This window comes from Cupressus sempervirens, chromosome 2 (assembly GCF_028749045.1).
Source record: "Cupressus sempervirens isolate cs-2001-9-10 chromosome 2, ASM2874904v1, whole genome shotgun sequence".
Lineage (NCBI taxonomy): Eukaryota > Viridiplantae > Streptophyta > Pinopsida > Cupressales > Cupressaceae > Cupressus > Cupressus sempervirens.
The window spans coordinates 656,946,425-657,018,513 of NC_143119.1; the positions used below are offsets into that span (position 1 = coordinate 656,946,425).

General features: G+C 33.8%; 1 protein-coding gene and 1 pseudogene across 2 annotated transcripts; both read right to left on the reverse strand.

The window, feature by feature from the left end:
- Positions 1-16,495: 16,495 nt before the first annotated feature.
- Positions 16,496-18,264, reverse strand: LOC149575085 ((R,S)-reticuline 7-O-methyltransferase-like). The gene is made up of 3 exons (XM_089814952.1): positions 17,329-18,264; positions 17,159-17,223; positions 16,496-16,894 (listed from the first exon to the last, which is right to left on the reverse strand). The coding sequence occupies exons 1-3, from the start codon at positions 18,065-18,067 to the stop codon at positions 16,571-16,573; spliced, it is 1,128 nt and encodes a 375-aa protein (XP_089671078.1). The 5' UTR covers positions 18,068-18,264; the 3' UTR covers positions 16,496-16,570.
- Positions 18,265-26,142: 7,878 nt separating this feature from the next.
- LOC149575086 ((R,S)-reticuline 7-O-methyltransferase-like) lies at positions 26,143-55,986 on the reverse strand (annotated as a pseudogene). Its single transcript, XR_016360276.1, has 4 exons — positions 55,930-55,986; positions 27,590-28,404; positions 27,437-27,501; positions 26,143-26,855 (listed from the first exon to the last, which is right to left on the reverse strand). The product of XR_016360276.1 is annotated as a (R,S)-reticuline 7-O-methyltransferase-like (transcript).
- Between the last annotated feature and the right edge of the window lie 16,103 nt (positions 55,987-72,089).

Genomic DNA, 72,089 nt, shown 5'->3' on the forward strand with positions numbered 1-72,089 from the left:
AGACTCTACAAGATCCCCTACTTATACCCAACTAAGCTACAAGTTAGCCACTAGCAAGTTACATTAGATAAACCTTTAAGCCACAAGTTGGCCTCGCAAGTTACATTAAATAAACCCTCTAGCCACAAGTTACATTTAATAATGCCACCTATTCAATGCCTTTTCCCCCTTTTCTCCATTTTTATTTATTTTTTCTTCTAATTTTTGTCACTTTCTCTCTCCTCCACAATTTTTTTTTTAATTAATTGTTTTTCTGATGCAAGATGCTCCTACCTCAGACTCTCCGGGTAGATAGAAAAGTGTGTCCCACGCTTTGATGCCAAAAGAAATATCTACAACCATCTTCATCTTCACTAAAGTCTTCCACTCTGACATGGACAAGAAAACCAACATGCAAATCCTCCACATCTGCATCACTCTATCAAACACTAGAATCTCAACCATCCAATCAATATGTTCACTCGTAGGAACAAACTGAACATAATGCTTCATCAACAAGCCTTCATCCACATCAACAACTAGTGAATCCACACTAGCAATAACAAGCTCCATACCAACAACAATATGTAGGTCTCCATCGAAACATTTGAAACTCACAATATGAGTGGTCTCATTGCTCACAACAAGATGCTTTGCAACATACAAGTCACCACCAACAGCAACCAGATCAACCACAACTGAGGGGTAAAAGTACAAAGTTGTGTCACCTTTTAGGCTGACTTATCAGCACGAATGAATTTGAGTATTTTCTTCTAAAAATCAATTGTGTTCAAACATATGATCTAGTTCAATTCATTCAAGCTAAGTTATATATGGTCTCACACTTTTCCGATTGGAAATATCTATTAAATGCATATTTTATACTAGTTTGTATCCAATTACTAAATAAATACAATTATTTCAGAAAAGTGGCATTTCAATAACTCTTTTTTTTTTATGAGATTTTTTTAATAACATATAAAAACCATTTGATAGAGATTAGAGCCAAAAATATTATTATATAGAGTTTATAGTGTTTTAATTAGATATAGTTTATTGTAATTAAAAAGTTCTACAAACACATATTTTAATACTTGAAAAGATGTTGGTTTTGAGAAAGAAAAAAAATATTAAATAATATCAAGAAAAAATTTAAATTTTATATGAAGTTCAAGAGGAGAGAGTCCTCTTCTAGAATGTGTAATTTTTTTCTTAGTTAGAATAGATTTGTTTTGAAAAATGTGGTGGGAGATGAAACTATCGATTTTAGGTGAGTTGACATTTGAATTGTTATAAAAGAGAAAATATAGGTCTAAAGATGATTTTTATTTTTGATTGTTCTAGCTATATATATTATCTATAACATAGTCTAAGATTAGAGGAAAACAAGTGTTTTTCCATATAATTTTGTGGTGGGAACTAGACCCCCATTTTTTGGTGCTTTTCAATAGCTAAAAAATTATCTATAAAAATTAAGAAAATATATCAATTCTTATTCCAAGTAATTATTAAAAATTATAATCATAATTGTCATCCATTTCTACACATTTTATTAGTTTACTTCATTTTTAAATTCAAAATAATAATACCAATTTTATGTCATTGAATGTGAATAGCTATATTTTTGTTAGCCTTTTCTTTTACAAAATGATGGTACAAGTTTGTGCTTTTACCTCGTGTGCTCTGCAATCTCAATGTCAAACTCAACCAATTGATCATGAAAACTAATATCCATACCAGCATCAACAAGGTTAGGAATATCCTCAGCAACAACCTCTAGTTGCTCTATAGGTTCTCTATCAGACTCCACAAACTAATCAACAACACCAACCTCTTCCACCTTGACCTTGCCATTCCATCTTCTCTCGCGATCAAGTCTCCTAACTGGCTAGACAACTCTCTTCTAGATTGGTAGACTCCAACTCCAACTCCAATAACATATAACTTTCTTCTTTGGTTCCTCAAATCTTTAAGAAAAAGAAGCATCCACAACAACATCTGCCTGAGCTATTGTCTCATTAATCCTCCTCTCTACTATATCACAGAGATTCACAATCATCCCAAGGTCCAATCCTTTTGGAGCCATCTTCCAAGATCTTCACAAACTCTCTGCAACAATTCACCGATAGATCAATCTTTTCAAAAAAGATCAACCTTCCATCTTTGCAACCATAGATCTATTTGCATGTCCTCCCAAGGTCCTCATGCAAACTGTCTCAACTTTAGCAATCCGTTTACACACCCAAGAACAACTTTCACTTTGATGCCACTTGACATAGTGAAAGGAAGGATAATCCCCAAAGGAGATGTCCTAGCCCCTAGCAAATAACCACACAACAGAAGAATAAATAATAACATAGATATTTAAATCCAAAATACTATCAATTCTCATAATATAATCATAAGATTTACATCCAACATGCCCAAATGTAAGGCCTTCCAAGTTATGACCAAATAGATAAGAAATTACAATAGTAATTTTGCAAGATCCCCTCAAGATCCAATCCCAACTCTAGCTAGTCCAGATACACACTCTAGTAGAAACCTCCAAGAAAGATTCAAACTTCTACTCACAAGCTTACCAAGTAATCTCCTTGTTTTCCAAGCCACAACTACTAGCTCTTCTCAAACTTTATCCAAGATCCAAGTGTAAACTACTCACATTTGATGCTCTATCCACACACTCTGGAAAACTTTGCTCACTCAGCTACTCCATTCTCCATGCTCTTCTCCAAGCTAAATCCTACACTCTCTGTGACTCTTCCACTGAATGAATGACTAAAAAATTCCACAAAATCCCCTACTTATGCCCAACTAAGCCACAAGTCAGCCACTAGCAAGTTATATTAAATAAATGCTTAAGCCACAAGTTGGCCTTGCAAGTTACAGTAAATAAACCCTCTAGCCACAAGTTACATTTAATAATGTCACCTATTCAATGCCTTTTCCCTCTTTTCTCCATTTTTATTTTTATTTTTTTCTAATTTTTGTCACTTTCTCTCTCCTCCACAATTTTTTTAAAATATTTTTTTTGTTTTTTTGATGCAAGATGCTCCTACATCATGATGAAAATAAGTTCCTTAACATTCTCTAATGAATGATGAACAAAAAATCCTATGTTATAGTTTCTCTATTGCAAGTACACTTTTACATTTTCATGTAGCTTGCATTGTTAGACTTCATGTTAATTTGCATTTTTAGGTTGCATTATGAGCTTGAGATGGGTTTCCTTCATCTTTCTTGTGGAATTTTAATCAACTGTGGTCATGTCTTGATCTTCATTTCTTTATCTTTTTTCATGATTTCAATTAAAATTTTCTATCTTAACCAGATAATTAATTTTGAGGCATTCTCTTTCTTGAAGCAAATTCTCTTTCTTCTTTCCATTTCTTTCCACCTCTTCGAAACTTCTATCTTCCATTTTCTTTCACCCCACTTCTTTTCTTCTAATTCAACTTTGGGGCATAATCTTTCATGTGTGATGATCTACCTTGGTTATGTGATACTTATGTTTTTCATTTTACATCAAGAACCTTATCTTTAGTTCAATTTGATCAAATTTATCAATTTGTTGTTTCTCCTCTATTTCATTTTGATTTTGATCACAAGGGGGCAATACCTATCAAACTTCAATCCTTGATTTAGCTTTATCAATATTTGTTCCACCTAGGGCAACCTTGTCTTTGTCAAGACAAACTATTATAAAAAATTTGTATTCTTTGTCCTGATGTGTTCCTAAGTTGACCACACATCTGTGTTTTTTTAAATCCCAAATCGACCTCACACTTGAACTGCATTCTTTGACTACATCTATTCCCAAAATGATCACACATTAGTCAAATAAGGAAAAATGTATGCACCCTAAAATGGTCGCCTAGACTATGGGGCCCCATTCTTCAATTTATCAATTTCTCGAATCAGTTTATCAATTTCTCGAATCAATTTATCAATTTCCTAAATCAATGCATTGCAATATTTTATTGAATCAATTCAAATAATTTTCCTTGATCAAATTGTAATTAATTTAATTATTTTAGTATTTCCTAAGGTTTGATCATCTTATTCTAAATCTTATTTAATTAAAATAAAACTTCTCTTTTTGGAAAAAGAGGGGTAAAAATTTATTCAATCAAATGCAAGTTACAGAGCAATGGCCAAAGGCCCAAAACCACACTACATGCTCCTATCCTCCAATAACAAATGATCAATAATCTCAGAATACTCATAAGGTAACGCATCCCTACCATTAATATCTCATCTATCCACCTTCTCCGAAGCCCACTTTGCCAAACAGTCTGCCATTCTGTTCGATTCACGAGGGATATGAAGAAAGGAGACAGAATCCAAGGAGCTACAAAGGCTAAGAATTTGTCTGGCCAAAGAGGCAAGTTGCCAACTGACAACCTCCAACCTCTGGTTATTCAACATATCAATAACAATCTAAGAGTCTGACTCACAAATGATCCTTCGCCACCCTAAAGAGCAACCACACTCAATAGCAACTTTAAGAGCCAGGGCCTCCATCAAATTATTAGAATGTTGACCCTTATACACAGAGAGGAGAAAAACCTCACCATCATCATTACCTCTACCAATAGCCCCAATACCAGCATGACCAGGGTTCCCCCAAGAAGACCCATATGTATTGATCTTCAAAAACCCAACCGGGGGAGGAGACCACCTCCCATCTCGACAAACCATTTTCTTAACATGGCTAGGTCCTTTTCTGGGAGTGCATCCCCGACTGTTATCTCCCAGGTTCAGATTCCTCACAATAGCTTGATCCCCAGGATCAATAGTAACAGACATATCACACTTTTCATAAATTGTCTCTTGAAGCCTGTTGAGAATCTTCTCCCACAGTTGGAAATAAAACTTCTCTTTTAATTAAATAAAATAGCTTCTATTTAATTTAAAAAACTTGCTCCCTTTTAATTAAATACAATCCTCACTTAAATCTCTCTTTATGATGAAAAAAAAGAAATTAAGTAAATTAAATAAAATAAATAAGCCATTTTTCTCTACACTTAAATGCACATATTTTAAAGTGGGATTCCTTAATTTTCTCTTTCTACTTTCTTGTCAAACACTCCTCTTTTCTCATTGGTGGGATTTTGTCTCACACGGATCAAGCCTTATTATCCCATATTGGTTATGAGAAACCTCCCACCTCCACAATTGACTATATAAGGAGCCATCTCCTTCTCTTTTCATAAGAAGAATAGATGTTAGTTACTATAGTATTGTTATGCTAAAGATTTGGAGAGTGATTTTGGAGGAGTTTGAGCATTAGGGTTTGGATATTGGAGCTTCATTGTAAATTCTCTTTTCTTGTCTTCTTCTCTCATGCATCCATGGATTCCATCATCATGCTTTATCCTTGCATTTTCATAATAGCTTAGAGTCATATTTGCTTTCATAGATTAATATTGCATTGTTATTTCCTTCCATGGATTAGATTTCCTTTCTTGCATTGCTTTGCATTGTTATCATTTAGATTAGCTTGTATCTTCATTTGCATGCATATTTGATAATCATGGAGACTAGCACTCTTTCTTTTCCTCTTTGAATCTCTCATTTTATGGTGTACTTGCATGGGCACAAACTAGGTCAAATTGAGGGCCTCCATTACAAACCCTTGCACTCCATGAATAGAGAGCTATGGATCACCATTTGAGATCTCATTCGTGAGCAATCTTTGATATAATTATTCATAGAAGTGTGTCAACATTTTAGCACACAGGTAACATCCCCACTGGGGTTTTTTCTCTAACCAAGGGTTTCCCTAGTTAACATATATGGTGTTATTATGTATTTTTATCTTCTTATGGTTTTTGTTTATATTGATGACATGTTTGAGAATTAACAAGGTTAATAAGATTTGTATTGAATAGATAACTAATTCACCACCACCCCCCCCCCCCCCCCCCCCCCTAGTTATCTTGGTGGACTTTACTTCCTAACACAACCTCCCATACACCATTGTACACTATTGAGGTATACTCCTCAACCATTGCATCTCACAACACTTGATGTTGTGCGACCTCCTGACAAATCGAAGACTCGCTATCTACTAACTAACTAACTAATGGTGTATTGTCACTAAGTGAGGCTAGTTATCTCTATAGTCTAGTGCTTGTTTTAGGAGCTCCCAATAATTCCTGAGTGCCCTTCTATCTTTTGAAACTCTTGGTTCCTTTTGCCAACTATAGAGGATAAAATATCAATGCTCATGCTTTTTCCCCCTTGAATCTATTGCATAATCCTTGGAGCTGCTATTAACTTCTTACTTTGATAATCTATTGGCATATGTTTGGCCCTCCTAAATGCCTTGCCCCCCATAAATTTGACATCACACCTAAATTTAACCCTCTTGGCCCTTGGAATAAATATTTAATGTTCCTTAGAGGTCTTGCTTTTCCCCACAGGGTATCCTATTTCTATAGTATGATCTAATTTAGAACATGTAGATCCTAGAATGTGAGAATATGTCAAACTCCCAAATATCCTAAAGTGACTGACATCTAGTTTCTTCCCTGTGAATGCTTGCTCTAGTATCATCTTGTCTAATGCCTTATGTGGAATTATCTTCTATATTTATATTATTATACTACATGTCTCTAAACATAAGTAATCTAGCATATCCTAGTAATATGACATAGCCCTTGCTCCCTTTGATATATAACAGTTCTTTCTCTTAGCAATCCCTTTTTTTTAGTTGCAAGGAATAATTGACTCTCTCTTCATTCCCTCGATGATACATAAATCCTAGAACTCTTTCCCTTTCTACTCACCTACATTATGTGATAGAAGAATTGTTATCTTCTTGGCTATCTAATTCTCTACAAGAGCTTTGAACTCCTAGAACCAATGAAATACTTCATCCTTGGTCTTTAAGAAGTATACAAAAAAACACAAAATAGATTTCAGAGTTTCAAATTCTTCTTTGTTATTCTTCAAACTCCATTACAACTACAATAAGAGAACAATAACTTAAGTACAAATCCAAAAATTTCTTTTGTAGGCATCTTTTCCACAAAAATAGTTCTTTGTTATTTTTAGTAATTTGTAGAACTACTTTAAAAATTTGAATTGCTTCCTAGAACTAAGATAAGGTGAACTGCCAACCAACCTTTGAAATTGGAAATATTTTTTTGAGGTTATTAAGAAAAACAACATTCTTAAAAAAAAATTAAAAACACTAAAAGTTCATGCATGTTCTCCTCTAGTTGAAAAGAATGCAACTCTTACAAGTTAATTTTGAATGCATACTTCTTGTTGGGATTTAATCCATCCTGTTATACCAAATATCTATTGTGTTGACTTGAAGAAGAGAAAATTAAAGCCCTCTTGAAGTAAGTCTACTTATTTTTCTCGGTCTTCCAATTCTTCCCTTGAGTTCTTCTTCCTCTTTTTTCCCTTAACCTAGTTCATATTCACATCCTCTTAGCCTCTAGATTCCAAATTTCTATTTCTTGTGTATGTATGTTTGTAGCATCATCATTTATGTCTTTAACAAACAACTTTGTAACATCTTCACTAGAAACCTTATAATTAATAGGCATTTTCACTTGTTCAATTTGAGCATCAGATTCAAATAATTGTAAATGACAAAGAGATTCATCTACAACTGTATTTAGCTTGCCTTCTTCAATACTTTGTCAAAATAGTGATAGGTACACTAACCATTTCATTTTCTACCTCTTTCTCTATTGGTTTTGCCCTTGCTTGCCTTTTCCTCTTTTGAATAATCTTTCTAATAAGCCATGTGATCCTCTTCTTAATTGGCAGGTATCATTTTCTCATATGTAATCCTATTATCTTTCCCATTCATTCCAAGGTCTTATTTACTTTTGTATTCTTTCTTGCAATCTTTGCTTGCCTCATGTTTTCCTATCTCCTCTTCCTCTCGTTAACTTCTCTTTAATTTTCTTGCTTTGAAAAATAGTCATCTTGCAAATACCTCTTCAACAAATCCATCTCTTCAAGAAAGTCTTTTTAACCTTGCTTCCACTTTGTCTTTGCCTCACCTCAATCATTTTCTCATATGTAATTCTATTATCTTTCCCATTCGTTCTAAGGTCTTATTTACTTTTGTATTCTTTCTCACAATCTCCGCTTGCCTCATATTTTCCTCTTTCCTCTTCCTCTCGTTAACTTCTCTTTAATTTTCTTGCTTTGACAAATAATCATCTTGCAAATACCTCTTCAACAAATCCATCTCTTCAAGAAAGTCTTTTTAACCTTGCTTCCACTTTGTTTTTGCCTCACCTCGGTCTTTTCTCTTCTCTAGCTAGTCTTTTGGAAACCAACTTCTCTCTTCAACTTGCAGAAAAAAAAAGAAAAAAAAAACAAACTCTCTTTCCCAAACCTACTGGGCTCTGATACCAAATGATGTAGTCAAAATTCCTCTAACAATATATAGAAACATAAGAAAGAAAAAAAACACAAAAGATTTTCAGAATTACAATCCTTCCTTATTATTCTTCCCACCACTGCACTATAATTAGAGAAAACACAAATTTAAGTATAAATCTAAAATTTTCCATTTTTCGGTAATTTTTAAAAATAACAAAAAAATTTTGAGTTTTTTTGTGAAACTTCTTAAACTCTAAGATAAGGTGAACTCCCAAATAATTCAAAATTGGAAATAATATTTTGAGATTATTAATAAAAGCAACTTTCTAAAAAACTAAGGTAAACACCCAAAATCTTAAAAAGCCACTAAAAACTCTTGCATCAAATATTCAAATAATAATACTTGGTGCTTATAGAGAACTATAAGTATTAGCATTTATTCATTACTTGATAGCTCCCAAAATATTAGTGTCACTTAGTCATTTAGTGCTATGAATAGTAACATATTAGACAAGGTACTTAAACAAACAAACAAATTTGGTTAGCGTATAAACTTACTACAAGCACCATTAAACATACTACAACTATCATTTATATTGAAAAAATATATATAGACTTTTATTGATGTTTACAAGACCAAATAATCTATAAGACCTTATTGATAGAAATTAAAATTAAATAATAGAACACATACTCTAGATATTGAACAAATCTTATTATGTAATCCATACTAGACTTTTAGCTAATTAAATATATTTTTATATCTTAAAAATAGTTCAAGGAAGTTCATTACATCAACTCATAGACAATTAGTTTTTGAACAACAACAAAATATCATCCTCATATTGTATCTAGACTGACACAAGTATGTAGAACTATGACATATACATATGTTTATCTTAACAAATGGCTACATATCAAAACATACATGTTGAAAACATGGGAAAAAATGAAGTTGGTAATAAGCATTTGAATGGTTCAATAACTACTAATACAATAAAAACCAATTAACATGTAAATGGTAGAGTAGATGTTAAAACAAAAAATCAAATTGTTCTATCAAAACAAACTCTCTATTTAATAGCTTGATGCATTGTAGTTCTTTCCTTGCTATAAGAGATTCCAAATATGAATCAATAGTGAAATTTCTTGTAAGTGTTTTTAGAGTCTATTCTAAGAAGATCGTCATGAATAATTGTAATTAGATTGTGAATAAAACTCGTATCTTTACCAAGTACATAGAAGCATGTAAAATAGTTGGATACTTGAAGAGTTGATTGAGCATCTAATGAAGCGGTAATAATGTTACTCGTCAAGTAAAATAGTTATTATTGAAAACAAGTAACTATGAAAAAGGTAATGCTAGTAGGAGACAAAAGGGTGCAATGAAGTATTGGTTGTTTTGAACCATTCATGGACATTTAACATGATGCATAAAAGAGATAGTAATGACAATGTTAAAGAGAATGACAGAGAGGGGATGGTATTTACTAGTATAGAAGTAGTATATAGATTCACTTTAACTATCACATGTCAAATAGAAGGCAGTCTAATGCAATATGCACATCATTTTGCTCACTCCTTTTGTAGATGTTAAATATAAGAGGTGTAATTTCATGGGGTCATAGGACACACAATGTTTTCTTGATGACCTTTTTTTTCATTTAGGACACAATGAGTGGAATAATCATAGGATCATAGAAAAAGATGATAGCCACATGCTCAATAGACATAGTTGGATTTTCTATACCGAAGTACATTAAAAAATAGAGACCATGAAAAATAGTGATAAGTGCTACAAATATAGGATATAGATGAAAGCTTTGAAGATCACTCAATGTTATTGATTGGATCTAAGATTTTCTCATGCCAAGTCATATAAATAAGTTGTAGCATTCTTTATCGGTCGCTTCCTTCTAATGGTGGGAACTAATGGTTTTGAGTATCTAATTTCTATTTGTGTTTGCCTAAGGACCTAAGCAAATGGAAAATAATTTCATTATACCATGGCCAATGGGATATTTTCTGTTAAAATGAATTTCTCAATTATAATTCCAATTTTTAGATTGGTCCATTTTTCCTAGTAGTACTTTTATCTTATACCTAAGAAAAGTTGGCAGAAAATAGGGGCAGGGGTTTGTGACATCCTACAACATTTTAAGGACACATATTTGGAGGTTTTTGTAACAAAATCTATTATATGTAGACACATGGTTTGCATGATGAAAAATATCATGTATTACAACACACATATATATTTCTTCTAGTTATGAAGTCTTCTCTTTCTACGCATAGACTTGATGACTACCCCTTGCTTTGTTTACAACAAGCAGTCTCAACACTTTGAGTCATGAGGGGATTTCACTATCATTTTCAATCAAATTTTCCTCAATTGCAAATTTGTGTGTTATGTTGTAAAGAAGATTAGTATAATGGGATGCTTTATATCATTTTAATTCACAATTTCTCTTATCTCCATTTTAGTTGTATGCTACTTATAAGTTTTTCTTTTGTGCAAATATTTCTTTCTAAAGAAAAAGGAGGAACCATCAATGGATGTTTCACATCCAGAATCTCATATATGGAAACTAATAGATTTAGCAAGGGCAATTTGATAAGAGTTGGAGGTGATGCCTCTATTTATAAAGGAGTTTTGAATATTGGAATATTGATAGATGTTAAGGCTCTCAATTTGGAGAATGAAGCAAGTCATTAAAGTTTTGACATTGAATGCAAATAATTCAAAGATTTTGTTTTTGAGTTCATGCCTTATGGAAATTTAGACAACAATTTGCCATGTGATATTGACAAGTGTAATATTGGAGGTGTCTGTAAAATGGATTTATAGAGACATGTATAGACATACTTAAACATTGTCTGTGGCTTGGCATATATCCATCACAATTATTCAATTAATGTTATTCTTTGAGACTCGAAGCATGACAATGAACTTCTCTAGACTTCTATATGGCAGCACATATAGCTGATTTTGGAAACACCCATACACTACCTAAAATGTCTAGGCATCATTATCATCATCAACACTAAAAGGTGATCCATGCTACATTGCACTTTCTTCAGTTCTACAATGATGTTTTCATTTAATTATTATTTTTTTCTAACTCTTTTTTGTGATTGGTTAATGGTATCTTTGTTGGGGCTTAATTTTTCCTTACAAAATAGATTTGGTATTTTTTTTTATGATGGCCAAATAAAACAAAACAATATTTTTTTTCAAGATTTCTTATGCTACCACTTATGGCTACATTGTTATGTGCAGGTACAAGTGCAATTGTGCGTTTGGCATTCTTTAACATAGTGTTTTTCTTGTTTGTGCCTCTACATTTTTCTTACATGCCCCTTTGGAAGCATTGGAGGGTTTTCTCCCACTTGGGTTGTCTTATAAACCACAATTGTATTCAAGGCTGCACATAATGCATAGTCTTGAACTTTTAATTAATTTATTTATTTCAAGAACTTCAAGCAAAACATTGTGCTATATAATTGTGTTATAGTATTGTAGGTCTTACATTTGCATAAATATTAGGCATCATAATGTTTTGGGCATTTACTTCTTTTTGGCTTTAAAAAAACCTTGTATAAATGTTGTACTAGATTTGTGCATTAAATTTAAAGAATGTTCTCCAAAAACTATGTTGGATTTAAACCTCTATTTTTAAATTAGTTATTTTTCTTTTTGTATTTGAGAATAATTTTGACTTTGGATGTATTTGCATCTATTATTTTGTCACCATTTTTTAATCTAAAAAACAAAGCTCAAAGAGCATGCTTACACACACAGGAATTTTAAAGTACTCACATGTTTTGAAGTGTTATATTGGTTAATTCAAAACATTAATTACATAGTTCACGTGTTTTACAATTGTAAATACTGCTAAACCTATTTACCAACAAATAGTTATAAGACGTTTTCAAGTCAACATGAAGAGTTCAATTTTCAAAAGAAGTTCTAATAGTTGCTCTTAGTAGGAAGAGGAGTGGGCTTTGAGAGCTTGGAAGTAGACAAGGATAATGATCCTTGTGGCTATGGCAATGTGTTAATCTCTTCTGTATGACCTTTTGTGGTCTTCAAAGGAGTTTGTGAAGATGGGGTCTTCCTAGCTTTTATGGCTTCATATGCTCTGCTTCTTGTTAGTGTGGTTCAGTTTGGGAATGTTATTCTCTACCAGAAGGTCTAGCTTCTTGTCTCTAGTTGTATCTATAGTCGCGTGCTCTTCTTTGCAGGTTTGTTGTACTCTCCCAAGCTCTTATTGGGACTTTGCTAATTTTGACCCTTACTGATGAATGGGATGAGCCAGTTGTTTGTGTCGATGGGTGTCCTTGTAATGGCAGAAGGGTTGTGTTGTTTAGCTTCCCTATTCAAGAATTTTCCAAGACCCTTAGTTGGTCTTGCATGGCTTTGTGTGTTCATCAAAAGTCAGTTGTTGCTTGTTGTAATGCACATTTGGAGATGTTGGATGATAACATGACTGGCTTTGTTGGGGCGTTGTTGGTTGCACATCTCATTTTCCTTCTATGTAGATGTTGGTCAAACTCCCTTTGTTCGATCACGGACTAAGTCTATTTTTTTAATTGGTGGATAACCTTCTCCTTATTGTGCATTGTTTGGACTTCCTTCTTTCTTTGTGACACTTTTTTTTTCTTGGTGGGAGAAAGATCTTGTTAACCAATATGGTGGTGTTACTCCTTTGTGGGTTATTTTTCATTGGTCTCTTCATGAGACTATCTTTCTTGCAAGCTTCACTATTATGGTGGGAGCAATGTCCTCCATATTTCTTCTTGTGTTGCATGTGTTGTAGATGGTGTGTCTACTAGAGGGAATGATCTCTCTGTGATCTCTACTGTAAAAGAATTGTGGAAACAACTAGCAAATGGGGTCACAATCTTATTTTTTGTTGATGATGTCCTTTATGCTAGGGTTGGTGTTTTTACTAAGAAGATGAAGAATCTTCAACCTGGAGAGTTGGATTGGATGATAGGCTTCAAACAACCTAAGTATGTCTTTTTTGCTTTGATTTGATGTTGGTGGGCATTTGGTTCCTTTGGCTTTGTGTTAGATTGTCCCTTTTATGCAATTGGGGCAGTGGCTTCATTTCTCTTTGTTTCTGTGTCCAGGTGTTTGCTAACAATTTTCAAGGGCACATTCTGGACCCTTATTTTTTGTTAAGATTTGCAACTAGCTTGGGGGTCTTTCTCAACCATGTGGTTGTTAGTAGAGTGTTACTAATCGAGAGAGGGGCTTGGAATCCACAATTTACTCCTTTTTTCATAGTTCCTATGGAGGTGGTGTTGTCTTTTATAGAGGTGGAGATTTTTGTTGTGAAGATGGAGGTGGATGAGTCTTCTATTGAGGTGAAGGCTTTCTTTGCAAATATGGAGGTTCCTTTTAGTGGAGTTATTTTTAGATGGTGGTTTTATGGCATTAGCCTTGCTTTGTCAATCTTTCTCTTTGTTGCCCCTATTGAGGTGGGATCCTTGACTATTGAGGTGGTAAGGGGTTCTACAACTAGTGGAGAGATCTACAACTAGGGGTGCTCAAATTAATAACTAGGGTGTTGTTGTTGTGTCCAAAAAGATCTTTGCCAACCCTGTCCTTTCCAAAGGTTTTTGGATTGAGCCCTTTATTGGGGGTGGCTATCAGTGTGTTCTTATTTGCCTCTTTTGGCAAATGCTTTGTAATTGTAAGTTGGAGCCTTCAGCTCTTTGTCGCACTCAGCCTCTCTTGGCATTGCATTCTCTTAGGTGGTTTAGTTGTGCCAGTGCTTTTGTTTTTTATAGCGGTAAAAGGTAGTTGTTTTCTGTTTACTTCAGTTTCACTTGCTGCCATCAATGTACTTTTAATGGTGGTCTTGTGTCAATCCTCTAGGATTGTCTTCATTGTATAGGGTTAGCCCCCTAATTTGGTTGCTACTTAATTCAAAAACATGCAAAGATCAGAATATGTAAAATAAACTAGGCTACTTTGGCTTTTCTGTTGATGCTTCTTCAATAGTTGAACATGGATTCATAATCTATTGCAAAGGCTAATAAACTTTTAGTCCTCCATCTATCTGCAATAAATTTAAAGCCCTACATCTACTACAAAGGTTCAATCTTTGTGTTTGGGTTACAATTGTCATTTAATGAACACAATTCATCCTATTAGTGATATTTCATCAAAAGTGAGTTCAATTAAGTAGCAGAAATGAATATATGCTTCCAATGTGATTCTTTCTTCATTAGCCATAATTGACATTTGCAATAAGATACCAGCCTTCGAGTATCTACCATACCAAAAGTTGTTCCACTCCAAAAGTAAGCTTTACGTGCAAGTTGCCCAATACCATGCCTTAAATGTCATGTATAGCTTTAAATAAGTAAATTTAAAGCTAATTGTTCTTGTAACTTTTTTCTTCTTATACTTAAGAGATCTCTATAAAAATGATTTTATCATGCTTATTCCACACACAAAATTGAGGTTTGGGCTAAATAGGACCTCTTAATTATTTGGTTTATTATATATTGCATATGCCTCCATAGTTTTGTTAATTATGCTATTTGAAGGCAAAATTTGAAGAGCATTATACTCATACTAAGACACAAACAAACTATTTGCAAGTGGCTGGGACATTTAACCAGGTAAGTGATAAGTCACATTACATTCAGGTTTGAAGACTCAAAGTACTAATTTATGTGTGCAATAGAAAAGCGTAATTGTGTTTTCACTTTTAGATTCATAATAACAATATAATATTTTAATATTACACTTTTACATATATAATAACAATACATTATTTTGATATTCAAAGATTATTACTAATCTTTCAATTATACATTCTACTCTTTGCTACTACTGCAACTGAAAATTTTCTTAGATTTTGTCTTTGTCAATATGTCCCTATATCAATAATGCTTTGAAGTCCACAAGACTCTCCTTGTTGAACTTTAAACTGTTCTTACACCACAGCAACATTACTGAATTTCAGCTTTGTGGACTTCAAACTATCCCTTACACCATAGCAACATTATTGAATTTCTTCTCTAAATTAATTGAGACAACACCACTGTCCTCTTCCCCTATCTTCCTACTTTTGAATTGACACTGCTATTAGGCCCCGTTTGGTTGGGGAAGATGAATTTGACGCATAATCAGGTTATCTTATAACCAGGTTTTCGAAGGTTGACACGAAAGATGAATATACTATGGACCCTACAATATTATTTAAAAAACTGTCATGAAATTCAAAACCTGGTTTTAATTTCGAATTCCACCTTTTTATTGGAAGATGAAATTGAAAACCAGGTTATAATTTTAACCAACCAAATGCTCATATTTTCCTGCAAAACCTGGTTTTAACCCTGATAACCTGGTTTTGGCCCTCATCTTCCAACAACCAAACAGAACCTTATAACTTCAAATTTACCTACTGCACAACACCCAGCCAAACCAACAAATTCTCCTATGCACCTACCACCCCACGCTCTCTCCCCTCCCCACCCAGCGCTTGTTTTCTTTATAACTGTGGGTGATCGTTTCAAAGGAAATCATTGGTAAATAAATATGGAAATGGCCACATCCATTAAAGAAGATAAGTTGAGCCAAAAGGACTTCAGAAGGAGTTGAAAATCTCAAGTGACTTCTTCTCACAAATGAGGGTTGAAGACCTAAAGCACAATCCAAGTGGCAGGATAGAGTACTGAAGGAGCACCATTTTCAAAACCTTTAGTGTAGAAACAACGGTGGAGGCTATGGGAAGTTGAAAACTGTCTTAATAACCCCATTTAAGAAATTAAAATGAACAAGCATGAAGATAGAAAATCAGAAGTTTTCATAGTTTTAAGTCTTTGTTTTGGGCCTTGGAACGAAAGCTTCGAGGATGTCTATCAATTTGAATTGAATCAATTCTAACAACTACCTATAGAAAGTCATTTAGTTTCGACTTCTCTTTCGTGTTGCTTGTGCGGCCTGCAAACTAAAAATTTCAACCACTAGTGCAGGAAAATATGGGGATTTTTATTTTGGAATATGTTCCTTTCGACCCAAAAAAACCAAATGCAAACATCCTCATATACTGTACTGAGATTTAGTGGAGAAAAGTACAAAAGCAAAGTCTGTAAACAAAAGACATTAGAGAACTTGATTCACAAAACAGGGTAGTACAGTTCAAACCAAGCTTCTTTTAACAATAGAAAAATATTAATGAAAACAAACAAGTACAGTCCAAGCAATCCATCATTTCTCAAGATGATCAGTAAAAGCTTCTATTATTGACATTTGCAATGGCTCAGAAGGCAGCGGGATTATACTATAGCGGTTAAATCCAGATGCTTGCAGTAATTTTCTCCACTCTCCTTCCCTTCTCTCTTTACCTCTTGTGGCTGACAGCATTATCATATCCCTTATTCCTCCTATTTCTTCTGACCAGCTGGACTTGCTCTGCCCTGGCTCTGGCAACACCATTTCTACCAATATCAATTTCCCTTCCTTTGGCAGAGCTTGATGACAGTTCTTCAGGATTTTCTTGCACTCCTCGTCTCCCCAGTCATGCAAAATTGACTGTAACAGTAATGAAAAGAATACGTTTACAGTTTACTACATCACCAATTTCCTCACTAAAAATTCTGACCCTAAATTTTTAACATCATATATTACTATGAAAACCTCAGATTGTCTGAAATTCCTACAAATTGTCAACAATACCAGCTAAGGAGAGCATGAAACAGGGCAAATTTAAGAATAGCTAACAAATTTGTCTCAGAAAACTACAGAGCTGAATCCTGATACAACTTGCTGTAAAAAAAAATTGATTTAAGGCCTTACCTTCATAAATATAACATCTCCATTTGGAACGCTAACAAACATGTCGCCTGCAATGTGTTGCACACCTGTACCACAAACAGATCATAAACAAAGGGCAAGGTTTTGATTTTCCAAAATACGTGAAGGAAAAGGAAAACAAAGTTCGATCGCTGTGTGTGAAAAGCAAGTACCAGCATAATTGGGAGCCTCTGAGATTACATCAGGGAGATCAAAATTACAGCACTTGATATTAGGGAAAGAGCGGGAAATGACAGAAATTGTGGAACCGTTTCCACCGGCAACGTCCACCAGAGTCCTCAACTCCATCTTGCTGAATCCATCGCCATAGGCCGCTAAAATGTCTTTCACCAGGATCTTCGAATATGTTCCCATGGCCTCATTAAACAGCCTGCCAAGCTCAGGATTGCCCTCGGCAAGGGAGAAGAACATTTTTCCGTGAGCCAGCTCAAACGGAAAACCGCTCCCGAGTAAAATACTCTCGCCCAAACGATGCCACGGAGTAATTAGCGATTCGTGAGTGTGCAGTAACAAATAGGGAGCAAAAGTCCCTTCCTTTGCTCCTCCATTGTCGCTATCTTTGACAAGCCACTTCGAAATGGGCGTAAGGCCGTATTTAATGGCGGAGTCCGGCACTAGGGTTTGGGAGAAAATGCCTCTAGTGGCCAGAAATGAGAGTGTGCGGGAGAGGAAATCTATGTTTGGTGAAGGGGAAGGCAGAAATCCGGTGATTTCCTCTGCGGAAAGCATCGATCCAGGTCCACCCTTGGCAATAATGTCTGGAATTTCTAATTCCACAGCCCATCGCAGCCCTAGGGAGTACATAAAATTGAACATTAGCTTCCACAGATCGATAAAACCTTCCAAATCCTTGCCATTTCGCTTATCTGAATCTGATTTCTCTGAATCCATTGTTGCCTTTGCACGATTCTGCCCTTCACATTTCTCGTTTATAAGCTACTCGCGCCACTCTCCTTGCTATCCAACCTCGAATTCTACATGAACAATCCATGAATTGAATAGTCTGGTTATTTTTTCAAGTCTTCTTTCGAGTCCAATGGCATCTTTGGCACTGCGCACACAAAGAAATACGTAGGCTCTATACGTACCTGAGGATAATTAAATGATAATGTTATATTGAGTTTAATTTGTTTGCTTGTGATTGGATTCCAAACAGGTTTGGAATTGGAGGGTCACATATGATTTTTTTTTAATGATTATTTTATTGTTTCAATGTCTTTTATTTAAATAAGAATTAGTAAATAGTTATAAGAAAATAGTTAAAGATTAAAAAATATAGAATATGTAATAAAATTGATTGTGATAAATTAAAAATTAAGCTAGATGGTAACAAAAAAATTTGTAAAAGAATTAAAATGAAGTACTATTGTAACAATATTTTGAAAAATTGAGCATACGTCTGCATGTCTTCTAAAGTGGGTATATACTACATTTAAAGGTGGTGGATTTTTTTTTTTTTTTTTGAAGATTGTGGTTGTACATTAAAGACCTAACTCATTTTTTTAACTAGATCTATAATTTATGTTGCAAAACTGAATTTTAAAATGTCTAATTGTGTGGTTGGGTCGATGCATGTTTAGGAGTGAAACTTCAATAGAAAACATTTAGTATAAATAAAAAAGATGAAGCCACTTTGATTTAATTCTTAGTTCCTACTACATTTTTATGTGGAATTGAAAACAATGATATTTGAGTTAGCTAATTAAAAAACTAGCAATCATAAATGAAATAATTAAAAAAGAAAATAGAGTGGAGATCGTGACTTGAAACCATACATTCTATGATTGGCTTCACAATTGAGTCATAGGTTAGTAGGGCATGTGACAAGCCTCCTTCTTTTGTGAAGAGATAAGAGTAGCAACAGAGTTGGATTTGGTATTCTTGGAACTTAGATATTTTTTTATCTATGTTGCCATCAATGCCAAAGGGGGAGATTGTTAGCATGAATGTTGATGGCATTCCTTTGGGGGAGTATTCTAAGCATTGCTAGAATAGTTAGGGAGATTGTTAGCATGATTGACATATTGCATTCATAACTATGTTTGTCATTGGTGTCAACATAGTATTGTTTCTATAAAGACTAACATAGTAGTAAATGAAGAACAAGGTCGTACAGATTGTGTATTGGTGATGAGGTCAAGCACAATTAAGGATATGTTCTACATTGTGTCCTGATAACATTGACAAGTGCACATGCAAAAAGTCGAAGACATATGAAAGTTATTTATGATTTATAGAGGACAAATGGGTAGACAGAGTTCCTAAGAAGTGATTTCTAATGTTTGGATTGTATCTCTGAACAGGGATAGAGTCGTGATGAGAAAAGTTAGATAGTGACAATAGATAGCCTAATGATGACATCAGTGAGTGCGCAAGATTAAAGGTCGCACGTGTGAGAAGTTGTAATTACTGTGAGCCAACAGTGTCTTGTAATTACGAAAAAATGTAATGAATTGTAATATCTTAATGAGGTCCTATTATAATTAATTGGGAAAGCCTCAAGGCCGACTCAGTGAATTATTTGAGGATATGGTATAAAGGAAGGTTATTTTCCTTTTGATGAAGTGTGAACGTGAATGTAGTTGTGTATTGAGCAAGTGATATGCAAAGTTGATAAATGTGTGTAAGTGATCAAAGGGATCAGTGTGATGCAAATTTGAAGATCTGGTATTGAGATCTAAGAAGGTATTTGGTGCAGTATTGGCATAGTAAGAGGACATAGAAAGAGTTCAAGTTGTGAAGATCAATTTTAGTTCTGTTATGTTGAAAGGAATAATATAGAGGGTAGTTGAACAATGAGTTTGGTGGTCTTGCCCCTGAAGTTGTTTGGACAGTGGGCCTATCTGCTTTCTACAACTCCTAACAGGGTTGGAAGCTCCTAATAGAAATTGATATGTACAGAATGTATTTTACTAGCTTCTAACATAATTCATCCTCTTACAAGGAAATTTAATATTAGGACATCATTTTGTGGATACCATCCCCACTGGGGTTTGCCCTTTGATCAAGGGTTTCCCTAGTTTACATATATGGTGTTATGTGTGTGTGTATCTTCTTATGGTTGTTGATTATATTGTTCACATGTTTAAGGTTTAATAAGGTTGATAAAAGTTATATTGATTTGATAACTAATTCACCCTCCCATCCCCTCTCCCCTTTCAGTTATCTTGGTGGACTTTACTTTCTAACGATCCTATGTGACAATTGGCAGAAGTTATGCTTCATCTTCTTGGGTCTTTATTTCCTCTATTTCTCTTCATGCAATGTCTAATATTAATATGGTGCAATTCTATATTTAAGAGTTAGCTTACACACTCTTGGATCTAAGCAGTTGGTTAACATGTGGTCCTATATCTAAGGTGACATAATGTTATCTCTGCTATTATGTATTTGGTCATTAATTCATTGAGGGTCGATCCTATATTGTAATGCATATTTCCTATTATTGGAGATTATGAACTCAAAGCCAACCTATGTATCCTAATTATATATGTAATATCTTTGAGTCTTAGGATTCAAGGAAGATAGGTCATTCAAGTATCAAGCAAATGGTATCATTGAGGATATACTTAGAGGAAGCTTGGATGACAAACTTTGGTTTATAATCTGGAATGTGCATTGGGCATAACTAAGAAGGCCTTATAGCCTGGCATGTATGGTGAACATTTGATGTAATCTAAGATTTGTTGATAATCAAGTGTTTTCTTGCTATTATACCTTGTGTATTTTCCATTGCATTGTATTCATTGAGGGCTTGGTCATCTCTTTTGGGGTCTCGCCTGCCTTGCACTACATCAACAATTCCCATATAAATCAAATAAATTTACAAATTAATTAAACATTGGATAGATCAAATATTTTTAAAAACATCAAATATCTATATTTAAAAACATTAGAAACCTTGTTTTATATTTAAACAATATTATTTACCTAACATGTTGAAATCATCCCTTTAAGACATTAAAATCAAATTCCATATTACAACCCCCTTAAGAAGAATTCAAATCATTTAAAACATATTACATCCCCTTAAGACATAGAGATTATCAAATGTACACCCTTGAGTAGATTTTGCAACACATACACTCCAAAAATTAATAGAATTCTTCCAACTTAAAAATAATTTCAATTCCCTTAAAACGACCATTCAAATCATCCCATTAAGACATTCTAATCATGTTGCATATTAATAAAATATTGCTATATTCTAATCATGTTACATATCACTCTTTATTTCTAAAATCGATGAATAAAACATGTGAAGCAATATTGAAGAGTGGTTTTTAATTACTTAGGTTGTGAAAGGGAAGAGTCAATATAGTTTGTAGTGTCTATATGGGATGATTAGTAGATTCAGTATCTCAAAGGACTTTGAAGAGATTACAATCTTCACAATTTTACCATCTATATCATGAAGTACAAGGGATGCCCTTTCACTCATGTGCATATAATTGAAATGGTCACATTGTTTTAACTTGCTTAGATAAAAGGATTATGTTTATATAATGGTGACTTAGATACTATTTTTTTTAATACTAAATGATTTTGTTTCAGGCCTTGACTATTAGGAAAGGTGTCTAAACATCAATAGTATAAATAAATGATTTATAGGTTACAAATTTTCAAAATTTAGATTATAGATTGGAGAGGTCAATTTTTACCAAAGTAAATATTCTATGTTATTCAACTTTAGTTTTTTGACATCAAACATGTATGTGTCTTTGGTACTTCCATTATCAATAAAAATGGACCAAATAAGATTCTAGAGAAAAAGTTATGGCTTCTAAAACTTGGGCATCCCGCAAATTAGAAATTGAAAAACATTTAGGGAAGGATGTGTAAGGAGAAGTTGCAATTATTGACCAAAATTTGATACATGATCTTATGAAACATCATAAGGCATTATTACATGGAGACAATGGATCCAAAATGGAGCACCTAATTTAGTGTTTGAATTATGACTAACTTATAGTAGGTGGATGAAATGCATTATTTTTAGTCTATGAACTTATCTTGGCATTAACAGTGTTGAAATTTTGTTTTATCTCAAGGTATTGTAGTTACCATTTAGCAATTTTATGTATTTCATCTCTTCTTTATTAGATGGTTGAGACGATTTTTTAAGGTATTATTGTGCCAAAACCACTCCTAATATATTGATAGTGATACTCCTATATAAGAATCTTAGACATTAAAAGTATATTATTACCTTTGACCTCTAAATATTAATTTTTTTATTTTTTGGATTATGGGAATTCTGAAAAGGATTCTTCATATAAATCATTATGCTATGATAAATTATTTTATATTTATATCCTTGTAGTTGTTACAATTTTATTTATTATAACATACTTCCTCTCATAATATAATGTAAATAGAGTATCCCAAACATGCTCGTCCTTTCATTTGGTAATAGATACTAACCACTTAGGATTATTTGTTAGAGGCACACTTTTTTTGTAGTTATCTTGAATTGATTAGGATAGTTTAGCTTATTGTCAAATGTGCACAAATAAATTGCCAATTAATCCTTTGAAGGAAGATAAATGCTATTTATTAGGTCAAACACCTGGTAAACAAGTTTGACCTCATACATTAGTTGAATACTATCAACATGGGTCATGGTAGTTTTATGGTAAGACATATAAATGTTTTTAGTATGATTGTGATCCAATTGCACTCCATTGGAGTGCATATGAAGGAGAAGGGTTTGTGTATGGGATATGATTCTCTAGATGCATTAGACCACCTTGTTACGATTATTGTAAGAACTACCTCCACTTGTTAAAAATGGATAAGGTGGTGACATTGTTACTTATGAAAAGATGTGAAGAAACACAATTCAATCGACTAAGGAGGACATGTCTATTTGTAGAACATGGAAATAGAGGGAAAAAAACCAAGGCAAAAATCCTAGATCTAAATATAATTGTCAGACCAAGGAAAATTGAAAAGATTGTGGTAATCTCAATCATTCAAAAAGAGACTACAAAGCTGAGAAAAACATGAACTATTTTAATGATAATTTTGCAAATTGCATTTAGGATGATGGCAATTCCTTTGTCCCAACCTTGGATATACACTAATCAAATGGTGTGAGGTGTTGAGATTCTAATACATCTTTCCAAATAACCTCACATTATTGTTGTTTCTATAAATTTCAAGAACATAACGATGAAAAGACATAACTTGGAGATTAATCTCATATTAATATTGTTGGCCATGTAAAATTCCTAATTTGATTCTTTGGCGGATGAGTGAAGGGGATTAATGGCAATTGTGTATCTCTAGTTTATCGTAGAATCTATTTGTGGGATGTAAACTCAGTAATTCAAGTGTGTAGATTATTTCCTAAATTGGATGATGAAAGATGAAGAGGGGCTATAGTTCTTATAAAGAGTATCTACATAGGAACTCAATCTCAACTACATGCATGCATAATTTACCGCACATAATATGCACCTTCCACATTGAAACCAACAATGAAGAGGCATGCTTCATTAACTTTCAATGGTCAGTATTTTTTAGAACCTAAATATTACAAATTAAGAAGATAATGTAATGACACTAAAAATCATGTATAGACATTCTAATCATGTTACATATTACAACTGAGACATTCAAATCATTACATGTAATGAAGGATACAAAAAAGAAGTATGCACAAGGGTTGATAGTTTAGCGGTATAAGTTTGTTTTCTAGGCTTAATAATTTACTGCAATAAGTTTTGTTTTAGGTAAACTATAGTTCAATACATTAAGTTTGTTTCGAGTCTAATGATATGAAGATTTATGTTTTCATTAGGGTTTAATTATTTGAAGGTTTTAGTTCAATTTAGATTTAATAGTTCAACGGTTTAAATTTTGTTATGGAGACTTAATAGTTATAGAGTTTCAACCTATCTTAGACTAATGTCTTAAACTTGTTTTAACATTAAATTCAATTTTGTCTACATGTAACTATGTTAACAATGAGCATTGTGTTGCTTTTGAGGATCATCCATTTTTGCTCACAAAGCCTCCTTGAATTTGAATGCAAACAATGAATGCCATTTCATCAAAAACAAAGATCAGAGAGTGTGTTGACAAACATAAGAATTTAAACTTATCCCATGTTATCAAGTGCTATAATGATTAATTCAAAACCTTAATTGCATAGGTCACGTGTCTTACAATTGTAAATACTATTGAAACTATTTACCAACAAATAGTAATAAGATGTTTTCAAGTCAACATGCAAAGGTTAGAATAAGGAAAATGAAGTAGGCTCCTTTAGCATTTTTGCTTCTTCAACAATTGAACATGGATTCATAATCTATTGCAAAGGCTAATAAACTTAAAGCCCTAGATGTATTGCAAAGGTTTAGTTTCTATGTTTGAAAAACAATTGTCAATTAATGAACACAACTATTGTCCATTTATTGATGTTTCATCAAAAGTGAGTTCAATTAAGTGATGGGAATGAATATCTGCTTCCAATGTGATTATTTCTTACTTATCAGTCATAATTGACATTCGACAATAAGATCTGACCCTCTAGGTATTACAATACCAAAAGTTGTTCCACCCCAAAAGTAAACTTTGGGTGGAAGTTGTCAAATACCATGCATTAAAGGCCATTTATAGCTTGTAAATAAGTGAATTTAAAGCCAATTGTTCTAAATTTTTTCTTCGTATATCTGATAGCTCTCCATAAAAATGATAATGACCATGCTTATCCTACATACAAATTTTAGGTTTAGGCAAAATAGGACCTTTGTAATTATCTGGTTTATTATATAATGCATATGTTGCTATAATTTTGTTAATCATGGTATTTGAAGACAAAATTTGTAGAATATTATACTCATATACTCATACTAAGACAAATAAATTATTTGCATGTGGCAGGGACATTGAACCCGGTAAATGATAATTCACATTATAATCGGGTTTGAAGGCTTCCACTACTAATTTTTATATATGATAGAAGACTACAACTATGTTTTCTCTTTTGCATTGATAATAACAATATGGTATTTTGCTCAAAAGGCCCTTGGTCTACTGGTGAAGTTGAAAGGCTCACGAAGAGCCCATCACGGATCAAGTCTTGTTAAGTGCAAGTCTCCAACATCTAAATGAGATGAGGCCGAGATCATTCTCCAGACAAATTTGATAGGATAGATGCCCTCAGTCCTTGGTTATTAACCAAAAAGACTAGATGAAAGCTGAACCTTAAAAAAAACAATATAGTATTTGATATTACACTTTTACGTTCATAATAACAATACATACTTTGATATTCAAGGTACATCTGTCAACTGAACCTTGTCATACAGTGCTAATCCAATGTTTGCAATCTACTCTTCGCTACTGCTTGAATATTTTTTTAGATTTTGTCCTTGTCAATATGTTCCCATATCTATAGAATCTAGAGTGCTCTTCTCGCTGAACTTTGAGCTGTCCCTTACACTATAGCAATGCAATTGATTCTCTATACAATTAATTGTGACAACACCACTGTCCTCTTCCCTATCTTCCTACTCCCAAATTGACATTACTATTATAACTTCACTTATACCTGCTGCACAACACCGAGCCAAACCAACACTTTCTCCTACGCCCCTAGCCCTTGATTTCTTTATAGCTGTGGGAGATCATTTCAAAGGACTTCATTGGTAAATAAATATGGAAAGGGCCACATTCATTAAAGAAGATAGTTCAAGCCAAAAGGGCTTCAAAAGAGTTGAAAATCCTAAGAGACAAAATGCCACAACTGCAAAATGAATGCATAAGAGCATGAGATAGACGTGTTCTCACAAATGACAACTGAAGACCTATAGCACAGTCCATGTAGCCGGGTAGAGTACACTTTACAAAACCTCAAGTAGAAACAATGTTGGAGGCTCCAAGAAGTTGAAAACTCCATGTGCTAATAACCCATTAAGAAATTCAAATGAACAAGCATGAAAATAGGAAAGCAGAAGTTTGCATGGTTGAAATATTTATTTTGAGCCTTGAAACAAATGCTTTGAGTATGTCTATCAATTTGAATTCAATCAGTTTAAACAAATAGCTATACAAAGTCATTTAGTTTCGACTTTTCTCTGGTTGCTTGTGCGGCCTCCAAACTAAAAATTTCAACCACTAGTGCAGGAAAATATGGGGATTATTGTATCCTTATACACTCTACTGAGATTTAGTGGAAAAAAGCATAAAAGTAGTCTGTAAACAATTTTAAATTCCGATATATCATTCTAAGATTGTATCCACACAAGGATTAGTTGAAATGAAATGCGCCTCATTTTTTAGTGGCAGACAAAAGACATTGGAGTACTCGATTCACAAAATAAACAAGTAGAGTCCAAGCAATCCATCAGTCCTCAAGATGATCAGGGAAAGCTTCGATTATTGACATTTGCAAGGGCTCAGAAAGCAGAGGGATGATATTATAGCGGCTAAAACCAGATTCCTGCAGTATTTTTTTCCACTGTTCTTCGCTTCTCTCTACACCTCTTGTGGCTGACAGCATTATCATATCCCTTCTTCCTCCTATTTCTTCTGACCAGCTGGACTTGCTCTGCCCGGGCTCTGGCAGCACCATTTCTACCAATATCAGTTTCGCTTCCTTTGGAAGAGCTCGATGACAGTTCTTCAGAGTTTTCTTGCACTCCTCATCTCCCCAGTCATGCAAAATTGACTGTAACAGTAATGAAAGGAAAATCTTTAGCATTAATTTAAAAAATCACCAAGACCCCCAATTTCCTCGCCAGAAATTCTGACCCTAAAATTTTAACGTTACATATTATTATAAAACCCTCAGATTGTAAAAAATTTCTACAAATTCTCAACAATTCCAACCAAGAAGAGCATAGAACTGGGTAGATTGAGGGAATAGCTACCCTTTGAATGAAAGCAGAATGGATACCCTTAAAAGAGATCAAAAAAGAAATAGAGAAAACCTTCTAGGAAGCTGGAAAAGATTTTTTTCAGATATATTTTTTCAATTAAAATATTGGTATCAGAATTCAACTGTATAATTTTAATTGTGAAATTCATTGATCTATGATCTATGTTTCATAGATAGAAGTTAACAAGAATCCATAGAAGCTTACGAGAACCAATATCTCTTATAAGAATGAATAATATTTCTTTAAATCATATTCAAAGAGGAAAAGCACGAACCTTCTCAGAAATATATGTCAAAAAATTTGTCTGAAAAACTACACGGCTGAATCCTGGTATAACTTGTTCTAAACAAAAATCGATTTAAAGCTTTACCTTCATAAATATGGCATCTCCATAAGGAACACTGGCACACATGTCGCCCACGATGTATTGCACACCTGTACCACAAACAGTGAGGTTTTGTATTTCCAAATTCTGTGAAGATACAGGAAAGCAAAGTTTGATCGCTCTGTAAAAAGCAAGTACCGGCATAACTGGAAGCCGATGAGATTACTTCAGGGAGATCAAAATTACAGCACTTGATATTAGGGAAAGAGAGGGAAATGGAAGGAACTGTGGAACCGTTTCCACCGGCAACGTCCACCAGATTCATGAACTCCATCTTGCTGAATTCCGTCTCCATAAGCCGCTAAAACATCTTTCACCAGGATATTCGAATATGTTTCCATTGCTTCGTTAAACAGCCTGCCAAGCTCAGGCTTTCTCTCGGAGAGGGAGAAGAAGAGTTTTCTGTGAGCCAATTCGAACAGAAAACCGCTCCCGGATAAGATACTCTCGCCCAACCGATACCACGGAGGAATTAGGGTTTTGTGAGTGTGCAGTAACAAATAGGGAGCGAAAGTCCCTTCCTTTGCTCCTCCATTGTCGCTGTCTTTGACAAGCCACTTCGAAATGGGCGTAAGGCCGTATTTAATGGTGGAATCCGGCACTAGGGTTTGAGAGAAAATGCCTCTGGTGGCCAGAAATGAGAGTGTGCGGGAGAGGAAATCTATGTTTGCTGAAGGGGAAGGCAGAAATCCGGCAATTTCCTCTGCGGAAAGCATCGATCCAGGTCCATCCTGGCTAATAATGTCCGGAATTTCCAATTCCACAGCCCATCGCACCCCAAGGGAGTACATAAAGCCGAACATGAGCTTCCATAGATCGATAAAAGCTTCCAAATCCTTGCCCTTTTGCTGATCAGCAAAAATTGTATCTAATTTCTCCGAATCCATTGTTGCCTTCGCACGATTATGCGCTTCGCATTTCTCATTTATAAGCCATTCATGCCACTCTCCTTGCTACTCAACCTCGATTTCTACATGAAGCTTCCATGAATTGAATAGCCTGGGTATTTTTCAAGCCTTCTTTTCAGTCCAATGGCATCTTGGTACTGCATAAACTAAGAAATACGTAGGCACTTAACACGTTTTCAGATTTGTTGTATACGTACCAAAGAGTACCTCAATTAAATGTTGATGTTTTGTTGAATTTAATGTGTTTGCAAGTAGGTTTGGAATTTGAGGGTCCCATATGAAATTTTTGTTATTGACAATTTTATCATTTCAATGTCTTTTATTTATTTAAATTAGAATTAGTAAGTAGTTATAAGGAAATAATTGTTGACTATCATAAAGATAAAAATATATATAGGATTAATATTGTTAAAAATTAAATACAATAATAACAAAATTGCTTGCAATAAAAAATTAAAAAATTAAGCTTGATGGTGACATAATTGTTTGTAATAGAATTAAAAGTCAAGGACTAAAGTAACAAAATTGTTTGTAATTTGAAAAAAAAAAGCAGATTTTTGCATGTCTTCTAAATTGAAGTATAGGCTACATTTAAAGACATTGGATAATTTTTATTTTTATTTTGTAAGATTGTGACTATATACTAAAGAAATTGATTGTAGAGTAGTTATTTGCTAATAGATAATATTCTAATCATAACTTTGTCATGCGATAATCCTAAACAAGGGAGGCAAGTGTCAAAGTTCTTGCCTAATGTATAATGATTTGCGTGTTAAGTCATCATGAATTGAGAAATTGTTTGTTAGAAATTGAAAAAATTGTGTCGTAGTACTCATTTAGAAGTAGATCATTTGTTAGATCTCCTATATGATTTTTTTGAGATTACAAGTAGAAATTCTGACTAAATAAACCTAAAATATGAACAAATTATATCTTTTTTTATTCTAGAAAAGACATGGATAGTTTGTATGGAAGGTAATTTATTCCATTAAGTGCACATCATTTAATGATTACTGTCTCGTGTAGTTGATTTTGCTATACTACATACGCTTCTAAATACTTAGTTTTGAAAAGCTCTCAAGTATTACATAAGTAATAATGACTTACCATTACATCCGGACACATAGAAATGGTGGTTTGAATATGCATTTTTGTAGACATGTGTAAAGTTGAAAGCACATGAAAGGCACATGGAGTGTGTTATTAAAAGTCTCAAAGAAATTTCAGCTTTGAGGGACTCACAACATCAGTTGTTGTTTTATTCAATGACTTTTAAATTTCAAAACTATATTTAAAAATATATATAGAATTTGTTAATTATATTTACAATTAAACTATTCAATTTAATAAATATATTATAATATTATAAAATATATATATTTTTAATATGTAATATATAGTAAGAATTAAGTGATGTTATGAAGAAAATTGATCACACTAAATACATTTATAAACTAATTATACATAAAATACATAGATAAAATTATATATCGAATATCACTAAAAAGATTTGTAAGAGTTAATTCACTATTTTTTTAATTAAATACTTAATATATAAATAAAATTATGATTTATTGAAATTGTAATTTAAAAAATAATGACAATAATTTTTTCTTATAATAATTTTTAAATTTATTAATTTTATATTTTTAAATAAATTTTATATTTAAAATTTTGAATTTATTATATGAAAGCAAAAGCCATACACCCATAAAGGAATAAATATGGTAAAAAGGTTGTATTATTATTATTAGTATTATATGGTGATGTTGATGTTTGACATATCACATAGCATTTCATAGAGGCAAAACATACCTTTTAATGTCAAATATTATTATTTTGAAACTATATCAAGCCATAAAGTTCGAATTCAAGGAAGCTCTTCTAAATATTGATCACATTATGGATTTTGATGACTTTACCATATACCCAAATGACACTTTTTTAAATCAAACATTTGTTATTTTTATTTCATTGACATTATCTACTAACATTTGCCAACTCCTAATTTGGCAATGAAAGAGGCTGCCATTAGTTATTTCCATTTGTCATGATAGAATGCACAAACACACCATGTGTACCCTATGTTGTTATACATTTTTCATACATGCATATATTCAAAAGTTGAGTTTTATATGTTTGCTATCAATATAGTGTGCACACTTGATCATATGCTCAACTATTGGGTTTGGAATTTACCCATCACGTTGCTGAAGGCAAAGTCCCTAGATATTACTTTGAAACAAAATAATATCTAGGCTTAAAAAGTCCAATGTTTTGATAGAGTTGCTTTGAATGTGTGCAATTAGAGCAAGTGTGTGCACTTGCCAAGAATCGCAAAGAGTTATGAAAAAAAAATTGGTTCTTGTGACCAAAATAATTATTAGCAGATGAATTTTTTTTGTTAAAATGTTTTACATCTAAATTTAAATAGGTAGCTAAAGAGAATTAAAAATATAAAATTCAGAAATCAAGATAGACAATAGTGTGCTGCAGATTTTGGTTTGAAATCTCTACTCTCAAAAAACTCTTTGAAAGCATTAAATTGATCTAAAATACCTAAAACATAAGAATAACAATTAAGTTTACAAGCTTAATAGCTTAATAAATTATAACTAGTATGTGGTTTTTGAAAAAATCTTTTTCTCAAATTCATAAATGTCTTCTATGGAGTCCCAACGAGATTTTTCTGGATTATGCTAGCACACCCGAGCTGGAAATGGGAAACAATGTTTATAGTTCATTCAGAGATTTTTCTAGGTTTTCCATAGATTAAAGATTCTTCTAGATTTGTTGGTATATTCTGGTGGCTGTGAAATTTTACTGATAAATTAAAGATTCTTCTAGATTTTGTTAGTACATTCTAGTGGCATATAGCTAATTTATACTAATATCTTCTAATAAATGCTTTTTTTTTCTTACCTTTTTTCTCCACAACCAATAGGAAAATAGATAAGTAAGTTTTTTAAGATTTTAAAAATATATACAAATTTATGAACTATAGATAAATCTTAATGTTTGAAAAATTCTCGTATGCTATTGGCTAAATCAATTGTCCATATTGTATCAAACAGATGCAATAATTACCTTCCATAGGCATCAACTAATAGGTTGAATTTCATGTTACTCTTTTAGTAACTTCAATCTTCATGCAACCTTCTCCATAGTTTTCTATTTTCTCTATTCCTTGCCTATGGTTGGGTATGGCTTTGGCAAGTTGAAGTTGAGAACAAACTGATTATGTAGTTCTATGCACCATGCCAAAGGAACATCATTAGTATAGTTCTCACATGTGTAAGTGGAATCATGGTGTGATCAGTAGAGTACTCACATGAGAAGGTAGAAGAATGATATTCCATGAAACATAGCTTGATTCGAGATTTATAATACTTCTCAACCACTACCAATTATGCTAGTTTTTCCAAAAAGGTCTATGTCAAAGAATAAGATACTAAGACTAAATTTTAATGTTAAATATTAGAAATATTTTTTGTTATTAAGATCATTATAGCATATTTAAGAGTTAGATATATCATACATTTAAACAAAAAGTGAGTTCAAATCTAAAAGGTTCAAGATGGACAACCTCAAGCTCAAAATAACTAATTGATAAATATCCAAGTCATCTAAATAATACATCCAAGAAGTTGACCTTTATATCAACTTTAAAACAACAACATAATACACCATATATTTTGATGCAACAAGAATTCGAGGGTACCCCTATTGGAGATAATTTGGATCCCTGCAAATAACCACACAATGGAAACACAACAACAATACAAGATCTGCTACCAAATACACTTCTTTATTCATAAAATATAATGTGCCAAGTTGTAAGGCCTTTTGGGTTCTAGCCAAATACAATAGCAATTACAATAATATAGTTCTACAGGATCGCTGAAGATCCAACCCCAAACCTAGCTAGTCAAGATCCACACTCTAGTAGAAACCTTCAAGGGAGATCTAAAGTTATGCTCACAAGCCCACCAAGCAATCTCCTTGTTTCCCAAGCCTTGGCTACTAGCCCTTCTCAAAATCCACTCTTCTGCCACATCCTCTTCTCCAAGTTGAATGATTCATGACTAAAGACTCCACAAAACCCCTTACTTATACCCAACTAAGCCACAAGTCGGCCTAGCAAGCTACAAATTAAATAAACCCTTACATTAAATGCCCATTTAAGCCACAAGTTTGCTCTCAATAGAAAATAGATACATATAACCAAATTAAATGCCAAGATCGGCTCACACTAGAGACTGAACACAGACAACTTGAAAAAGCTAGAAACCAAGACATGACTGACTTTTAGAAACCACCACCAAGCATCATCAAATTTGCCAAGCATAATTGAGCCCCTTAATTGATCGAGCTAACTCAGGTAACACTACTACTGAGTTCCTAGTGTAAATCAAGCTATAATATATGCCAAGTGCCCCAAGCATCGTCGAACACCTTCATTAATCAAGTTGCTCGATTAACACAACAGCCATAAACTACCCAATAATGACCGAGTACCATCTCTTCACTAACTGAGTCCTCCAACTCTAAAGCCAAACTACACCATCTTGTAGGATTGCTAGCCAACCAAGGATGCTCATGCATCATATTTATATCTAAGTCTATAATACATCATGAATCATTGTAGAAGAATGCTGACCTATATGTCAAATATTACACTATTATTTCATCATCAATTTTAACATCATTTTGTATAAAAAATCATCATGAAGTATAATTGCATCATCATGCTACTCATATAAAATATAGCATCTCTATGCATCTAAGCTAATGCATTAATCAAATAATAAAAGATCAAGGTGCATCAAATTACACCATCATTCATATGTACCAATGTTAATATTTTATAGCTTTAGTCAGATAAACCTATTAATAATTATATATGAGATATAATTTGATTGTTATATGTGTGTGTGTGTGTGTGTGTGTGTGTGTGTTAATCTCAGATTGGTTTTGACATATGAGTGACAATACACTTAAGTAATTTACTAGATAGAACTTAGTTCACACTGAACAAGTCATGTATGTTGAGCATAAGTTCTCAGATAGTGTATGCCAAGCGAGATATATAGTATGTGTCGAGAAAATAGTAAGTGTCGAGTCACTCAAGTGCCAAGTAGACAGTTGATACTGAGTGATTTAGATGTCGAGTAATCAATGGATGCCGAGTCATTCAAAGGCCAAGTTACAACATTGAAGATACAACAAATGCCGAGCATCAGAGACTTCAAGTTCCAAGTAAAACAATTTTGGACATAATTTATTGTAATGACACAAACTTCTATGTGACCCATTTTTGAGCCAACTTAAGGATTGTTTTGCAATTCTAGATGATAAGAATAAATCTATATTGAGGATCCCTATGCAATAAATGCAACCAATCAGTTAAAGGGATGGATTAAGCGAAAAAATAGATGAATCACAATTGTTGATTCATACCTAACCTTAAGTCACCTATGTCTTCTTAAGGAAGGAAAATCCTAAAACAACATATGTACGAAGAGAGAAGTTTGCATGTAAAAATAGAGCATTCATGGTGACTAAGGAGTTGTAATAATCATCAAGTTATGAATTGCAGAATCAATTAGAGGAGAACATAGGAAAGATATTAGAGGGCAAAAGTGATACATCTTATTAGAAAGGATCATAGATACATGAAAAGAGGTGATCTATTATCTAGAAATAGAGTGCTAACCACATGATCATTGCTGAGACACTCTAACAGGTGAATCAGTCAAATCTCTTAGCAGAGTAGTCCTAACAGGATGTAGAGAATCCTTTAATAGGGTGCTTACTTCATTGTAAGTTTAAGTCTTTTAATCAGGCACACTTCTAACAAGGTGTTGATATTCTTTAACAGGGTAAGATCTAACAATCTTGTAAGCCTTTAATAGGGTAGACCTTTCACATGGTAGATCATAGTTTATGATCAAACATTGTAACCTTCATTGGATACACTTTGCAATTGTGATAGTAAAGATTTATGGGTCACTAGTAAATTTAGGCTTAAATTTCGGTGCAAAAAGGTCAAAATTTCGACAAGAGTAGGTCAATAAGGCGGCCAAGCTTGCTGTCGGTCTTTTTTGGTCGATTTTTTGCCACATACATTCTGCATCAAAATTTTGACTACATAAAGTTGGACTTACTGACGCGAATTTCATCGATTTCCTTGGTCCAAGCTGAAGTGGCATTTCCTCATTTGCTAGCGGTGCTTGTCGAAATTTTGACGAAAACCTTCATAATTTTGCGTCAAAATTGCGACGAATCCAATTTATATTTCTTTGCCGGTGGCATACAAGCGACGCCAAAGTGGACCAGTTTTGCGTCAAAATTTTGACCAAAATATTGCATTTGTGTCGAAATTGAGACCAAGATATGTAGAAATTTCGACGAGCTATCCCATTTATTTTAAAAGCTTTGCTCTCATAGGAGCCTTCTAAACTACAGAAAACTTGATTCTAAAGCATAATTTCTCGGTGCATGAGAGTCAGGGTATCGTGCACATTTCTACCTCCACACCATTGTTTCATTTGTCACATGATTTATTTCATACAAAATAATGGGAAGGAGGAAGAAATGTGTACGATATCCTGAGTCTCCACCGAGAAATTATGCTTTACAACCCAAATTTCGTGCAGTTTAAAAGGCTCCTATGAGAGAAAAGCCTTTGCAATAATTGGCACAGCACGTCTAAATTTTGGTTCCTGCAGGGAAGAATAAAATTAGGAAAGAATTATTTATCAGGAATGAAAGCCAATAATTTCATCTATTTTTCAAACAGATAAACGTGACAAAAAAACTTACAGTCCCAATCACATCATCATAAGAACGCATATATAACTATAACTATGTCTAAAACCAACATAATTTCCAAATATCCACAATTCAAATATTATCCTTTGATGTTTTCTTTAATGCAAAGTTTTAAGTCAACTATGTTATCGCCTTGGATGTAATACCAAACTGTCACTAGGCTAAAGACTGCAGCAAGATTTACGATTTACAAATGCAAGGAGAACTACCCAACCAAAGTAGAAAATGACATGAAAAGTTAACCATCTATCGATTAACAATCTAGATGAAATATTTCGAGAAATTGAACTGTACATTATAGAAACAAAAAATTGCCTTAAAATTGACACCTCACTAGTTGTTCATTTGCATTTGTAATGGCTTCACAAAAGTCGAAAGCTTACGATTTGTCAAGAACACAAAAGGCACTCATAGTTTAGTTGCATCAATAAAACTAAAGTAATTCAGTTGCATGGTGAGGGCAAGAGACTATCAATATCGATTGTGGTGTTGCAGATATGTAAGCGATAAACATAAAAAGGTAGTACAAGATTTTAATAGCAATTGTGACCTTCACAGTTTTTCTCAGTAGTTTTGGGTCATTAAATTGGATATAAAATTGATAGTAAAATGTGAAAGAGAATACACATAATGTCACATCAAAATAAGTTTGCATCCTACATATGAGTATGCATCAAAAATGAATTTTTACCTCCTCAATCTATTCGTATCAATAAAGAAATAAGACATTTTTGTAATACAAAATTCTTGAACCCTATTCAACTGTAATCTTTCAAACTTACAAAATAAAACAAAAGCCATAAGAACTAAAATAAAAGGATTTATTTCTAACAAACTATCACAGATGCTTTGTATATACCTTAGGACATGATACAAGCTATTTCACAAGCAACACTAAACATTCCATTTTTTTTCTCGTTTACTAGAGTGATGATAAACTATATGCAAAGTAGAAATAGTGCAGCATAATAGATGATTAGTATCTACAAATTTTTAATACTGAAAATTATAAAGAATGTAATACTCACAAATGTCGCTACCTAAGAGAATGTAACCCAAGTTTATCATGATCTTTGCAGCATTCATTGCATTGGGAATATCCTACTTATTTGCAAACACCAGTAACATTGCATCTCGTAGTTCATCTTGCAAGAACAAGAAACTTAAATGATAAAAAAAATTCTATGAATAACATGAAAATAATTTTTAAAAGGATGAGGCCAATTTTACACATAATAACAAAAGTTTCCATTAGAAAGACATGCAATCTTCTTGATCCATTTTCCAATTGTGTTTATACAATCCTAAAAATTCACTTTGATAGTTCTGACTAATTATTGTTGGAAGGATTTTATTTGCTTCATCAAATGAGTGTATATTGTAGTCTTGGCTTCTTGTATTTTTCAAGATAGTATTATTACTCATCTAGTATTGTTCAATCTGAAAGGATGATATTGATATGTTTTTTTTCTATAACAACCAAAACAAGGGGTTGTTAACCTTTACACAAACAAGGGATGAAAGCATAAACATAGGGCATCAACAGCACAACAAAATAAACCTTTTCCTATGCACTTGGACAAAAGTCTAAGCAATGTTATTGTTAGGATTGAAACAAAGGAAACCCCACTACAACCTGTCAACAAGGCCCAAGAGTGATTATTTAAGAGTCAGCATTATTAGTAGAATTTTTTTCAAAACAGAAGTGGGATCAGTAACTTCAACAACATAGGCCACAAGGCTAGCAAGCATCGCACTTGAAATACGGTCTAACATCCAAAATTGTGACAAGAATGGAAGCGATAGAAGTCTAGCTTAGACCAACAGCATGAGAAGCATCAATATAATAAAAAAAAATTCTTCTTCATTAGAAAAAAAGTCCTCAAAAGGAAAATCTAAAACAGAATCAGAAGCTCTAATTGTCAAATGGTCATTTTTCATGGCCCTCCATCAAGTGACAACACCTATCCAACACAAAATGGCAGTCATTAGGCATGTATCCTATAGAGATGCAATCTCTACAACAAAATGGAAAACCCTCATATTCAATGCTTCACCCATGGCCTCTCATCAACCATGATTGAAGTGGAGAGATCTCTATTTCAACTAGAATACAAACATAGAATAGCCCAAAATTGTACTAGATCCATCCAATTTTAGGAACTAGCAAAGGGAATTTCCAATAGCCTCAGGCAAAATAACTCACAAAAGTGAAATGAAGATGAGGAAGGAAAACCCAAACATAACTCACATAGGGATGACTCAATGTCACCAAACATTAGGGACTTCAAAGAATTAGTCACCCAATGGTGTAAATCTTAGAGGCACTAGAGACTAAGAATTTATAGACCATACTTTTGCACTGATAAAAGTCCATGTTATCACCACAAAATAGGACAAACTTTGCATAAGACTTGACAGCCCAAGCATAGCTCCTTCAACCAAAATTTGACAGACAATTATCTAGAGCATTCAGCGGGTCTAGAACCACCAACAAGAGAAAATATCCTAGCACCTAGAAGCCTAGCTTAGCACTATACCAGGAGAGTCAAACCTCAACAAAAACCATCCAATGGATCTCTTTTGATGGGGTGTGTTACTAGTATACTAAGTTCCCCTCTTTCTCCGGAGTGGAAAACATCATGAATTTTGAGTTCAGATCTACATTATGTAATACTGCTTTACTCATGTTTAGAGACCCTTACAATATATTTAGAGATACTTATTATATCTACTCTATAATAAATGGCAATGTAATAACATACTAGCATTAGAGTTCATAACCCACATCAAAAGTGGTTAGTTACACAAGAAGAAGCATCGAACATGGGACATGAGAAACAAATTCAGATTGATTTGTCCTCTATTATCAGAGGATCATAGTAAGGCACAACACAAATTCTCAAATATAAATAATAGTCAACTATCATTTTACTTAGATCCCTATGAAAATGTAGCACTGAAATACAATATACATTGGAGTTAGGAATTTGGTTGACAACCAAAATCAATTGAATTGAAATAAGAAACTTCACCAAAGAATCAACTAAATATGTAATTTTAAGAATATTTTGCTACTCAAAATGTTATGACTTCTTCCTTCTTGACTTTAAACTCGTGACATTTTCTAGTTTTATAGGGGGAAACAAGATCTTTCCAACTGTTAGTTCTAAATGGCTTCCACCTTAGGCACATAGAGTCTTTGAACTAGATAGATAAAATACACAACCATGTTGAAGACCATGGAAATAGAGGATAACATGGAAAATACCAAACAACAAGTTGGATGATGATGAAGACTATGGTGAAGGTAGAAGATCCCAAACATCATTAATTAATACCAAACTACCAAGTGGAGTATACAAACTTGAAAAGATAAGACACACCTTACAACTAAATGAAACTCTAGAAGCTACCATCAAATGGCATGACATTGAACCATTACCAATAAATGAATACAACATAGAGAAGCTACTAGATATGGTATTTCTATTCATTTTTCAAATGAAAGAGTGCAGTAGGTATGAAACCATGACTAAGGAAAGTGCAATTTCACACCATTTGCCATGTTGATGTTGAGATACAGACCTGTGCAATCTAATCTCCCAAGGAATAGATAGCACCATGTATCACCATCTTTTCCAAAACAGGATTTTTCATAAAGCGATGTTAGAATAGTTACTAAAATGGTCATAAATTATGTTGTTATAGTAAAAGAATACTTTAACTTAAGAAAAAAAACTATACAATATTAAAACATGATATTGTGCTTTAAAAACTAAAAAGGTACATGTAACAAAGAACTTCATTTCGACTTGCTAATTGGTTGTCACTATTAACTATAAGCTTATCTTTAAAGTTTGAGCTTCACTTGGTTTCAAGAATAGTTAAATATTCTCTACTTAACAGGGCCAACCATGTGAAGGTGGAAGCTCATTTGGCCTCCTCCCCCCCCCCCCCCAACATCACTCTAAATTCCCTATTAACATTTAATAACATTCAATTCATCCATTTTTGAAATATAACATTCAATCATTATAATCACATGATTACATTCATTAACACGTAAAATTCATAAACACACAACATTCATGAATAATTCAAAAGTAAATCATTCATGAATAATTCATTAACACAATATTCATTAACACCCAATATTAATGAATAATATTCATTAACACAATATTCATTAACAATATTCAAGAGTAAGTCATTCATGAATAATCATATCTTTTTTGCTTTCTTGTTGTTTCTTTTTTTCATAAAATTTCTAAGAGGAATATCAATGTCCTCGTCATCCCCATTAACATTTAATAACATTCAATTCATCCATTTTTGAAATATAACATTCAATCATTATAATCACATGATAACATTCATTAACACATAAAATTCATAAACACACAACATTCGTGAATAATTCATTAACACACAACATTCAAGAGTAAGTCATTCCTAAATAATTCATTAACACCCAACATTAATGAATAATATTCATTAACACAATATTCATTAACAATATTCAAGAGTAAGTCATTCATGAATAATCATTTCTTTTTTTCATAAAATTTCTAAGAGGAATATCAATGTCCTTGTCATCCCCCTCCTGTACTGGTTCTAACACATGTCTCCTCCTCATCTGTTTAGGAACATCATGAGGCCGTTGCACCAAAGGAGGGTCCACTGCAATAACAAGTACTCCATGAGTTAAATTCGCAACATTTTATATTATTGAATTACGAGTTTTTATTTAAGTAAAAGAACTATAAATCAATAAATTAATTTAAAAGAACAAAACATAGATTTTCTTTACCTGAATGTGCGACATGATCTACTTGCTGATCAGTCTGAACATCCTCCGACACTTGTTCGGCATGACATGATTCTATATCCTCAACACAAAAAGGTTACACCAAGTTCAATTAAAGATGTTAAATTGTATTAATAATTATATAATTAGTTTTAAATGACAAATGAGCACCTCCATTGATAGTACAATGCACATCAGGGGCTTCATGATGCTGCGTATGATCTATGTCACAATTAACAGGTTGCATTGCAATGTCATGCACATTATTATCAAATAAAATTTTGCTCAAGTATTAAATTTCTAATATATATGTTGGCATATTTACTTGTGCACATGATGCAGGAGACTGTTTGGTTGGGGCAATGGAAGTTTTCCATAGGCATTTAGCCACCGCTGCATAGCCTTGCTTGAAGGCAATATTTTTGTGTTCTTTTGTGGCCTCTAGATTAAAATCAGCGCCCTACATTTTTTTATTAATTAACAAAATTAATTGCATTTTATAAATAATTTTTCTTTGAAATTCATTTATTGCTACTTACAATGTGTGCTTTGATTTTCGAATATCCCCCAGAGCCAAGTCTGTGCTGCCTAACCTTTTCCAGCCTCACCTCTGTTGCCTTTGATGTGTCCTGCAACCTATGAAAAGTTTGAAATATGTTAGATGATATAGATATAAAGATCAGTACTAAATAGTGGATTATTATATGGTATGAAGGTTTTAGCATGAAGTAGCATGTTCCACCAAAAATATGAAAAAAGGGAAGAAATTATAGCATCATACCTTTAATTGACATGTGTAATCATGTTATTTATCCATGGAGTTCATGCTAAGTATTTATCCATATTCTGACATGCCTCTCCATAAAATTACACATCAATTTTGACAATCTATATTATCCATTGTCACACAAAGTAAACGATAAGCTAAAAGTTGAAACAGCTAGTAGATTTTATAGATTAAATTTTTATCCCTATGTTCCACACTCAAAGTGTTTTTATCCCCAAGGCTACAACAGGTATAAACTTGAGGGCGAATGTCAAATTTTAGATTGTTTTAGTAGCATTCCTTTTTACTCGTAGCTAAAAAGTAAGTATTTTTTTTGTTTTCAATTTAAAAGACATCACCTTTGTGCATCAAGTGCTTCTTTAGCCTCCACACTGCATGGAACTAATTTTATAAATGGTGGTTGTAACTGAAACAAAATCCCCACTAATTTGCTAAGATAACTAGCAACTAACAGGAACTACCTAGCATTGTTCCAGTAGAAGACTCACGACTTAAGACTTGTCTTAATCTATGTTTATTTTGATTGCTTCTAGCAGTGGAGCACCATTCATAATGTTTGAGAAGATAAAAAATGTTACATCATAGTTTGGAGGATGTTTCGTATAGTCTACATCCACAACAAATGATTTCAAAGCTGACACTTGGATAAAAAACTATTTAGATCAACATTATTTATAAGAATGAAATTTGGGTTAGAGTTAAATTCCAAAAAAAAATTCATAACTTTAAATGCTTTCATGCAGATTAAAATAACATAAATGCTTACACTTGTAGGGGACACGACCAATAATGGAGAATGCATGCACAACTCCTCCAAATAAGGAAAGCATTGTAGAACTTTGACATTAGCAAAATCTTCATCATCAGAACAGGTGATTTTCCTTATTGATTTCACTTTTGCAAAATGTTCCAAAAGTTGAGTGTCAGTTTCCAAATAGAGACATTTAGGTAAACAGAAGCTCACCATTATCTTACTGGGCAAACTGCAATCAATAATTCTAATGCTTTCTAAGAGTGGACAATTCACATCCAGTCTCAAAATGATACATCAAATATACAATGAATCTCATGATCAATATAAAGATACAAAAAGGAACAAAAGATATCATAGACCTAACTACAGCCTTCCCCCTCATCACCAGGAGGAGGAGGAGGAGTAACATTTGCATGTGTAGGAGGCACTACACCATTAGAAGCTCAACCATAATCAAAGAAGCTTGAGACATGTTGAGCTAGAGGTATTGCATTTTCATAAACTACATAATAATGAGCAGCCCGAGAGGTATGATGATAGGTCTCATCTCGCTCTAACTATAGGTCTTAGGTATGATTACTATATTATATTACAATTATTATATATCATTATATATTACAATTACTGAATATCATTTATCACCTATACTGCTAACACATACAACTATGGTACATGTAGTTGAGCATTACTATATTTTCAAGACATAATATAGCTATATGTGAAGTTATATATCATTGACATGAGCAGCCTGAGAGGTATGATGACAGGTCTCATATCGCTCTAACTCTATCTATCTCTTTAGCTCTATGATCTCAGACCATAGATCTACTATCTCATAGTTCCCCTCTTCTAGCTAGTCATGCATCTCTTACTATAACTTGCACCTGTAACTTGCCCACCTACCTCTGAGAAGTCCTCAATCTCTCCCTCACATGTCATAGAGAATCTTGAGTCTGTGCTAATACATCTCCTATGGGTGAAACCTGTGGAGGCTAATTTGGCATGTCATCATCCCCTCCTCCACCCACATCCTATTGTGGTGGCTCCTCTACCCTATGTCTCCTGGCATCACCTCCTACTACACCCATGGTGCTCATCTCTCTATGAGTTCTCACATGAGTAGGCCTATGTGCCTATTCATTTTTGCTCGATCTAAGATCCAATCTAACAGTATGAGAAGGAATTGTAACAAGAACTACCAGTGGCCATTATAATGGTCTCTCCTCCCTCAAAGTATGTTCTTGTGATTGTTGAACATCAGGGTGTGGTGCTTGACTAACTACCGCTATAGGATTAGTTATATGAGGAAATGAATGTGTGGCCAAATGCTCTATGTACTAGGGAGTGACACCATCATTCACTACATCTAGAAAGTAGTCCCACCTATAAATGGTAAGGCCACTAACATCTTCCATACATCTAATTGGGTCCAATCTAGGAGAACAACCTTTCTTTACCTCCTTGGTGAAGCAGGTGTAACTACAGTACTCCTGTGATATACTGTATTGATATTTGAACTGTCTCTAGACATGGCTTTGCAGAAATCTCTCTATCTTCAATGAAGAATGGCCATTCAGTGGCTAAGATACCAATATGAATCCTAGCTAGGAGAAGACATCATCTTATTGCTCTATGCCTAGCCATGGTCTATAGATAACATACATCATGTCATCCAAATGAAGTCTCAAATAGTTTGTCTTACCTAGTGTAGGTTGGATCATCTCTCCACAATACCAATAAATATAAATCTACAAGGGTTGTTGTCAGTCCTCAAAGATAGGAACATGATTGTTGTCATTAACTTGTGTTTTTGGCATTGAACGCGATGCTTATTACTTTTAGGAGACTGACCATTAGTAAAATTCTTGCAAAGTTTTTCAAAAAAATTGTACTTGTCATTACAATTACTGAATATCATTTATCACCTATACTGCTAACACATACAACTATGGTACATGTAGTTGAGCATTACTATATTTTCAAGACATAATATAGCTATATGTGAAGTTATAAGCGCACTATTTATATCTTATGTAGGATTTATGCCCAGATTGAGATATATACAATTGTGTCAGCATTGAGATTGAGATTTATAAGCAATTGTGTCAGCATATGAATTTAGGATTTATAAGCAGTTGTGTCAATTATATCTTATGTAAGATTTATGCCCAAATTGAGATTGAGATTTATAAGCAATTGTGTCAACATTTGAATTACATACCTTTCATCAATAGATAGATTAAATTGAGCTAGTTGAAATTGTTGATACTGAAGTTGAACCCTAAATTTGCTCATTAATGTACTAGTAGTTAATACTATTGCATACCTTTTCAGATTTGTTGGTGTACTTTCTTCTAGATTTGTTAGTGTACTTTCTTTTGGACGTTCCCTTTTCTGCTTTGCATCCAAAATGAACTCATTCCAGTCCCTCACTAAAACAAAGGGAGGACGCTCGTACTTCAGGTTTAGGACGAGGCTCTTTCTATATGTGTCCCTCACAACCTTAAGATGTCTGGAAGCTTTTTGTAACAATTTCTTATGATAAAAAATATTACTACCAAATTCATGCTCTATACCTTTGATGAGCTCATCTTTTAATTTTTGATCTTGGTAGTTCCACCTTTTAAGAAAAAACACAAAATTGTTAGATATAGCTAGTATAAGAAAAAACCCGAATGAAAGGAAAAATGTTGCACCAATTAATGATATGAAAAAAAAATAGTGAGATAAAATTAGTTCAGTTATGATGTTCCACCTTTTACGTATGGTGGGCCCGAATCTTCACAACATGAGGTCATAAAGCCTCCTATAAAATGTATCATTTCCTGCAAAAAATGTCATGGGATAATTAATAGTAAGAACCATTAAAATGAATCATGTGAAGAATACTTTTTATAGTGAATAACAAATACATAAAATGAGATACATTTCTTCTTTTTAGTGATCTATTTCAGAGTTGGAGGATAAACTTGACCAAAATTGACCAAAAAAGAAGTTTGGAAAAAAAATTAAAATGTCTAAAACCAGTCAAACTCTACCAGGGTTCTGTTGATGATGTTCTAAAACTAAAAAATGTACTGTGACTATATTAATTAGTATACCTTGAAAAAAAATATAGTGCATTATACATATAACTTGCCATGACCTTCATTTTTTGTCATTCTTAATTGATGTTGTCATTGATCATACCTAGGATATTACAGAAAACAAATATTACTAAAATAGACAATGAAGCTGAAAGTGAGCACTCTAAAAGTCTAACAAGCAATAGCAATGATGTGGGAAATCATTGAAAACTAAACATTGAATATGAAAGAAGACTCCCACTTTTGGTTCTCTATACAAAAATTGGTTAGTATCTTCTATTGAAAGCATGAAATTGCAATGTACCGAATTAGTAAACTAGAGAATTACTGGTATAGAAAAAAGGTCATGCATACTATTTATAAAACTTGCAATATTACCTATTTCTTTTGGTCTCCCATCAATGTACATTGCAAATCTTTTACTTTGATCATTTTCTTTCCGTTGTATATAATTAGCTAATACCCCATACCTACGCATAATTTTTTTATATCGAACAATCTGCATCCAATCATTGTAATTGTAACATGGACCGACATACTTGAACAATTTGACAACTTTGTTGTAACCCACCTTTATCCCATCCATGGAAAATAGGCCCAAGCATGTAATGAGGATGGAGCAATGTGATATATCCTCTCATTAACACAAAAATCTGTGTTAATTGGAGGTAGCTCATTGGGTACCCATTCTTTCTCAATGTGTGAGTACCGAAAGGGCACCTTGATGTCACCTTTGGTCTCATCATCATAAGAACTTGACCCCCATTAGCAAGAAAAAATTGCATGCGTTTATCAAATTTTTTCCTATTCTTTTGACCTCTAGTTGATCTCCCTATTTTAGCCGTACTACATGTAGAGCTTTCATCTACCAGTTCCTCATTTCCCTCATTCGATGTAGATAGATCCAACAAGTACCTATTTGGTGGGTCCTGCAATCCATCAAATGGAAAGTGAAAGTGACAAGTATAAAATGTAGTAAGTTGAAAGTGATTATACAATTATATTTCTATACGAACCTTCTTTGTCTATATATACATTATATGATTATATAATATGTCTATTTATAACATACGTGCTCAATGATAAACAAGAAGAATATAAGAAAATTATGTCTATTTATTGACTTATACCTACTGATCCATGTCACTATGCACAATCCACACCAAACGGGTCAAATTTCTTGTAGTCAATTGACTGTTTGCAAAAAGGGTGATAATCAGACACAATATAAACATTGGTAATTATAAATAACATATGTTGTAATCATTAGAAATGAACACAATAAATATGTAATCAAATTTCCTAAATATGTTAATCATTTACTTTAAGTTAGCTAAAAATTACATGATACATATTTGCTACAAATAACTTAGAAGGTTAACCTACAGTTCTTGAAATGCATTCTCTAGAAAACCTGAACGCACCAGAACTTTGATTTTGTGGATATTGCACACCAAATATTGCTCTGAAAGGCCCTATTTTTTATAGCCGAAATGATGATCTCAACCCATTGCTTCTCCAGAGGCCCAGAGAAAAACTAAATTTCCCTTTTGTGTAACCATTCAAGAGATCTATTCTGGTCATAGGGCTCAATAGGCGTTGAGACCACAGGAAACCAGTGTTTTTCATCATAATATCCTCATTGCTATATAATTGAGCTAAGAAAAGATCCTCCAACTTAGCTAGATGAACACTACAATTGTGGAAAGTCAAAAAAAGCGCAAGCTCTATCATTAATTTTACATTCCATTCTTGCAGGAAGCTCAACTATTTTATCATAACTCTGCTTCCACATTGAAACATCCCACAGACACTTTATGCCTTGCTTCTTTTGCATAATTTTCTATTGCTGTCCTAAAAGCTTTAGTTGTGTATACTCTTACTCAAATTACCATTACCCACCCTTAAATTACCATGCTCAAAAACAGTGAGAACCTCCAATTCCGAGTAAAGATTAGACATGGTGCTAATGTGTATGTTCATTTTTTCAACATCATCCCTATCATTGATTAGAACTTGTTTCCAGACAAATTAAGTGGACTACATTACAGGGAAACATATTCGTTTTCTCTATGATAGATTCTTATTAAGGTTGCACAGGGATGAGGTATTTGGGTATTTAGGGTAGGGGTACAACTATTTTTCAAAATAGGGGACAGGAGTACTTTATTACATTAAACTTTATTTTATATAATGTTTGCAAATATAATATATTGTTTTTAGTTTTAGATTTACAAGATGTTTGTAATAAAAATAAATGATAAATATTTAGATACTCAATAGAGAAGGCAGATTTTAAACATGAAATAGAAGATTATAAATCATATAACATTGACATATTGCAAATGATAAAATTTTGTATGAACAATGAAAAAAATTTAGTGTTAATTAGATTTGTATGAAGATTTCAAACTAAATAAGAATTGAATTAAGCTTGATAAACAATAAATCAATACAAAATAAAAATCAAGAAAATTGGTTTAGTGCTTGAATTCATTCTAATGGAAAGGTAAACAAGATATCTTCAACAAACACATGAACACAAATTTGGTACTATTGTTTTCTTCAGTACTAAGGAGCAAAATTGGTTTTGTAGAGTTTATTAAGGATGAAAAGTCCTACATGGATTTTTTTTCATTGTCAGATGAACAATTAATGAAGCTTTTCAGCTTGAAGTTTAGGTCTGTAATTGAAACCTTTGGATCTCGTGATATTCATTTTTGTTGGATTGACATTCCTCCAATTGTTTCTCAAATGAGAGACTGTCCAAATGAAATAAGTTAGGGAAAAATCTTTGAAGTATTCAGAAAAATAGGATGGAGCTTTACAACTTTTGATGTTGTTATTTTGGCTTCAAGATTTATGCCCTTTTCCCTAATCTGGCCTACACTTGCGTATCCTATCATTTCTTCACCACAATGCAACACTCTGGCAGAAGTGGATCTAGAGTTGAAAGATGTTGATGGAAAAGCTTTGGTGTGTAGAACTTGTGAAGTGCAATGGATTGATCTCACTTAGGTCAAAACTCTAAATTTACCTAAAGATGAAAACTTTTACATGGGAGGAATTGATTTTTCTCTCCTGATTCAAAAGCATTTGGGAAAAAATTGTAGTGGTGGTCACATGAAAAATAATTTTATTTTGCCTTTTCTAAAGGAAAAATTCCTAAATTTGAGAAATATCATTTCTAGTTGTGTTTTGCTTTCTGGGATTTCTGGTAAGAAGAAATATAAAATAGATCATAATCATGAACAAAATGAACCTATAGGAAATGTTGTCAAGGAAAAAATGGACAGTGACTTACTTGCTGATGAAGTGCTTATGAGATTACAACAAAAAAGTGGGGAATTTAGGTGTGGAAAGCCTGCTTGGCAGCTGCTTTTGGTGTTTCTTGCATGCAAGAACTTCATGGCATTGGTTAACATTTCTAACAAAAATAAGCATTCTTTTGATGTTGTTCTTGAGCCTTTAACTATGCACACGACTCTTCTTCATGTTTTGGGAGGTAAATTTTCATTTACATCTAACATACCACCGAAGGACACTAGCTTTAGAGGAGATTGTTGTAAACTAGTTTGCACTACAACCCTTGAAATTGAACCAGCGGAACCTAACACTAGTACATTTGACCCCATTTTCTACCATCTATTAAAATGGGGTCAAATTGGTCGAAATAGACAAGGAAAAATGTGTTTCTTTTTAAATCCATGCCCGTGTTGGTCAAAATTTCAAACAACACAGGCTTCATATTGTTTTGAAAATGAAAAAGGTCATGCCCTATTTCATTGTTATGTAATTATTTTTAAAGCGGGAATTCCCTTTGGTTGCAGTTTGGAAGCTCGAAATCTTTGATTTTCTGTAAAAATGGGGAAGAGAAAGTCGTCAAAGAAGGCTCTGCCAAAGAAAAAGTAGGAGAAGCTAGGTATAGTCTTCAACTATCCTTTCTGCAACCATGGCGCTAGCGTCAAGTGCAAAATGTAAGTTTTCCATTCCCTATTTTTTTCTAGCTTTATTTATTTAGCCCTAATTTCTCTGTTAAGGAATTCCATGAGCTTAGGAACCCTGATGTTGTGGATTATATCAAATGAATTTGAATATTTCATGCTATTGAGGTATAGAGCGAGTATTTAGAGTGAGTATTTGTTTTGCAAATATCCATTCCTGAATTGTCAATAACTTGCCCCAAAATCATGTGTGTTCATTGTCTATTTGCCCAGGCAAATGCTTTGCTATCTGTGCCCATCTGCATAGAGATCAATGTTTGAGGTTACAGGATAAAGCTATTATCCCTCAAATAGATAGAACCACATGATTTGACATAGTAAGAGTATGGCTCCCAAAGTGCTGATTATTAAAACAAAGGATTTGAATGGGTGCTTTAGCCCATTTTAAGTAGGCATCTCACACAAAATTTTAAGCATCATAGAAAGAATCCAGCTATAATAAAACTTCTACATGAATTAAATCCCAATAAGTAGTTTGATGTAGATATAAAACCCAATTATACCACACTATTCTCTTTTACTTCTTCCTTAAATATGCTACATGTAATATGCAAACTACTTAATGAGTGTTACAAGTGTAGTTGTTTTTGTATCAAAAGATCGACCTGTCATTGCTTGATACAACTATTAGACTTATTGAACATAAGAGACAATTAAGCCATCTCACAAATTTCAAAAGAAAATGTTGATAGTTAATCCAACAATAAGATGCTGCTCTAACTAAGTTCAAAGAAAAGAAGGTTATTCACGATATTCAAAGAATGAGTTTGATGAGAAAAACAAGTGCAGATATATGAATCTGAAGAACATAGAGTAAATCATACAGGCCTCTAGAAATTCAAGAAATAATATAGCTCACAATTAATATTTTATATCTTCTATACATGCTAGGCTGGAATGCTTTTTCCTTTATGGAATTGTTTTTGGGCTTCTACATGCCTTAAAATTATGTTTACCTATTTCTGAGGATTCTATGAAGCTCAATAATGAGCCTTTCTTCCTGGAGAGAGAAGCCACCACGCTTGAGATCTGGTCTGAGATAGTTGATCCATCTTAGCCTGCAACTCTTTCCACAGCATTGCAACATGTCCCCCAAACATTCATATCAAACATGCACTATTAAGTTGATGAATGAGCTTCCAAACATGCCTTGTTAAGTTGATCAAACACTTAGCAGCTATTTGAAAACTGGATTGTTCTATCATGAACATCTACTACATTGAAAAAAAGTAACACCCAGATCAATAGCGAAGTGGCCACAAAAGACCAATCATTCAATTGATCTACCATGTAGCAACTCATGCCTTTAATGTTTGCAAAATGAATTACTCTATCATCAAGAATGAAGTTTTTTCTAAAAACCTATAAACTGACCTACAATTACCTAAGGATCTTTAAGGAATTCAAAACTAAAACTGGACATGATACAATCATCTTAACATGCTCTTATGCCTATAGCATGTTTCCTTTGACATGATAACTTGCGATGTATTTGGTGTGTGTGTGTATGAAAAATACATAAGAAACAATTGTCATGTTCTAGCATAATCAGACTTAAAACACATTAAAAATTCCTTATTTTAGTAAGGCATTTCATACTCCTCAAACTTCTCCAATTTACCCAACACTATCTGTTCAATGACACCATCCTTGTTAGCAAAAATGTTACTACATGGTGGCCATTACTCAAGGTGGGAACCATATATTTTCAAAAGTTATGAAAAGATCCAAAAATTTATGTTGTGGAAAACATAAAACCTGCTTGCTTGGGAACTGAGCTCCAACAGCCATGACCAAGGGTGGTAACATATTTAACCAATTTTTCATCTTCTTTAGGAGACCACAATCTCCTTCTCACCTTCTATTTGTTGCAGCAAGAATGGTGTCCCATTAATCCCTCTTTCAAAATCCACACTCCCTTAGGCCTTTCAGAGAGAACCAATAAGCTCGAAGCAGCAGACAACCTACGAAAAATACTCCAGTTACTCTTAAGCAGTATTATTAAAGTAGTACAAGTGCCATATATTAATGAGGGTCATGTGCCCTGAGCACTCTATACTCTTAATTATATCCACCTATTAATAATGATTTGCCCCTTTTTTGGAATAAATTCTAGTGAGAAACATAAGTAGGCAAAATAACAAGCATTCCTGCTGGCAACATATTATCCAATCATCTTCCTCACAGCCTAGAAATGCTCAGACTTCCTCTACAGGAAACCACTACAATGGCCCACCAAACCACACTCACCTCATACAACAAGGACTATGAGAGAAACACACATAAGAGAGGCTTAAAATTTATATGCTAAAGTTAGGCCATTGACTTAGCAACAAGTTTCACCTAGCTTAGGATTTGTTATTGCCAAGCTTCTAAGATCTTACTAGCTCACAAGTTTTCAATCAATGGGATATATTCTTTGTAGACTTCTATGATCTCAGTGGCTATAAATTTACAACCTTTGGCATTTAAAATGCTTTTAAAACAAATTTGTTTAAAATCCTTTGTTTCTTGTGGCATGGAAACATGAACTGCCAGTGATGTAAGAAAGGGCAGTGCTAACAATGTGTGAAAGAGACTTGAAAATGGGTATCACCCTTAGAAATGCTTATTGTCCCATTTGTTACGTTTATATATTATATTAATTGTTTACATAGTCATATAGTTTTTTGATGGAGGATTTAGATTACTTATGAATTTGTTTTATAGTTTTTTGATGGAGGATTTAGATTACTTATGAATTTGTTTTGTTATTTGATATGAAGCATCATTTTATATAAATATCTTGTTATTTGAGAGTCAAGAACCTAGCAATACTGAGTTATATCAAAATTGTTCACATAATATTTCTATCTTATCTATCTTGTAAGGATCTTGTTGTTGCTCTTGGTTTTCTTCTGGGATTGGTCAGCTGGTTCTTAGGTCATTGTGCTCTCAAATTTGGCCCCATTGACTATTTGGTCTTGTAGATGTCATTCAAATCTTTAAAGATTTGAATCTTGATGATAAAAACTTAATACTATACATCTCAATTTTGTTTAACTTTCATAATTGAACTAACTACTCGTATGAATGAACACCTATATAAAACTATTTGAATGTTCATAAAGAATTGTAGTTCAAACTCTAGTGTACACCACTAGTATTTGTGAGGGTGTTGCAATTATCTTGGCCAGAGAGCAATCCATTCTAACCATCTTGAATAATTTGAAGCTAATCTTAGAAAAATTAAGTGGACAGTTTAAGGAGTTTTAGGTTTAGGTACTTTGTATAAACAGTAGCAACATCTCCTATTGACTTGGACCTGGTAACTAGGGTTTAAATTCTTGTCTAATGATCAGACTTGTTGGGGTTTCTAATAGTAGATACCCTATGCCTTCCTGGGCTAAATCACCATCTACTCTATTTTGATAAAAGTAAAAAGAAAATGTGCCGACTATTAAAACTCTTGTAAGATGAGTAAATCATTAACCACATGGATTGGGCAAAAAAATGATTACTTTCCCAAATGGAAGTGTTTTGATGTGCGAATACCCATTGTCACGAAACCTCAAACAAGAAAGTGATAGAAATCTGTGGGTGAAAGAGGAAAAAAATGGTAGTAATACCCATTTTTCTTCTGATAATATACAGAGGCAGTTAAGCTTTTGTCACAAATTTTGAAGGGAGTGCTTAGAATTCTCCAGCAACTGAACCGGGACGGAGATGGGCTTCATGGGATTAAGTGGCAGTATTTAGGCTAGATTAGCTTGTGTTTTTAGTTTTTCTACTTTCCTACAGCATCCTCATGCTGAGTCCCTTTTTTAGCAAAAGGAGGGCGGTTACCTTTTTGTTGCCTGCCCAATACCTTGCTCAGGAGTTTAGAACTAGTTTAGAGGTTTTTTTGGCAGAGCCTTTTGGGTTGTAGAGCTTTTGGGCCCAGAATGGAGATGGACTTCATGGGATTAGGTGGTGCTAGTAGCAGTACTAAGATGGAGAGGAAGTGGAATAAACAAGGCCCAAAAAATGAAAGTGATAAAAGCTCGAGCCTTAGTCTTATTCAGGAAGCTTACATCAATAGCATGGAAAGCTTACAACAACAACCATGGATGTGGTCTTTAGCTTTCCTTATCGGGCAAGGCTAAGATTTGTAACATTGAAGATGGCGATCAAGTATCTCTGAATTTGGGGACTAGTGGTTGTTCATTGAGTAGTCATGTTGTCAAGGTTGGAAATGTCACTAGATCTCCTGGTAAGAGTTTCTTTTCCACATATAACCCTGAGAAGAACCCCTCCTTGCTAAGGTTTCATAGTCTCCCCAACAAAAATATTTAGTGTAGAAGTGAGAATCTTCCCCTGAATGGCAAGACTAAAGCTGTCACTATGGTAATGACAGGCAAGCAGCCTGGTGACCTTCCTAAAGATAAAGGTATGCTAATGAGAAAGGATTTCCACAATTTATGATAATTATCTGTAAGAATTTCTCGGATTGATTGTGTTTGGATTTTTGCATTAAATTTTCAAATCACACTCCATGCTCCATCATCAGAATTTTTCCTTCTCTCTTGCTTTGCTTCATCTTGATGATGATGGATCATCGGGATTTCTTCTTGCATTCTCTTACTTTGCTTCCATCTTCATCAGGATTTTTCCTTGCTTTCTTACTTTGCTTCATTCTGATGATGGATCACAAAGTGTGATTCCAAATGTTAATACACAAATCTAAACACCATCAATCCCAAAAATTATTGCAGATAAAGATATGTCATTCAATTACTTTTGGCAAAAGTGGATCATTTAATGTATTCCATTTTTCCATTTTGTTTTCCCTGAATCTAACTTCAAGATTAATGAAATTCTCCTAACAATACCAGCCAATTTTTTTTTGGTTTAACTTGTATCTACAATTTCAAGTTCTTTCTCTCAATTATCTATATTGATCTGAATATAATGTTGAGGTTGTAGTACCTATGCCAAACATGGTCATCGAGTGGTTAAATTGGACCAAGGCTTTTGCATTGCAATAGCTCATGGATATGGAAAATGAAGAGGAAGAAAGACCTACTAAGAGGAAATTTGACTAGTTGGTAAGGTCTAGTGTAAAGTCCATTCTACATGCAGATGCTTTTAAATCAAGCAAGAGAAGTCCAATTGCTTCTTAGGTAGTTAGTTCTTCCCCAAATTTTAGTTTTTATGTTGTGACAACTCTTATTCTCACTTGCCAATGATAACCTGATCTCCTTCAAGTTGAATAAATTGATTTCACCTATAGATTGTTGTAGTGATATTCTTGCATCAAATCCATTCAGTTCTATCGCCTTGCTTTCTCTCCCTCTCTATACATGTAAAAGCTAATTATTAATTTTCTTTAAGTTAATCTCGTGATGAATAAACATAGTACAATTTCATTCTTGAAAGACTTTTGTATTGCTTACTGCCTTAGCACGATATTTGAAGAATCATTTAGAGATGCTAATGCCCTTGCTCAAAAATCTCTATGATTACTAAAAATTCTTGATTGGATCTAATACTTTCAACTCTTTAATGAACCTAGACTAGCCAGTTGTGTGATGCCTTCTTCCCTTTATCTTCAAAGAATAGCTCAGTATCATATTTTACTACCCCAACCTACAAGTTAGTTTTCAATGTTTACCTAAGCTTCTAGTTTTTTTTTGGCTAAAAACACCATCCTTCATTGAAGAAGTCATTAGTCAAGATTAAGAAACAAGAAGATTTCCACAATCCATATGAAACTGCCAAATTTTATGCTTCTAAATTCAATTGATGCTTTCTTTCTCTTATCCAGATGTTTGATGAGAGAATGTAATTTGAAAAGTTGATGCAAAATAAAACACACAATCAAATCCTGAAACATAAAATTTGATAGTCTAGATTCTTCAGTCCAAGATAGGAAAGTCATTTCATTACTATATGAATCTGTATAAACAACATCCATGATAGCATAAACTTTTATACATCCATGATAGCATAAAATTTCATGTTCTAATAAAATATGATTCACGATACTTTGGTAAAGATCACTATAAAGATTCCAAGTTCCTTCTTACAATCATTAGAAGCATATTCCTACAATGTTCCTTTGTAAGAGAAGGAATAACTCTACTCATTTCTTTCCATTAAAGTAAAGTATTGGGCATATCTTTTTTCTAGTGTTAGTAGGGATATTTTTCCAAACGAATGGAAGGTATTCAATATCTTTTACTCTCTTTTTGACATGTCTCTTTTTTTCTCCTCTTTTAATGGAGGCTACAACTTTTTCTATGGAACCAATTCCTATTAACCATGACAAGAATAATTCTCTTTTTGCCTTATCCAGTCCTATGATTAACGTCTTTGGTATTATTTACTGTGTGTTAAAAGGAATTGGCAGGCAAGTGTTTAGCTATGATTGTTGAAAGATTCAATATGTATGAAGATTTTTTTACTTAAAAACACAAAAGTTATTCTATTTCAATGACTCTCTATATATTATAACATGAAATGTTTTTGCATTTGACTATGAGCTTGTTTTATAAATACTCAGGGTTAACTCCATTAACTACCATAATGAATTGATAGCAAAGAAGAGAATTTCTCTTAATATCCAAGTGAGATAGGTTATCCTGTCAGCCTGTGAGGTTTTATGAGTAAACAGAGAAAAGTTGGATTAATCTAAAGGAAGCAATTACCAAGTGATTACCAAACATCAGCAAGGACTGTTGTGTAGGAGGCAACATCTTTTGCATGATATATGTTGGGAGCTTTTCGCAGATGCAACTGATACTCTCCTCTAACCAAAGATGTCTTAGGCAAGGTTGTTAGGGTTGTAAACATATCTAGAGGGGAGGAATGCAGCTACTGGCTACACAACTATGAAACCTTGCTTTGTAAGGCCTTCTCGGGATGTATAAAGTTTTACTACAATTGGAAGAGAGATTTCTTGGTAGTGGAGCCAAAAAGACAAGGATAATAAAATGTGTATCATCTAATATCTCACTAAGAAATTGACTTCAACAGATTGCTGGTATTCTGATTAAGAAGAAGCTAAACAAGGAAGCATTAAACTGATAGAAGAAGCAGTCCTTGAACTCTGCAAATTTTTGAAGATTAAACCATGTATATTCAGTGTGATGAGAATCAGATATGATATTATTGGTGTCAACGCATATTGCTTACAGGAAATGGTTCTTCTATCAGAACTAATGGGTATTAGACAAAGGCCATTAGGGAGATGGGCTGCAAAGATAGAAGACAACAGTCAAAAGATCAGTCTGTGGTTGGGCACCTTTGACACTACAAAGGATGAAGCAGCCTACCTTTTGAGGGGCAAAGAGAATGCCAGGATGCTTCTCCTCAAGTTCAAGGATGCCCATGCCAGAAACAAGACTATCAACTCTAATTCAAGTCCCAATTTTCTCGCTGATTCTGAGCCAAATTGTCTCAGGAGTCATTTCATACAGTCAAAAGTCAAGCTAGGAACATAGTATCTCAGCTCTAATGCCCATGTCCAAAATGTTGAACTTACCTTCAGAGAAGTCCTCTTGCATTGGAAGTAGGATTTCTATCCTGACAAACATGCACATTACTCCAAGTAAGTCCATGGGTGAGGGGAAGTTCGAAGGTAAAGACAATGACTCAATTGGTTTTTCTCACAACTTTGTACAACAAAGACATAGTAATGGTGAAAGACAATGGCTGTAAACGTTAGTGAACCATAATTTGGTAAACTTTTAGTTTTCCATTCCCTGTCTCTCTTCTATTTAAAAATGTTCTTTGTTTTGATTTACAGTTCCAATGCACAATGATATTCAATATTCTTGGTTCATGGTTAAAGTGTTTGATAGTGAAAACTTGTAGTGACCAAACAAGTATATCTCATGACTCTTGACAAGTTCTTTTTATAATTTAGGCATTGTGTATGAACTATTATCACTTTGTCCTCTATAAGTTTAAATAACTCTTTCTTCTATTATCTAAGCCACGTATTGTGTCTAATCTATTATTGTTTTGTGCTTTATAAGTTGAAATAGTTCTTTCTCCTCTATATAATCTTGTGTTTACACATTTTCTTTATATTTTTAATATTGTGTTAAATAAGCCTATCAAAATAGGGTCACCCTATTCCATCCCATACCCTACTTTGACATAAAATCTTGGCATATTATTAATAGCTCTTTACAGTACTCAAAGGTTTGCATAATTAAATTGGAAAGAGACATAATACCTCCATCCCACTTATTGGATTCTTTATAATGATATTGTTTTGATCATCTATTGATGCATTAAATTTTTTTACCAATTACTTCTCAGTAATAGAAAATAGCTTATTTCTGCCTTTAAAGTTTGTATGGGGTGCAAGAGCAGCATTGTCCATTTCTTTAATTACCTTGTTGAAAAGTTCTCTCAGCTACTTTCAACAGTATGGATGCTTGTACTTTTTCAAATTGTAGAAACAAAGGATTAAGCAAGGACACTAAACTAATTTTGGAGATTGAAGCATGTACTATATATGTATTCTATATAATTACTATGAAATCTCATGTTTTAGAGTCATGTCTTGCAATTATATAGGACTGTATGAGATGATTGGTGTAATTGAATGTAAGAACTGCCTGTAGCTTGAAGAATACGAGTCACCCTTTAATGCAAGAGAATTAGTCTTCCCATTGTGGGAAGCTATTTTCTTATCATGATATCGTTGGCTACTAATTTAGTGTTGTTTACCACATATATAGAATTGTTTAGTGTAGGGCATTAATTGTGTTGGCCACTAGCATTTCTCAATGCCATTCTCCTAATTAAAAGAACTTAGCTAGGGCATAATATTTGCATGCTGTTCTAATGATATATTGTAGCTCATTTGATGAATACAAGCAAGTGAACACAAGGTTTTTTATTTCCTTATGAAGCACTATATGCTTTGTTATTTGTAAAATAATTCGCACCTTTTGATTCATCTATTTGATTATGTTTACATTATTGCTTCGCATTTTCCCTCGTAAATATGGAAGTATTTGTTCAATTATTTTTAAAGCTTCAAATCTTTGGTCAATCAAACTGAGTTTCCTTGTACATGATTACAGAATTCTAGAATTCATTTTTTCTTTCCAAAAATGAGAAGTTTGAGATCATGATTTTTGAATCACTTTAAGTGTAGTTTTATTGGATATAGGAGACATAGACTTGATGAGATGTGTGTACAAATATTTCCATAGTACTCAAGGACCATGATACAATCCTGGATACTTAGAGGTAAAAACTTAATATCTGACATCTTCGATTCTGAGAGTGGCTAATATTCAAGGACAAAGATCAATATACTGGGAAGATAAAATGCTCTTATATCAAATATTTGAAAAATAATGCATGTAAAAGTTTATAGCAAGAAATTTTTTAAGGAAATTTACAACATCTAATGTTTGATCTCTTATCACTATTGAAGCTTGAAGTTCAAGAAAAATGAATGATCTTGTGTAGGATGGATCCATAAACTAAAATTGATCATTCTCTACCCTATTTAAATGTGAAGTGAAGTCTTTTCAGTAGAATTACATAATGAATTATCCCAATTTTATTCTTTGATAGTTAAATTTGGCTCATTTCTAAACAATGCTTAACATAAATTACTTTGACAGGTCCCTTTCACAGCGCATATTGATCATGGAACTAAAAAGCATGACTTGATTGAGACTTTGGAGATGATATGTTATATGCAATGGTATCACAAATTTTTTCATATTTAAAACATCTCTCAGTATCTGAATAAATGATTTAGTGACCTTATAGAAAGAAACGATTCATATAGTAGCATGCTTGTGCTGTCACGTATTCCATGGTGAGATCATTATAGTTGCTGCATTTTTTTCTTACAATGTAATTATGTCCATCATAACTTATGAAGGCTTTTGGAGGTATCAGAAATAAATCCTTACAATACAGTGAATGATTATCTCTATATGTGCAAAAACATTCATAGGCATGCTGTTGTGTATGTGATTGTTTATTAGGGTGTTGACTCTATAATGGTAGATGGTTCACATCTATCTTTCAGTGACAATATTTCATATACTAAATACACAACAACCATGGCCCATGCAAAGAACATTACAGTGGAAGCTAAACTATGGCGACTATCATTTTTCATACATTATAATTATTATTAGTAAATATGAGTCAGCCTACATTTGTCAGTAGATGTTTTGAGTTTTAATATCTGGTATTCTATCTTGTAGAGAATATCTTGGATGTTCAATTGACAAAATCAGCAATCTCAGGAAAAGTATGGAGGTTAAGGTACTTATTATCTCTTGAAAATTTTAATTAATGATATTTGTTTATTTGTAAAAAATGATGTGTTTTAACTAGGAAATGTATTTGATAGACCTGGGTTTCACAATCCAGATAAAAGGTGGCTGTGATATCTAGAAAACATCCGATATGAATTACTTATCTTTTGTACAATCACCTTTTCTGGTTTAGAATATGTCTCATTGGTTGTTAGTTGTTCACAGTGACACTGTGTAGATCTATTCTGATGGATCTTAATGTGTTTAGTTTACCTTATGAAAACCTTCTCTGCTCAAATATACAAATGATTCCTTGTATTTTAGGACTTAAATATCAATCTAGATAGGGATATAGAGTATGTGTTGTGCTTTATTAGGCATCTACCAGAAGGTTATGGTCTATTTTTTTAGCCTCAATATTTTACATACATAAAACACTTGCTATGTAGAATATTCTTGAACTCCAACCTATCTCATCTTGGATAAGTAAACTTTTTGTTTTTATTTCACTAATTAGATATGGCTAAGTTGTGATATGTCAAGATAGTTTCGTCCATCTTCCAATATTTTGTCTTCCATACAAATAAGCTCTTATGCTAAATGTTTTGGCATAATTAGATTTTTCTATATCCAAAACATTGATGCTAAAAAAACATACACGATCTAAACCAGAACTTTCTCAATTTAATTTCAATGGATTGTGGAAATCATATAACACTGAGATACTAGCAGAGTTATTTTGGTTTAGAAGAAGATTTTTTTAAATAAAAAAATGAGTACATTATAATACCATGCTTATATCTTGAAATGCATATGGGACAAAGAGAACCCATTGCTCTTAATGATCAAGGTATCAGATAAAAAATAATAAGTTTTACATCTTTTAATGGTATAAAATCCAGAAGAAAACTGCAGAATTGAAATAGGGATAATACCCCATATAAAAACTAATACTTCCAGTACTATATCTTAATATATCTGCATTGAATTTTTTTTGCAAAGCTAAAGATAGTAGACAACTAATATTCAACCCACTCCAGAAGTCTTTTAGTGATGGACTAATGGTAGTTGGTTCAATAAAGAACCCACAAATTTACTATAGCAAACAAAAACATTGTCAAAATACTAGTATGCTGTAGAGATCCTTAGCCTTGAGAAGGTAGTGCGAGCAACTGCATCATCTACTAATTTCTCCAAACTTCTTAGCTAGTTATTCATTATTTTCACTTATCTAAACAAGTGCTCAATTATCATGTTCATCCCTTTGGATAACTCTAATGATTCCAAACATTGTGAGTACTCCCCAATATTAACTGCTTGTTTATTAAAACCATTATGCCTTAACCATGCTCATTGAACACAATAGTTGTCCTGGTGCCCTGCATACTTAAACATTGTTTAGGCTTGCATTAAAAACTCTAAATTTTGTTCATAGCATGATATTATAGATTCTAATGGATTTTATGACCTATAGACTATTTTTAACAATATAAACATCATTACAAGATGGCTAGTGTTTTCCAAAACCAAGTGGAAACATAGGGGACTTCCAAAACATCTTCCCAAGGTTGTGCTGTAACAATTATTTGTCAAGATTGAGAAAATTTGATTGGTTATGGCTAGGGAATATTTCTTAACCATCATCACATATAAGAAACCCAATTTAGACCAATTTTTTGTAATTCTGTCAACTAAGTTGAAATATATCTTCGTTATCTAAGACATCCTTGTGACCCTCCTTTTGTTCTGTGCAATAAAGATGCATCTTCTTTTAATCCTCTATTTTTCACATGGCCTTGCAGGGCTCTTCTCCAATGCGGTCTCATGTGTGCAAGCACTTGTCATTATGGTAACCATTCACTCTGTGTCAAACAAGTTTGATGTAACAAGCCTAAATTATAAAGGCAATGTAATAGAGGTTAAGGCACTATAAGGTCAAAATGTACCTAGGAGGCTCATAAGGGTTCAATTTGTTAATCCTAGTTTAGTTTAGGTGGCCCTGACCCTTATGGAAGTGGCCCCCCTCCTCCCATAGGGCCTTCTAGGCCATTTCCCAATCTGCCCCAAGCTGCTCAATAGCCTTATCAATAGGAATAGGCTGCAACAGCACCAGTAGAGTCCTTTTCTCCACAGTTCCTTTTGCCAGTTGAATTTGGCAGTGGGGCTAAACCTATTATTGAAGCTGGAGTTGGTGAAGTTGTGGAAAAGATGGAGCATGTCACTTTGTAGGCTCCTTCAGGCCTTGATATGCCTGGGCCATCTGAGATTGTAGCAGTTGGAACAACAACATTGTCAAGCAAGGGAGTGTGATTCCCATTGCTATGGAACTTAAGTGATTTAGTCTAGACTAATTTTTTTAATGTTTAGAACGCATAGTGAATAATAAAGGAGGGAATTGAACCCTCCTTGAGGCTCACACTTGTTGAGGTCCACTTCAACAATGGCCCTTCCTGTGAAATTATTGTCTAAAACCTTTCTAATGAGATAATGTGTTATGAGCTCTTCATCAGTGGGATGGATTGTTAATCTAAGAGGTAGTTATGCATCACCCATATCATGACTGTAACTAAAGTTAAGAGCCTCTATTATTGAATTCTCTTCCCTATCACCCATATTCATTTCCTTTGCTATTCATGCTTCACATGGGAGTCTTTTTATATGATGATTTATCATCAATCATGTCCATTCTCTACCAAAAAATTCATATTCTACAAATTCAAGATGCTGGAAATTTTGTGGATATGTAGGCCATTGGAACATACTGTAGGGAGGATGATGAACTTATTCCCAACTATCAGACTCAGGCAAGTGATACAAATTTTAGAATCTTAGCATATGGTTGTTCAAATTCTGTATCTCCTAAATGATTTCCTTTTAGCGTATAACTTGTTGTGCATAGTTACCAAGTTTTCTTATTGTATTAGGCATATTAATGAAGAAGCATATTAGTTACTGTCAATATTTTTTAGGCATTCTATAAAAGAGTTCACATGCCTTGCGTATGATATGAGATTTTGCATGCATCCTGCACTCTCTCATCCGGCTGATGATGGATTGCGGAGAGTGATCTGAAATGATGACGCTAAAAAAACACAATCAAATCCATAATGAACTTGCATTACAAATGGATTGTCAAAATCTGATATTGTTGATTTTGCATGCATGTCTACCAGGACAATCACAACTTAAACATATATATGTTTAAGTTGTGATTGTCCTGGTAGACATGCATGCAAAATCAACAATATCAGATTTCCACAATCCATTTGTAATGCAAGTTCATTTTGGATTTGATTGTTTTTTTTTTAGCATCATCGTTTCAGATCACTCTCCGTAATCCATCATCAGCTGGATGAGAGAGTGCAGGATGCATGCAAAATCTCATATCATATGCAAGGCATAAGAACTGTTTTATAGAATGCCTAAAAAAAATGTACACCCAGGCGTTGGTAGAAATTTCTACCTCATTGGTTAAAATTTCTACCTTCAATGGTCAAAATTTTTGACCTTCATTGGTCAAAATTTCTACATTCAATGGTCAAAATTTTTGACCTTCATTGGTTGAAATTTCTACCTTCAATGGTCAAAATTTGTGACCTTCATTGGTCAAAATTTCTACCTTTCTTGGTCAAGATTTTCTACCTTCTTTGGTCGAAATTTCTACCTTTATTGGTCAAAATTTTGACCTTTCTTGGCCAATATTTTCTACCTACATTGGTCAAATTTTCTACCTTTATTGGTCAAAAATTTCTTCCTTATTTGGTCAAAATTTTGACCAATTCCTAACAAAACTTGCACAATGGCTATGGAAGTTTTTCGACCAAAGTATTGGTCAAAATTTTGACCAACTAGCAGGTTGGTCGAAATTTCGACCGAAAAAATTCTAACTAATGAGTTGGTCGAAGTTTGGTTGAAAAATGGGTCAAAATTTTGACCAATAATGGTAAAAAAATGGCCTCAGATGTAGTAGTGGTAGGCACAATGCCCTTTTTCATTTTGTCATGTTCAACTAGGTGTTGGTCAAAATTTTGACAAACACTATGTGTTGGTCAAAATTTCAACCAACACGGGCATGGATTTTAAAAAAAAAGAGATTTTTCCTTCCATATTACGACCAATCTAAAACATTTTAATAAATGGTCTCAAATTTTGGTCGCAAAATCACCTCAAATGTACTAGTGGGTGTCATCCCCACCCCAATTTTACCTTCTCATTAGAGGGTTTCTGGGTAACCAAATATCTTGTGTCACATATATATTGAATGTTTATTTGATTTCATGCTATGGACAAACATACTTAGTTTGATATTTTAGTTTACATGTAAATTTTGAGATGGATGTGTAGTGGCTGATTTTATGGTTAAAGTTTTGAAGGACTAATTCATCCACCCCCCCCAGAGTTTATTTTTCCTATTGTATTTCTAACAATTAGTATCAGAGCAATTTTCTCTGGAAAGGAAAGCTTTGTAGCTTTGATGAAAGATCTTGAAGATGGAAGTCTACAAGTTGGGAAAGACTATTGAGAATAAAAAGATTGAAATCCAACTTGCCCTACATCAGCTAAATGAAGCAAGAGATGAGTTGAAGCACTCATTAAAGAGAAGGAAAGAGATAGCCATTGAGGAGAATGTCACACATTACCAAGGGGAAGACACTATCAAATTATTTTCAAATGGAAACTCAAGTGAATTTGATGGATCCATTGCAAATTTGATGGAAAAGAATGGTTCCCTATCTGAAGAGGTCATAAATATTAAGATAGAACAAGAAATCTAATCAGTATTTCTATGTGAGGTGACCAAGCAAAAAAAGAATGCTGAGGAAGACAAAGTCATGCTTGAAGATGAAAAAATGATACTGACCAACATACTAGAAGAGAAGACATCAGAGGTAGATAGGATTGCTCACATGCACCTAGAAATAATGAATCAAATGATGACTACCAATCATGAACTAAATGGAAAGGATATTGAGATCACAACCCTAAAATTACAAAATGAACAACCGAGAAATGATCTGAAAAGAGAAAAAGAATTTGTTGAAAGATTCAACAAACCTAGTGAAGCCATCAAGGATTTTGAGAAGCTGATGAGATCTTCTAGATCTAATAATGATACTACTAGATTGGGATACACTAGCAATGAAGAAGAAGAATAATCTAAAAGTGGTGAACAAAAATATAGCAAAGGTAAGAACTACAAACCTACTTGTCATATTGTGAAAAGATAGGTCATACAACAAATGTTTGTAGGAGCAACAATGCAAATCAAAACCCTAAGAAGAAATTCATGTGTAACTGTCATAAGTGTAACAATCAAGGACATTAGGCACATGAATTCAAGACCAAGACTAAAAGAACACATAGAATTGAAGGTTACTGCTACAACTATAAGAAGTATGGACATAGAGCATATGATTGCTGATCCAAGCCTAACTAGTCATCAAACAAGAAAGGTAAGGTAAACCAGACTGACAGATCCTATAATTTAGATTACAATACAAGGTATAATTGTCACTATTGTCAAGAGTATGGACATGTTGCTGAGAATTTCATTAGAACACATTTCAAAAGTGACTACAATAGATGGTTCAATCAAATTACATGTTTTAGTTGTTTGAAGACTGATCACATCTTAGAAATTGTCCAACAAGGTCAAAAGCATCTAGCAGTGAATTCAAAAAAGGCAAATTAAAGGTTGATGTTGAAGAATTCAAAGTGTAGATGAACAAGACATGGAAGAAAAAGGAATATTGCAGCACATCCAGTTTAGATGGGATCACTTCATCCAATGGATCAGTTGATCACACCGTCACCAACTAGGTAATCAAAAGGTATTTGTGTGACATGTGTAGGGTGGGAAGAATCCCTAAAGGAGATGTCCTAGCCCCCAGCAAATAACCATGCAATGGAAACAAAATAACAATGCAATAATTTAAGATTTGATACCAAATTACAATAATTTATTCATAAAATAACTGTTACATGCAATGCGCTAGGCTATAAGGCTTTCTTGGTTACAACCAAATACAAAGCAACTACAATAATAGTTCTGCAAGATCCCTCAAGATCCAATCCAAACACTAGCTAATCTAGATCAACAATTTGGTAGAAACCTCCAAGGAAGATCTCAACTTGTGCTCACAAGCCCACCAAGCAATGTCCTAGTTTTCCAAGCCACAACTACTAGCCCTTCTCAAACTTTATCCAAGGTCCAAGTGTAAACTGCCTCACATTCAATGCTCTATCCACACATTCACAACTCCATCACAATCCTACTGTAAACTACCTCACATTTGGCGCTCTGTCCACAAACTCAAGACAACTCACCCTTTAGCTGCTCCCACACTCACTCCTCCAAATGAATGAATTATTCCATCCATGAATAAATGAATAAAAGACTCCATAAGACTCCTTAATTATACCCAACTAAGTCACAGGTTGGCCACAACACAAATTAAATACCCATACATAAATTAAATGCCAAAAGTTGGCCTCCAATAACAATTAAATGTCCAAAAATTGATACCTGAGAAAAATCATGATATCTCCTAGCCCTAATTGAATTAGAACTTTTTCTTTGAACCAAAGGTATTAATTTAGATCCTCTACAATCCCTTAATCTTTCTAAAGCTGATTCATTAAGGATATATTAAGATTCATCTCGGAAGTCATGCATAGAAACCCATCATGCAAAATGCTAGAAATCAATACTATAGGAGAATTTCCATATCTCTCAATTTATAATGAACTAGGTCTAGAAACCTTAACCAAAGATATTAATCTAGGCCCTCTTCAATCCCTGAACTTTTCATCCTCTAACTAATTTTGGAAAATTAGTTACACAACTTTCAATAGGCACCCAAAAACCAGAAAACGCAATTCCAACAACAAGGTAAAATGGCTCAAACTTCAACTCAATCCATCCAATCTCTATGAAATCATGAGGAAAGGTTCCCAAATTTGTCTCCAACACATCCCTAACCATGAAAATCATAACTCCATCAAAATCCAAGCTCGATGCTCCTGCATTAGACTCCCCAAGTAAATCGAAATGTATGTCCCATACTTTGATGTCCAAAGAAAGATCTACAACCTTCTTCATCTTCACCAAAGGCTTCCACTTCTTCAAAGTCAATAGAAAAAATCTAAAAATCAACCATCTATGCTTCATCCACTGAAACATCAGAATCAAATACATATCATCCACCCAATCAACATGCTCACACCCAAGAACAAATTGAACATAATGCTTCATCAACAAATCCTCATCCACATTAGCAACTAGTGAATCCACACTAGCAACAAAAAACTCCACATCAGTAGCAACATGTAGATCTCCATCAAGACATGCCAAACTCACAACACTAGCAATCTCATTACTCACAACAAGATGCTCTACAACATAGAACTCATCACCAACAACAATCGGATCATCCATGACCAAGTGCTCTGCAATTTCCATGTTAGACTCAGCCAACTTATCATGAAAATCAACCTCTATCATAGTATCAACAAGGTTAGGAATATCTTTAGCAACAACCTCCAGCTGCTCTATAGGTTCTGTATCAGACTCCACAAACTGCTCATCAAAACCAACCTCTTCTACCTTGACCTTGTTATGCCATCTTCTCTCACAAACAAGTCTCTTAACTGGCCAAACAACTCTCTTCTGGATTGGTAGACTCCAGCTCCACAAACATCTATGGAATGCCTTCCTCATCCTATCCTTATCTTGATTAGTCGAACTAGTTTCAAACTGAGTAATAACCTCCTTAGCTTGATCAGCCAAACTAGCTTCATACCAAGCAGACATCTTAGAAAAATTTCTCTCAACCACATCATGGAGATTCACAATCATCTCAAGGCCCAATCCTGTCGAAGCCATCTTCCAAGATCTTTGGAAACCCTCTACAACAAATCCTTCCCATGTTCCTTGTGACAAAACTGAATTATTTGTAAGTTAGATTGCAACCTGTCATCTCGCATGAATAATTAGGAACCAAATCACAAGTATAGGACCACAGATCTGCAATCCACAAACTCTCTACAATCATGCCTCAACAAAATCAATATTCTATCTGTGCATCCATCGATCCATCTGCAAGCCCTCTGCAATTGCAAGCTAGAACCATGATCTGTCACCTTGCAACCAAGAGATCTAGGACTCCAGAAAGAAAATCCATCACTAGATCAAGATCAACTTGGATCTACTTCTCCAACCCAAGTCTTGGTGCAAACTGCCACAACTTCAGTGATTAGTCTAAATGCTAAGGAACAACCTTCACTTTGGTAAACTTCACCCAACCAAAGTCTTGGTACAAACTACCTCACACTTTGACGATCTACTTGTACACTTAGGAATAGCTAAGCTTTGATAAAATTTGCCCCACCAAGGTCCTGGTACAAATTGCCTCACACTTCGATGATTTTCTTGTACACTTAGGAACAATTAAGCTTTGATACCACTTAAATTAGTGCAGGGTAAGGGAAGAATCCCCAAAGGAGATGTCCTAGCCCCTAGAAAATAACCACACAACGAAAATAGAATAACAATGCAAGATCTAATACCAAATTATAATAATTTATTGATAAAATAATTGTTACATGAAATGTGTCAGGTTGTAAGGCCTTACTAGTTATGGTAAAATACAAAAAAATTATAATAAAAATTCTGCAAGATCCCTCAAGATCCAACCCAAACACTAGCTAGTCTAGATCTACACTCTGGTAGAAACCTCCAAGAAAGATCTCAACTTATGCTCACAAGCCCACCAAGAAATCTCCTAGTTTTCCAAGCTGCAACTACTAGAGTCCTTGTCAAACTTTATCCAAGATCCAAGTGTAAACTACCTCACATTCAGTACTCTATCCACGCATTCACAACTCCATCACAATCCTATTGTAAATTGCCTCACATTTGGTGCTTTGTCCACAAACTTAGGAAAACTCGCCCTTCAGCTGCTCCCACACTCACTCCTCTGAATGAATGAATGAACCATTCCATCCATGAATGAATGACTAAAAGACTCCAAAATACCCCTTACTTATACCCAAATAAGCCACATGTTAGCCACAACATTAAATACCCATACATAAATTAAATGCCTAAAGTCGTCCTCCAACAATAATTAAATGTCCAAAAATCAATACCCAAGAAAAATTGCGATATCTCCTAGCTCCGATTGAATTAGAACTTGTGCTTTGAACCAAAGGTATTAATTTAGGTCCTATACAACCCCTTAAGCTCACTAATTATAATTCATTAAGGATATGTTCAGATTCATCTCAGAATCATGCACATAAAGTCATCATGTAAACTGGCAGAAATTGATACTCTAGGAGAATTGCCATATCTCCCAACCTATAATGAATGAGGACTAGAGACCTTAACTAGGGATATTATTCTAGGCTCTATTCAATCCATGAAATTTGCATCCTCTAAATAATTTCAACAATTTAGCTATACAGCTCACAACAGGCACTTAGAAACCATAAAACATAGTTCCAACAACAAGGTAAAATAGCTCAAACTTCAACTCAATCCATCCAATCTCTATGCAATCATGAGAAAAAGTTCTCCAATGTGTCCCAACACATCCCTACCCATGAAAAGCATAACTCCACAAAAATCTAAGCTCGATGCTCCTACATCATTGTGGGACTAATATTTCAAAGTTCAATTATACATCAGTTCCAAGGATTTAGTTCTAAAAAGATCACATATTCTTGAAGATGTATGGTATTGGTTAGAACCTAGAAGAAATCTATAAGTTTTTATGTTGCTACCAAGATTGAAAATATTTCACTATTGTTGCTGAGTGAAAATTTAGTTGATGTCGAGCTATTAAAGGTGATAGTGTTGGCCAAGCTCTCTATGGTTGCTAAGTATGGTAAAAATTACATGGAAGCTGAGTGAGTCAAAATGACTATTGGAACCAAGCTTAGAGCTGTGTAAGTACTAAGCATTTATTGTGAAGTTTCAAGGGTTATATGGTCATTTTTTGACTCATTTACAATCATTCGAGATTAAAGAGAGCACAAAGAGCATAAGGTGACTTGGAGAAACTGATTCAAGCATTTACAAAATGGATTCAATTGCTACTCGCCACCAAATGCTAGATTTTTCAAGGTATTTAATCATGTGTCAAGCTACACTACTTGAATTTATGCAAACCCTAGATAGTTGTAATGACATCTAGCTCTTTTTTTTTTGTGGTTAAGGAAGGAATAGAAGTTTTAAATGTATAGTTGATTAGTAATGAGATTACACAACCACATTTTTGGACAATTCTTGATATTGCATACAAAGGAGACCCGCCTAGTGCATCATATATGATACCACCACAAGTTTAATAATACAAGATGTAAGGTGTTGCTATACTTGTAAGGTAGGTGTTGAGCTATCATTTTGTATGATGCTTAACAATAGGAATCCTTTCAAATTCCTCTCTTGAAAAGTTAATCAAGGATCAACTCCGAGGTTCTGGGCGATCTTGTGACCTATTGGAATCCACTTATTTTTAGATAAATGTATTTGTTCATAGAGAGGACTTTTCTAGTTCTAACCAATTTTGGATAAGATGTTTAATCTGCTTACTATCTCAAAAAGCAACCACAAAAGAGATATCAACTTCTAGAATATTACTTGGGTCCACCAAAACAATATAGAACTCTATTTTTTGACTTGGAATTGCCCATCTAAGGATAATGATGTTGGTTTCCTATGGAAAATTACTCTTCCCCATCTTTGGTGGGGAATTTAGAAAGAAAGAAATAACATAATCTTCAGAAACAAAGAAATTCTTGAGTGGGTGCTTGGCCAAAACATTGTCAGAGCAATAAAGGAAAACTTCAATAGAAAGTGTAATGAAGATTTCCAAATTGACAATCCAATGAATACTAAAGGTTCTAATATAAAGAAAGAAGATCAAAGACTAAATATTAATTGGAAGGCTCCTTCTATGGGATGGATTAAAGGGAATTTTGATGGTGCTGCTAAAGGAAACCCTGGAAAAGTGGGTTGTTGAGGGGTTTTGATGGATCACACTAGTAATATTATAGATGTTATTGCTATACCTATTGGTACTTTTACTAGTAATAAAAATGAGGCTACTATAACTCTTTATATGATGAGGTTAGTAGTGGAAACTAGTTTCTGATACCTTTGGATGGAAGGAGACTCCTTGAATATCATAAATATGCTTAATGGTAAAAGTTTGATTACATGATCTATTGAAGCTAGTGTAATGGAAATTAAATCCTTAATGGATAAATTTGATAGTCTTTTTGTCTCACTCCTTCCATGAAGGAAATGTTGTGGCTGACTGGATTGCTAACCAGGCTGTCCAAGGGGAATGTAAGATGGCTTGGCATGATGACCTAAGCAGGAGTGTGGATTTGGAAGCTCTAATTAATTATGATAGAACTCATGCAACAGAAGGCAAGATTTTCTAAGATTAGCAATTCAATGATAAATGGAAGCAGGGTTACAGAGGATAGTGCTATATTCCCAAGAAAGTACATAAATGTGATTATTATCCTAGCTTGGCATGTAAGTTTTTTAATTAGTGCCTTGGTTGTTTTAATGAAAGCCTTGGCTTTTCTCAAATCTTTACATCTACTTGTCTGCTCAACTTTGGCCTTTCGTAGAGAAATGAAGTTTTTGGAAATGGGTGGGGAACCGAGAAAATAGGAACCAAAGACCTATAAAGCATGGAAGGCCAAAGCCTCTATTTGGTAGATTATGGAGAAGAGTAATGTCACTTCTTACCTAGAGTGCCTTCATGGCTACAAGCCACATGTCACAGAGGCATTCTTCAAAAATTGGATCGAGGATAATGTTTCCATGCATGGGGTAATGGTTCATTTGTCTGAGGATTTCATTGTCAAAATTACATGGCTACCTAAGGAGGGCATAAAATTCAGCAAGGAAACCAATATCTCCAATGTTGCATTTAAGAAATTTCTAAAGATAGAAGAGGAGGAAAAGAATCTGGAGAAGAACGGAGACTTTTACGAGCTGAGTCAAATAAAAGTTATTTGGCAAGACATCCTCTCTTGCATTCGTGAGTACTTAATTTTAGATGTTAAGGCAAAATGAGTTCATAAATTTCATTTTGTGTTCTTGAATCATTTTTGGTAAAAGGATAGGATCTCATTTCCTTTTTATCTGAGGTTCTCTTTGCTTCAAAATCTTCAAGCCCATAGGAAAAAAGATTTCCGTTCGATTTTACATGAAGGGCTAATCCTTTTAATTAAGAATTACTGTAAGAGTAAGGCTATTGTATCTTACCCACCCTCTAAGAAAAAGAGTAGCTCTATTAGTGAAACCTATTCTAGGAAGAGTAAGGGAGAGGAAAGAATTAGTGTGAGAAAGAGGAGTCTGAACCAAGACACACCTTGGAAAAATGCAGAGGAAATTACTAAGTCTTAGAATTTAGACAAAAATGATGATATGAATATGGAGAATGAGGAGAATATGGATATGGAAGACTTTAGTTCAAATCTAGAGGGTTACCCTAGCAGCAAAGGTGAGACTGGTAAGGATGAGGCTAAGGAAAGTTATGATAAAAATATAGGGTCAAAAAATGTTGGAGAAGAGGATAAAAACCAGAGTGAGCAAACCTAGAAAGTGAGGGAGGAAAATTTTGAGGAGGAAATGGTGAAGGAGAAGGATGACCTCACTAGTAAGGGTGCTATGAATGTTGAGGAAGATACAGGGAATGACAAGGATGACTCTAATGGTAAGGAGGCAATGCTTTCTTTCCTTCACACTACCAAGCTCAATGTAGACTCCTCTCTCCAAGGTGACTCCTGGATGTACAATGAGTTAGTGAACCTGAAAAGAAGAATGAGAAAGATGTAGCAAGACTAGGAAGTTAACTGAGCAAAGATCATTCAGCTAGAAGTTTAGGTTGGAAATATCCCAGAGAAGCTAAAGGAATATGAACATAAACTTCATCTTTTGATCAAAGAGAGTGGCAACAAGATGTAATAGGTCGCTTCAAGCATTTGTATGGCTGTTGCTAGCTTAGGGAAGAGAAATAATGAGGAAATCATGTCTCTTGGCGGGCCAAGCATATGAACAAGACAAAGTTCAAGGAGGAAGGTGGCTAAGGAAATTGGGGGATCTATTGTTGACACTATCCAAAACATTGCAGAGGTGGGCAAGGAGGTGGTGAAAATGATCA

What these genes read in the sequence shown, in the direction of transcription:
- LOC149575085 (XM_089814952.1), bottom strand. Translation starts at nt 18,067, where the DNA reads ATGGATTCAGAGAAATCAGATTCAGATAAGCGAAATGGCAAGGATTTG. An exon ending in AGAGGCTCCCAATTATGCTG is followed by an intron (nt 17,224 to 17,328) that starts GTACTTGCTTTT and finishes TTTGTGGTACAG; the next exon opens with GTGTGCAACACATTGCAGGC. An exon ending in GAGATGTTATATTTATGAAG is followed by an intron (nt 16,895 to 17,158) that starts GTAAGGCCTTAA and finishes TTACTGTTACAG; the next exon opens with TCAATTTTGCATGACTGGGG.